Genomic DNA, 72,089 nt, shown 5'->3' with positions numbered 1-72,089 from the left:
AGTTGCTAGCTGTGTTTTGTCACAGTGATCACATGGTACAGACTGGGACAATCACAGCCCATCTGTGTCCTGTGATTAGTTGCGGCCAATCACAGCTATCACAACAAAACAAATTGAATGAATTGATTTAATTTAGTAAAATGTTTGCTAATATAAAATGGAAATTAGCCTGGACAGGAAGGGGGTAAAAGTGCTTGGTATTGAAGTGCCCTGGGTTTGGTTCAAATGCTGAACCTGAACCCCACTGAAAACAATGGGTGCCCATCTATCAACATCTATCAAATGAAAAATGTTAACTTTCTGAGCTAATAGGTAAGGAGGTGTCAAACATAGTATGGGGGGGGGGGGGCAGGAGCACTGCCCTGGGGAACATTACCAATGCAAAAAATAAAAAAATTAAATTCCATTCAGCCTGGAGTAGTGATTTTTTTAAACGCTTAAAGTGAAAAAGTAAAATTGCCCAATATCTTTAAATAACATTCCTTTTGGCTGCCCTAGTCCTGCCTGTGAAGGGTGCACCTCTGTGATGGACATAAATTGCTGCAGCAACACTGACAATTACAAAGAAAAAATGTGTTAAAAATTTATGTCAACTTACATTTCATTAACAAATTGGTATTTAGAAAAGCACCACACCCCTCAAGCTATACAGCAGCAACTTCAACTCCACACACAATGGAAAATCAAATTAAATCAAATATAAGAGTGCGCTAAATCAACATATATAATGTCCATATATCAAATTTCAAAAAAATTTTAAAAATTCAAAAAAAATTCCTCTACATACAAAAAAAGTCCGTACATCAAATATGTGAAAATCCAAAAAAATTGTGACAAATATAACGAACTTTGTGAGTAATCCACCACCAAATCAATCAACATGCACTCACCAGAGCAAAGTGCTGATCAGATTATAGACCCGCCTTAGCGCTTTTGCTCTGGGAGCGTGGACCCCAACAAACTCCAGACTTTTGATGTGATATTCTGCAGTATTAGAATCCAGCTGATAAATACCCTTCTATATAGGCAAGAAATGAGGAGGAATACTCTCCACTCTTCCATGAGTGGACAATCACCATGACTCCATGTATATCGGGACCATATTCAAAAATAAAGGAGAATATAATAGTGCAGTATGTTTAACCAGCGTCTATTTATTAAAATGTAAAATCCACTCACAAATGCGGTGTCTAGGCTGACATCGGCTTCAAACACATAGGCACAACAGGAAATCCCGCTCCGTCTACTCAGCTGCCACTCGACATTAGCAGGGAACGTACTGACATCCGCATCCGACAGGCCATGCCCTACGCGTTTCGTCACCATGGGTACCGCCCCGTGAGGACGTCGTGGTATTTATCAGCTGGATTCTAATACTGCAGAATATCACATCAAAAGTCTGGAGTTTGTTGGGGTCCACGCTCCCAGAGCAAAAGCGCTAAGGCTGGTCTATAATCTGATCAGCACTTAGCTCTGGTGAGTGCATTTTGATTGATTTGGTGGTGGATTACTCACAAAATTTGGTATATTTGTCACAATTTTTTGGGATTTTCACATATTTGATGTATGGACTTTTTTTGTATGTAGAGGATTTTTTTTTAATTTTTCACATTTTTTTTAAATTTGATATATGGACATTATATATGTTGATTTAGCGCACTCTTATATTTGATTTAACTTACATTTCATTGCCTGCTTCTTTATATAAAAAAAGAAAAGTATACAGACCCCTGTATTTTGGGGAACCTTTGGAGTGGCCTGTGTACTGTTTTTTTTTAAAGCTGGCAAAATAGTGTAATTTATTGACAATTTAAACTGTATAGCTTAAATATAGTTTATATACAAAATGCATATCAGACCTCTTGGAGTTTATTTACTAAAGCAGGAGAGTGCGTAATCAGGCTTACTTCTTTATAGTAACCAATAAGCTTCCAGGTTTTTTTGCCAAAGCCTAATTGAACATGTTGACGTTAGAAGCTGATTGGTTTCTGTGCAGAAGTGAGCCTGATTTTGCACTCACCAGTTTTAGTAAATAAACCTGTTTGAGTCTGAGGGACCCCCCTAGCAAAGCACCTTGTCCCCGTGTTGATGAGGACAAGGGCCTCTACCCCACAACCCTGGCCAGTGGTTGTGGTGGTCTGCGGATGGGGGCTTATCAGAATCTGGAAGTCCCATTTAAAAATAAGGCCCCCACCCTTGCATGAATGAATATTACCCCTCCTCATTCAAAAAAAAAAAAGATGTTACCTAGTCAGATGTCCAACACCCATGCTGCCACCTTGTGACCGTTTTTTTTATTACATGTTATTTTCTGTCTTTCTTTTCCCCTTCTTGTGAAAAAATTTCCTCTTCCTTGTGTGTGAGGTTTATCTTTCCTCCCCTACAAGACATACACTGGGGCTAGGAAAGGCCAATACAGGGCAGCACAATGGCTAAATGGTTAGCACTTCAGCCTAGTAGCACTAGGGTCATTGGTCCAAATTCCAACTACGGCACTACCTGTAAGATGTTTGCATGTTCTCCCTGTGCCTGGGTTTCCTTTGGGTACTCCAGTTTCAATGCAAATTCCAAAGACATGCTGGTAGGTGATTTGTTTCCTGTCAAAATTGGCCCTAGTGTATGAATGTGAGTTAGGGACTTTAGACTGTAAGCTCTCTGAGGGCAGGGACTTTTGTGAATGTACAACATGTATAAAGGGCTATGCAAAATTGACAGTGCTATATTATTATTATACAGGATTTATATAGCGCCAACAGTTTGCTCAGCGCTTTACAATATAACGGGAGACAAGACAGCAACAATACAGTTCAATACAAGAAGGTTAGGAGGGCCCTGCTCCTTGGAGCTTACACTCTAAGAGAAGTACCTGAAATAAATATTCCTTTTTGATCACCTTAAACACTTCCATCAAGTATACTGCATTTTATTGTATTGACACAACTTTCTGCATGCAATAAAGACATTCATGGGTTTCAAGTGTTTGGTGAGTTCAGCTCTCTGATAAAGTCTGTCCATGGCGAGTGTTTCTGCTATATACAGACCAAGCATAGGCTGAGCTCTCAGACAGGGATAGTTACTATTACAAAAATTGGAGTGAGAATATTTAGTGTCACTGCAAGTATTCAAGAATTTAAAAATAAAATACAAAAACTTACTACATGCTTGATAGGGACAGTTTACAGTACAACTGGTAAAACAATAAAGTTATGCCAGACTGACCTACTTCTTCAAACCATAAACTAGAATAAACTTCCAGATCCTCAGCTTACTAAAATTATAAGGAGGAGGTTAGGATTTCCTGACCCAGTTAGGTACTATTAAGGTGCCCATCTGGCTAGAGTAATAAATTAACTGGTGCACTTCACGCTCGCACAAAATCTCAGTATGGTTGAAACAAACTTTGCCCCCCTCTCCTGAAGGATCTACCATGGATAGATGGACAGTTCCCACCTGAACCTATGCAACACCCCTCGATTGCCTCCAATTGGACAATTACATGTAAACCTTTTCACAATTCGAATCTCTCCTCTATCCCCTCTCCACTAACTCCCATTTTGGTCTTCCTGATGACATTCTCCCCTGGACACCCCAATCCCTTTTTCCTAAACTTTCCCCAAAGTGGCTCATCCCAGATCTTATACTTTTCAAAAAATGTAGCTCTTTATTCCTAACCCTTGTTAAGACTCAATTTGGATCATTCTGTGATGAACCAACTATTTAGAGACACAATGAATTTCAAAAAACTTTGAATTAATAGAAGTTTTATTCAAATGCAAAGTATAAAATACTTCCAGAATACAAGCAACACTAACGCATTTCAGTCAAGCAAGGCCTTACTCATAGTTAGTCACTTCTAGTGCAGCACACCATTATATAGCGGTCTATAACTCCCTTAAGGGCCAATCATGAAAAATGGCTGTCAGCTGTTATATCTAATACAAAAAGGATGAGTGATCACCCAATGCATGTGCTCAGTAAAAACAACCTACATATCTAACACAATATAGGAAAATATACTAGAAGCAAAACAACATAAAATCACAACCATGATTATGAATGTATCACTTAATAAACACTAGAAATTTTCATTTAAAGATAATAGTGTGGCAAGAGAGAAGATGATACTCAGGACAATGAATATCAACCGAGATGCATATCCAAATCCCATCTGAAGTTTAACCCATGTGGTGATCTAGTTTGTAACCTGTGTATCCATTGTGCCTCTTTCTGTAATAATATACGATACTTGTTACCACCTCAAGGGAGGGCAGTAACTTTATCAATGCCACAAAATCTGAAAGAAGTATATCCAGCATAAAAATCTCTAAAGGGTCTAGATACACTAGAAATCTCTTTTGCTTGAAAATTACTTGAATCACAAAAGTGTTCTTCAATACGTATTCTACAGCCAACAGGGACGTATTGTACAGCCAACATATTGCAAACGAGAACTCATACAATAGATGAGATCAGGGGTGGACTGACCATTTGGAAACTCGGGCACTTCTCGAGGGACCAGGGTCAGTAGGGGGCCCCATGAGATGCCCCTGGTACCTTTTTCATAGGCTTTTTTGAGTTTGGGCAAGGACACAGGGGCCCCATGATCCCCTATTGCCCGGGGGCAGCATGAGTTGTCAGTCCGCCCCTGGATGAGATACACTAAATAAGTTGTATTACAATTTATGTAGTGTAAGATTTTAAAGCTCTCTCCTGTGTTTAAAGAGTCAAAGGTGTTTGTGCACAGGTTCAATTGACAGTATTTGCAAGTCTTATACCCATAAGCATAAGAGCCTGTGCATGACAACCAGGTAGATGTAGTATCTTTGGAAGAAAACAGACTAGAGGAATGTACCCAATGTGAGTTCTCACAGGCAAGTAAATCTGCAACCTTGTTTCAAAGCAAATCCGAATCTACATATAAGATTGGAAGATTCTTTTTGATATCTGTTACTTGTTTGTATTCTTGAGAAAAAGTTGTAACAAAAGTGATTTTGTTATATTCTATTCTTCCATCCCTACTCTTAAATATTTGATGTCTATTATTATGTAATAGGTTGTCACGATCTCTAGCCTCTGCGATCCGTCTGCCCCTTTCTATAGTCCAAAGTGGAAAACCTCTTTCTAGTAACCTGGTTTGTATGATATAACATTCCTTCTTGAACATCTGATGTGTAGAACAATTGCTGCGGGCTCTAATAAATTCTCCTACCGGTATTGCTTTGATAGCATGTAAAGGATGGCAACTTCTAGCATGTAAAATTGTATTCCCTGCACAAAATTTAAAAAAGGTAGTTGAACTTATCTCACCTGTATCCATATCGCTAGTTACGGTGATATCCAGAAAATCAATAGTTTTACATTACGATCATAGGTGAACTGAAGATTTAAGGTGTTATCATTTTAAAAACTTACAAAAATGGTCAAGAGAAGAACTATCTCCTTGCCAAATGATCAATAGGTCATCAATGTAGCGACCAAACCAGTAAAGCTGTGTTCATAATGGGTTAGATTGGGAGAAGATAAAATGCTCCTCCCACCATCCCATGTAAAGATTAGCCTAAGATGGTGAAAACTTAGCACCCATCAGTGCTCTACACGTTTGTAAATAATAAGTGCCAACAAACATACAAAAATTATGTGTTAATAGAAATTCTAAGCATTGAAGTAAACACTCTTGAAGTTCCTTTTGTGTAACAGCTGTATTTAGTCAAATGAAATTTGACTGATTGTAATGCTAAATCATGGGGAATGCTGGAATATAATTCTTTAACATCCAATGTTACCCAGGAAAGATCAGAGGTCCAATGAACCTTTTGAATCTGAGAGTACTGTACCTGTATCTTTTATATACCCAGGTAATTGTTGGACTAGTGGATGGAGATGTTGATCCAGCCATTTACCCAACTGTTCTAAAAGAGGTCCAATACCTGCCACTGTAGGACAGCCTTGCATGGGGTCACCTTTCTTATGTATTTTAGGCAAAAAATGAAAAATGGGCATAATCGGATTCTGCTTCAAAAGATATTTGGCTATTCTCGGGCCTATAAGTCCCAAATTAGAACCTCTATTAACTAGATTGTGCAAAATGGACTCAGAAGGTTTAGTTGGGTCTGGTAGAAGGGGGCGGTAAGTAGATCGATCACCTAGTTGTCTAAGTGCATCAGTGGAATACTGTTCCTTAGTTAAAATCACAACCGCTTGTCAGCACTACGAATAACTAAATTCTTGGACTCTTTCAGATGTTCCAATGCTTACTTTTCTTGTGATATAAAATTTGGATGACTTGATATTCTATTCTTATTCCACAGCTCTGTCAATTCTCTTTCTACACCAATTGGAATGTTTCTACGGCAGTGCTTCTGCTATAAATAGGATAAAAATATTTGTTTCCAGTTGCCAAAGCCCTGTCGTTGGTACCATGCAAACCTCCTGTAGATTCTAACTGTAGGTGTTCCAAATCTAATCGCCCACACAAATCAGGAAATAATAGTGACACTTCATCCAAAGCATTTAGGGGATAAATCACTCCAGGGAAACCTCTTCTCCCCCCCCCCCCCACCCCGCCCAACCAAAATGTTTCTTTAAGAATATATTCCTAATTAATTTATTTGTATCAGTGGAGAAAATAAATCAAAATGGTGAGTGGGAGAGAAAGCGAGAACCCTGGACAACAGTGGTAGTTCATGTATAGTAAGTTCAATCCCTGACAAATTAACAACATTATTATATGAAATTAAGTCTTTTTGCTTAGCTGATATTTTCTGGTGTGTTCTTCTTTGTCTCCTTCTTCGTCCTTTTTCTTGTTTTTCCGTAATTTCTCCGTCTTTCTTTTTCTTGTTGCTCTTTCTGGGAGTTCTGTAATAACTTAGAGGGGTGACGTTTTATGAAGATTTTGCTCCCTCCCGAGAAAAGACTGAGCTAACCAAAGCTCTGGAAACAGACAGAGCTCTGGAATCGGTGATGTTAGAAATTTCAGACTGGAAGTCCGATGCCTCTGGAGAACTGAAGTTAACTTTCTTAAATGGTTGATTACATTTACCTATTTTTTCAAGATGGAACAGGATGTATTTTGTGTTCTTGAAAATTTTCATCTCCACTCGTACACTGTATTCTCACTGTAATTCTGTACATCTCTCAAAAATGTACTTCTTTTACTCTCCATGAAACTGAACACCCATTTCCCTCCCGCTTATAAATGAGCATGGGAAAAAGAACTAAATTGTTCCCTAAAGCAGAATAGATAGTCAGTATTGTGTTACTGGCACATAAATTCTCAATTTCTAGTAGGGTTCAGAAATCAGGATATATATTACTCACATATTGGTTCAAAACCCCAGATTTTCAACACAGAATATACCCTCAAAGCTCCCCACTCTGTTGCACATGCCATTCCTAGACAGGTACCCTTTTCCATATCCCCTGGGAGTGCACCTTTCTTTTTTTTTCATTTTAGATAGAGCAAGGGAGGTTTATAACCCCTGACAGATTTTTTTTCCTCCATCTGTGTCCCATTGCAGAGATTTACCTTCACTTCTTGTCCCATAGCCAAACAGGAAGTGAGAAGAATTCTCTGCAAATTAAGGAAATTCCTTGGGGACTACCAGGTCACCAGAACTAGTGTCCCCATTGGAAGACTTCCCCTCTATTACTTTTTTCGGAACAACCCAAAATTTGGGATTTACTTTCACTTTCACTGATAATGGTAAACAGGACAAATAGGGAGGGTGAATCCCCTTAACAGGGACTCAGACAGCAATAAAACTGAGAAGTGTTCAAATCCCTCTCCTCTCTGTCCAAAACTAAAAAACAAGTTTTGCCTTTAGATATACTTTAAACCCTTCTGGAATTACAGGAAGAGACTATGCTTCAAGCTAACTGACGTCCCTCTCAAATCTGAGCCTCTCTCATTTTTTATATCAATCATCTCTTCCGCAAAAGATAGCAAAATTCTTTGTTAATTCTGCTACTACTAAATGCTGCTAGAGCCTGTATTCTGATTCTATGGAAACAAACTACACCCCTCAATATGTCACAACGGTTTGCCCGCATCCATGAAACAATGCAGATGGTCTCCATTCACCACCAAGAAGACAAATTTGGGAAAACCAGGTATTACTGGCTTGACATTCTCTTCACTCCAGAATATACAGCAGCTCTTATTTACAGACTTAAGAAGGCCATATATGGGTCGAATTCCAAAAGAATTTTCTTTCGAAAATCTTTTCTAAGAATTTTCATTTGAATTTCGTACCATTAGTGGGTCACAGAAACGGACGATTTTTGTGTGACCATCAAATTTGAGTGATCGGGCATGCTGGAAATTTTCTGAAAAACAAATGAATTTCGAATCAATGATGGGAGAATTGTGCGAGAAATATAAATGAAAAAGAAATGAGCATGAGGTTTGACCTGGAAAGAAAAGAAAATTCTTAGCCACGAAAATTCTTTTCTTTAGCAACATGAGGTGAAATTGAAGGCTTGGTTGGTTGAATTTCGAAATCAATGGTGGCACCATTGGATTACAAAACGCACAAATTTCCGATTTTCTAAAGAAAATTTGTTCAGAGTTTGACCCGTGTATGGCCTGCATTAATTTCTCCCCCTTACTCTAACCCCAGTGGGTCTCCACCAAGTGTCATCACTTATTGACTGTTGAATCATTCTCTGTGATTGCTGTGTCCTTTGGTCCTACTCTTTTACATCCCATCTCTCTGCCGCAGGCTTCCGCTAACCCCTAATTCCCACTTTCCCCTCCTAAACCCTCCCTTCTCAGCCCTCTTTCCTCCACTCAGTCCCATTTCAGTACCTCACTTCTGTTCTTTTACACTGGATCTCCAAAGTCCAGAGTGATCATTGACTACACTAACTAGTACCATTGAATAGGTTTAATATTTCTGCTTTGTTCACATGACCCTAAACTCACAGCTGACCTTAGCATTGTGCATAATGGTGCTCTGTAATATGGTCATTTCCAGTGTACTGTCAGTTATCTCACATGACTTTCATTTGGTCTTATAAGTTCTTTGAGGTACATGTACAACTTGTCTTTCACACTGTATCTCTGTCCCTGGGATTCTTTACTATACAAATTATAATTTGAAATAAAAATAAGATTAGGGTATAATCAAAGTAGAACTAAATGCAATGGTTTTTTAACTCCTTGGCACCGAGCACATGTAAATATGTGGCCTCTCGGCAGCTGGGCCTTGGCGCTGAGGAGCCGCGTATTTATGTAGCCAATGTGAATAACAGATGTGCTGAGAGCGCGTGCCCTGTACACTCTCGGCACATTTACTGGCGCCTCATGGAAAGGTCCCGATTGCTACTTGCAGTCGGGAGCTTTTCGATCATGTGACCGCCATGACAGCCAATCAAGATGGTCACATGACCCTAATCCCTGCCTCCTGGCGTCAAAAACCTCTTAAATGGAGGTTCCGGTGCCAAGGGGTTAATTTTGGATAGAGTGAAGGAGAGTTATAACCCCTGTCAGTTTTTTGCCATCTGTGTTTCATTATGGAGATTTTCCTTCACTTCCTGTCCCATAGCCACAAGAAGTGAGGGAAATCCCTGGTTGTCACCAGAACTAGTGTCCCCAACAGAAGATTCCCCCTGTATTCCAGTTCTTGGTGAAAACGGGGGCACAGGCAGCAATAAAAACTGACAGGAGTTCTAATCTCTCTCAACTCTATCCAAGACTATAATAAACTGTTTTGGCTTAAAGCAAATCTATGGTCAAAATATTAAATCATATAGACTTTCACACATCGTATTTCTATTATATCCAGCCTACTCATATTAATCTGAATGATCTTGGCGTTTGTAAATGTAACTTTTTAAACTTCAGCAAACATTTACTTCCTTGAATTCTGTGACAAACATTCACTATGCCCTGTGAGTAGGCACTGCTGTGTTACAGAATTCATAGAGGCTGCCTTCTGAGCTACAGAGGTGCTTGGAGGAGGAGCTTCAGGAGGTGAGGTCAGTAGAATAATCACTGCTTGCAGGCAGCAAGGTACCCGAGCCCCATTCAGTTGCAAGCAGAAGGAAGGGAAACTTGGACAGGAAGGATGGTGGGGCAGCATTTACCGGAACCGATCCCCATGTAGTTTCTCCCTGCAGCAGCTGAAAGCCTGCTTCTCCTCCTTTCTCTGCCTGCAGCTGTCTGCTGTGGATGATAGTGTCAAGATGGAAAATAAGTAATTCCATTCCTTTTCTGAATGAACACAGTGAGTGATCAGTACTATTCACTTTGTGAATGATCAGGAAGAATGTGCAGAGTTCTCCCTATTCATTTATTCTGTGCAGCTGAGGCTGCAGAGATGGAGATTGAGGACAGTGTCTCAAAAATGAGACATCAGGGGTCTGTTGAGACCGCTGACATTTCTCCAAAGCCCAAGCCTCCCCCCAACAGGGCTGTTAATAAATGTAAAAAATAATTGTACATAAAATTGTATAAAATAATAAAAAGCAAAATTGTAAATTGTAGTTTAAGGCTTATTTACATGGGTTCTGTGGTTCATACAGTGTGAACGAGCGGTTTGTGCTGTCAGAGTGCCCGTTACTCCAGCTGTATGAACACAGCCACAGGTCCTAATTATGACAGGTGTGTAGGTGAGTGGACCCAAATGCACGCTGTGTTGGGAGCCATAGACCTGTACCTACATGCCTGTCAAATTAGGATCTGTGGCTGTGTTCTTACAGCTGCAGAATCCTCATAGTGCAACATAGGCTGCCTGCACACCGCTCCAGCCACATTAAAAAAAAACACTGATTCACACTATGCAGGCCACAGCACCCATGTGAATGAGCCCCAAGACCTCGTTTGCACACAGGTTTTTTTTTTTACTCAATACAGATTAATCTTTAAAATTTAGCAGGAATTTTGTATGTTATGTTGTGTTGTGTTTGTGTCCACTAATAATGATTTTAGTGTATTTTTAGGAGGGGTTGGGTCCTGTCAAGAAGGCTGTAGGGGCCTTGTCATTTATAGCAGCAGCCCTTATGGGATATATAGTCCTTGGAAACTGAAGGTTAATAGCTGAGAAGAAGCTGCAAAGCATGCAGGGAATCCAGGAAGTTGTGGAAAGAAATGGCCAGCAGGCATGCAGTAATCACAACATATTTTTATCTCACGTTTGGATGATTTCCTCTCACTTCCTATTAGGCCTCTTGGAAAGGGAGTGAAAGAAAATCTCCCCAACTGGACAGACAGGGAAATACCTCACAATTAATTTAACCACGCTATAGCTGAATGACAGCTACAGCGCAGTCATACAGTTCTGGGAGGGCGTTATATGACATATGCCTCTCTGCGATCGCTGTGTCCAGATATGGGGTCAAGATGTATAAGACCTGTGAGAGGGCAACAGGCTAAATATATACGTGGAGCAGTGGCAAGATAGTTTGGGACTTGGTGTCATCCTTTTTCCACATGGGGTACCACTTATGCGTGGACAATTTATATTCAAGCGTGCCACTATTAAGACGCTTCTACAATCTTGAAATTGGCGCATGTGGCACCGCGCGACCTAATCGCTGGGGCTTCCCCCAATGGCTTGTAAATACCCATCTTAGAAAGGGGGAAAAAGCCTGCTTGAGAAATGAGGATATCATTCAGCTGCAGCACGGACTTGTGTATTCTGACAGCAACAGGGTCTTGCTCTCAGAATATACATAAGTCAGTGTGGGTAGCGCTGTTGGATGAGATTTTTCATCTGCAGTTAAAAAAAGAGCATATATGCTGAAGCATGGGGGCCTGGGGTAGCCAGTGGGTGGATGGCCCCTGTGCTTTGGCATATATATTTTATAATATTTTTTGGCACATTAGAAGTGGGTGGATGCAGGGTAATATATTCTAATGGTGGGCATACCACACACTTTTTCTGGCAGAGATTTCTTCTCTTTTTTTTCATTCAGACCACATAAAAAAAAAAGAACATAGCATATACACCCAACAAGGACCAGCGACGTACTGGTACATCACTGGACTTTGAGTAGTTATACCAAGATGATGCCTACAGCTGCAGGCATCATCCTGGTATCATTTTTTTCAGCCGGCGATCGGCTTTCATATAAAAGCAAAGCTAGTGGCTAATTAGCTGCAGGATTGCTTTTACAAGCAGCAGGAGAAGATGTCCGAGCCATCGGGGGATCCTGAGAATGCAGCCGATGTTTCTGCCAGCTGACCATAGAGCTGATTGGAGACTGGAATGGTGTTAATCATCTCTTTAGTCTATGAAATCAAAAGCTACGAGTATTTCATCACTTCTGTTTTGCAGGATATAAACAGCGCCATTTGTAAATTGGGAAAGCATCTGATCACACAGATCTTGGTGAGATTAGCTAATGTAAGGGCATGCACAGTTTTAAAGCATGTTTGGTATCTATTTACTCAGCATACCATCATATTTTATATCTCACCAAATAATTGGCCAATATATTGTGTTTTTGAGCATTAAAAGTAAATAAAGTTGATTTTTTAAAAAAAATGTGCGTTTAAAAAATTGCTGAGCGAATACTATGTGACATAAAAATATTGTAGCACCCACTATTTTATTCACTAGGGTGTCTGCTTTAAAAAAAAATATTTAATGTTTGGGGGTTTAAAGTAATTTCCTAGCAAAAAATACTGATTTTTTTCATGTGAACAAAAAGTGTCAGAAAAAGGCTTGGCCTTCAGGTGGTTAGAAGAGTGAGGGTTGTGTGGCATAAACATCTAATGCTGGGCATAAAATGCCCCCACCCCCCAAAAATGACCCCTTTTTGGAAAGTAGACACCTCAAACTATTTGCTGAGAGGACTGTTGAGTCAATAGAAGAATTTATTTTTTTACAAGTTTTTAGAAAATGACAAAAAAAAGTTTTTTTACACAAAATTGTCACTTAAATGATTTATTGCTCACACCTGCCATGGGTATATGTGGAATTACTCCTCAAAATACATTCTGCTACTTCTCCTGAGTTTGGGGATACCACATGTGAGAGACTTTTTGGAAGTGTAGCCAAGTACAGGACCCCAAAATCCAATAAGCACCTTCAGGCTTTTAAAGGGCTTTATTTCCTCATTACACTTCCTGATTACCTATCACAGTTTTGGAGGCCCTGAAATGCCAGGATAGCACCCCCCCCCGTGACCCTTTTTTGGAAAGTAGACACCCCAAAGAATTTGATAAGAAGCATGGTGAGTATTTTGCAGATCTCGTTTGTTGCCACACGTTTTTAGAATATGAAGAAAGAAAACAAAAACATATTTTTTCTTTTCTTTTTTTTATATTTCAAAACCTTGAGAGAGAAAATAGGATCTGCAAAATACTCACCATGCCTCTTTTTAAATTCCTTGGGGTGTCTACTTTCCAGAAAGGGGTCATTTGGAGGGGTTTGGTGCTATCCTGGCATTTCAAGGACCTCCGAAACTGTGATAGGTAGTGAGGAAGCGAAATGAGGAAGTTACGCACCTTCAGGCTTTCAAAGTGGTCATTGGATTTCAGGCTCCTGTATGTGGCTACACTCCCAAAAAGTCATGTGGTATCCCCATACTTGGTAGAAGTAGCAGAATGTATTTTGGGGTGTAATTCCACATACACCCATGGCTTGTGTAAGCAATATATCATTTAAGTGACAACTTTCTGTAAAAAAAAAATGTTTTTCTCATTTTCCAAAAACTTGGGGAAAAAAATAAATCTTCCATGGACTCAATGTTCCTCTCAGCAGATAGCTTAGGGTGTCTACTTTCTGAAAAGGGGTCATTTGGGGATGTTTTTACTATTCTGGTATTTTAGCACCTCAAGAAATGTGATGGGCAGTCAGAAAGTAAAAGCTGTGTAAATTGCAGTATCTATTCCATAGTTTGTAGATGCTATAACGTTCACACAAAGTAATTATTATACACTTATTTGGATTTTATTTACCAAAAACAAGTAACAGAATACATTTTGGCCTACATTTATGATGAAATTTGAGTTTGCTATAAATTTTTTATAACCGAAAGTAAAAAATATAGTTTTTTTTTCAAAATTTCCGGTCCTTTTTTTGTTTATAGCGCAAAAAATAAAAAGTGCACAGGTGATCAAATACCACAGAAAGCTTTGTGTGAAAAAAAGGATGTAAATTTTCTTTGGGTACAGCATTACATGATTGCACAATTACCAGTTAAAGTAGTGCAGCACCGAATAGGAAAAAGAGGCCTGGTCAGGAAGGGGGGTAAATCCTCAAGTGGTTAAATCAGCCTCAAAACCTGTGCAATTAATGTGTTCAGTTTTAAAGGGTTGAGGTGGCAACCCTTACCTTCCCCATCCCCCCTTCATCCTCCCCCAGGCTGCTGTAGCTTTTGCTGGTTTACATGACACTACAAAATGCAGGAGCCAGCATGGGGACATTAGTGGGTGGGGATAGCAAGCATTCCACCCAGCCAACATGCCTGCAGCTACTGATGATTTTACACAGGCTGCTGGGAAGGTAAATACTTTTTGCAAGTGGCCCTTTTTTTGGTACAGTGATCTAGTGGAAACATCAGACCATCCCCCTTACTATCCAAATCTAAAAACGACATTGTAAATGCTTGCTATTATACAGACAAGGTGATAAATGGAGAGGGTAAGACTCAAAATGCCCGCACTGAACAAGGATTCTCTTCAATTAACTGGCGCTACTCCGCACCTCGTGACCAGCAGCACCGCCTGCTGGACGGGCGCACATGCGCGTTGCTCCTTCTGAGCAGCGGGGGCGCGCGCGGGAACGGGCACGCAGGCAGGGGGTTCATGCATGCTTTGCTTTCACGTTACACCGGCGGCGGAAGTGAACGTGGTGAGAGGACCAAGATGGCCACTCCCTATGTGACCGATGAATCCGGTGAGTGGAGGGCTGTTAGATGGCAGCGGTGTTTGCTGTGCACATCTCTGACTGCTACCTCACCGGCAGGCTTCTATTTCAGTGTGTTTCTAGCGGTGTATGAGGGTGTAGTGTGTCCCCAGAGTATCCCCTGAGCGGAGTGTGCTGGATGGTGACAGCATCCTGCTCCATTCACTGACACCTGGACTCCCGCTCATTGGATCCCTGATATCGGGCTCATTTACCTCACAATCTCTGCGCGCCCTCTCCTCTACATGTGACCGTACATTCCTTTTGGAATATTTCTTTTATTCATTGTCTTTTCTTTACTAAGTTGTATTTGCAGGCGTTCATGTGTGTTTACATGACTTCCGGTGCACAAGCATGCAGCGTGATGTATTGTTAGATGCACATGAAGCACTGCAATGGGGTACACTGGGCCCACTGGGGTACTGTCAGTTTTCTTGCACATGGGGTTGTACTGCGTTTTTATTGCATTTAAAAATGTACATGTCTACATGTGGTGTAAAGGAGACCCTAATGACAGAGCCTTCATTCCCAGGGGGGCTAGTGTTGTCACTGATATGTCCAAGTCTATGTATTCAGTGCCTGTTATGAGTTTGGTGAAGAAAGTTGAAAATCCCGCTTGCAGATATCCCATGGAGATGTAAACCAAATGGAAAATACATCTAACAAGATGGGTGTGTGGAAGACACTCAGCCATCAACATCACGTGGTAGTGAATAGGCAGGACCAAGCAACAAGTGGCGTCATGCCTTGTTCGTTCCTCTGTCCCACGTGTTTCTCTCCCCCATCCACCCTGTGTGTGCCCCTGTCACACGTGTTTCTCTCCTCTCCCCCCGTACATGCCTGTCACACGTGCATATCTCCACCCCCCCCCCCCCCCCCGTGCAAGCTCCTGTCGCACTGCATATCCCCCCACCCCCGTGCACCCCCTCTCGCCTGTGCACGCCCCTGTCACACGTGCAAATTCCCCCCCCCCCGGTGCACACCCCTATTGCACATGCTTATCCCACCCCCGCGCGCACCCGTCGCACGTGTTTATCACTATCCTCCCTTCCCCGTGTACGCCCCTGTATCGCGTGCTTATCCAACCCCCGTGCGCACCCGTCGCACATTCTTACCCCACCCGCACCCCTGTCTCACTTTTTCCCACCCCCACCCGTGTCGCACGTGCTTATTCCACCCCCACCCATCGCACGTGTTTATTCCACTCCCACCTATTGGACGTGTTTACCCCCCCCCCCCATTAGTGCCTGCCACACGTGCTTATCACTTTCCCCCCTTCCCTGTGTACGCCCCTGTCGCATGTGCTTATCCCACCGCCGCGTGCCCCCGTCTCAGTGCTTATCCCCCCCCCGTGCACTCCCGTCGCACGTGTTTATCACTATCCCCCCTTCCCCGTGTACTCCTCTGTCGCACGTGCTTATCCCACCCCCGCACGCACCCGTGGCACGTGCTTATCCCACCCCCGCACGCACCCGTGGCACGTGCTTATCCCACCCCCGCACGCACCCGTGGCACGTGCTTATCCCACCCCCGCACGCACCCGTGGCACGTGCTTATCCCACCCCCGCACGCACCCGTGGCACGTGCTTATCCCACCCCCACACGCACGTGCTTATCCCACCCCCGCATGCACCCGTCGCACGTGCTTATCCCATCCCCGCACGTGCTTATGCCACCCCCGCACGCACCCGTGGCGCGTGCTTATGCCACCCCCGCACGCACCCGTGGCGCGTGCTTATGCCACCCCCGCACGCACCCGTGGCGCGTGCTTATGCCACCCCCGCACGCACCCGTGGCGCGTGCTTATGCCACCCCCGCACGCACCCGTGGCGCGTGCTTATGCCACCCCGCACGCACCCGTGGCGCGTGCTTATGCCACCCCCGCACGCACCCGTGGCGCGTGCTTATGCCACCCCCGCACGCACCTGTCGCACGTGCTTATCCCATCCCCGCACGTGCTTATGCCACCCCCGCACGCACCCGTGGCGCGTGCTTATGCCACCCCCGCACGCACCCGTGGCGCGTGCTTATGCCACCCCCGCACGCACCCGTGGCGCGTGCTTATGCCACCCCCGCACGCACCCGTGGCGCGTGCTTATGCCACCCCCGCACGCACCCGTGGCGCGTGCTTATGCCACCCCCGCACGCACCCGTGGCGCGTGCTTATCCGAGGCGCGCCCCTGCCGCGCGTGCTTATCCGAGGCGCGCCCCTGCCGCGCGTGCTTATCCGAGGCGCGCCCCTGCCGCGCGTGCTTATCCGAGGCGCGCCCCTGCCGCGCGTGCTTATCCGAGGCGCGCCCCTGCCGCGCGTGCTTATCCGAGGCGCGCCCCTGCCGCGCGTGCTTATCGCCAACCCCCGTGTACGCCCCTCGCGCGTGCTTATCCCACGCGCACATCACTATCCCCCCTTCACCGTGTACGCCCCTGTCACGCGTGCTTATCCCACCCGCACCCCTGTCGCACGTGCTTATCACTACCCCTTGTGCATGCCCTTGTCACATGTGCTTATCCCCACCGTGCGTTCTTATCCCACCCGGGGCGGGAAATGTGTGTTATGTTAATGGAAGGCTTTCTCGGGTGGGGGGCAGGGGTGTTCTTGGTCAATTTCAGGCTCTCTCCGTGGGGGGTTGTCCTTATTCCTGTGATGCCTAGGGCAGCACAAAACCTAAATGCACCACTGCTTAACCTACTCGCTGTTACTGAATTTTGGCTTCAAGAATCTGGCTCTGCCTGTCTAGCCACCTTCTCACATGGTGGCCTGCACTGGATGAAGGAAGGTTGGAGTCCTTCTATCCCCACAAAGCACCTTTCAGGCTCTCCCCTCCCTCTCTGTCTACATTTAGTAAATGGTGTACAATTGTGTACAGATCCTCACACTGGCTGAATCCATCATTATACCATTCTCCCTGCCACTTAAAGCAAATTTGTATTTACAAGTAATTAGGATTATAAAGGTATACAATTTCCAATCAAATTTATTATATTACCTTTGGTAAAATTCCTACACCATAACAGACATAACTACATTACAAGGCTGTTATTCGTCGCAACAAATGTTTTTCATATAACTAACCACATATTTTGTGCTTTGCCTATAGACAACAGAGTTCAACTGCATATATTACATAATTTTTATTACAGATTTAGTGTTTTCTATGCCTTTCGTGAACAATGTTCACTTCTTCAGGAGAGTATGTGTACATGGTAGATAGAGACAAACTGGCCTAAAGGGATATTTCTTAGTGCCATTTTCCTAATAATGGAAATAATCTTAGACTTTAAACTCTTTTCCTGTAGCTGTATTCACATACAGTCTGTATACCTTTACATGTGCCTTTATCTGGACACGTCCATAAATGGTGGGCTGAATAGACTTGGTAGTTTGATGTCACTGTCATGTTTTATCTCCTAGGTCAGTGATAGTGTTGTAGTCTTCTAACCCCTTGTGAAAGACTTTTCCAATACTAGGTTATAAAACTGATGGAATCCTTTCTACATTGAGAGTCTACAGCAATCTTTGGAAGTCTAATTCAATTTTATCATTGATTTAGGAGATAAAACATGACAGTGACATCAAACTACCAATTCTACTCACCACTACAACGCCACTATTTATAGACATGTCCAGATAAAGACAGATGTAATGAAATACAGCTAATGTATGAGAATCCAGATACAGGGAAATGTAGAAGTAACTGATAAGTAGGAGATGGGATACCCATGAGGGGAGAGAGAGTTAAAAGTCTAAGATTCTTAACAATATTAAGGGAGGGTACTGAGAAATATCCTTTGTGGCTTCTGGTTGGCTGTCCGTGTACCTACATTAATCGTTTTATTATTTAGGCTGGTTTGTCTATATATCTACCACATAGGCATACCCTGTTCATGAAACGCTACATCTGTAGTAAGATAATTTATTACACTGTATATGCAGACGGAACTATGTTGTCACAAGGGAAAGCACAAAATATGTGGTAAAGTATATTTCATTCGTGACAAATACTACCTGTGACGATCGCGGCATCAGACCCCAGCCCTTCTCACCAAACTCGTGACCGAAGGACTAGCCAATCTAAAACTGGTCTATCACGTGCGTAACAATTCCACGACTAGCTGCACCCTGCACAACGATTCTCCAGCTAATGGACCACAATCGATGTACCTGCAGCCTGAGCGCGATTGTTACTGGGTCAGATTACGCAATTAACCCTTCACACTGCCACCACCTCCTTTTTGTACAGAGAAAGAGGAAACTCAGCAATATCAACAATAACACTATGATGTTTGAATAATCGTCAGTATACCACTGTCACCACAGGCAGCGATATACCAAAGTTTAAAACACACATACAGTAGCGCTTTTCAGAGGCAGGGGTTCTGAGTTTGCATTAAAGAGCTTTAGAAACAGTTCAACACTTTCAGAAAGTAAGATTTATTACTAAAAGGTTAAAAGGGTGCAATAAAAATATTTACAGAAAAACATGTAGCCAATATATATATATAAATATACAGAAAGCAATAGCACAGCAAAGAGATAACAGAAAGGAATTTAGATAAAGTACTTGCCAAAAGCCTTGAGTTAAGCAGCTTCCAACTTTTCTGAGCAAATGGGCGTTTTTTCCCAAAATTGGTTCCTATGTTAAAAAGGGAGAATTCTTCAACTCAGCTTAGCTTTTCTAGGAACTCCACAGGGTGTCTCCCTGACTCAGAGAACCAATCGCCTCATTTGGGGAGGGGGTTGAGTAGGCGGGGAGCTCAGGCTTTGACCAAATCCTTCGCAAATTATGCTATGGCCAATAACTTTTCCTCGGTACATATAACATTCTATCCACAAGTAGATTAATACCCAGGATCATCTGCTGAACGGTTAGATATGAAATATCTGCTTGAATGGTTAAGGAGATATAATTTTCTGCTCTCCTGTTTATGTCAGATAGGGGGTGTAATATACCCGGCGACTTGTCTTACAGTGAGCCATCCGAATATGTGCTCCATGTTTGCGTAATTATTTTCTATTTGGAGATATAAAATTATATGGAAAACTGGGTTTTAAAATGTAAGTCTGTTTTTATGACCACCTGGAATGTTTTTTGAAGCTCAGTGAGGGCTGGTTTATGGCTTGATGACCCCTTCTCCAGCAAGGGTCTTGCAGACAGAGCGGCACCTAGCTAGTGTGGGAATTACAGCCCTGGAGCTCTCCCACTAGGGCCTGTTGCCTTTTGAACTCAGCAAACACACACACAGACCACATTCCTGAGGGAGGGGGGAAATTGGAGGAGGAAGCTTGATTTGGGGGAGAGAGATGATACAAAATGGAAGATTCTTAACAAGATGGATGACCGTGTCCATCTCGGTGTGCACGATTGCTACACTACCAGCCTTGTAATTATGTATTTTATACGGTAATAAATCGTATTTCAAATAATTGCAAATTGTGTACCTTTAGTCCTTCCTCTCTGTCCCTCTCTGTCCCTCTCCTCTATTGCAGCTCACTGTATTTGTCTATATTCTCTAGTTTCTCTGAGGATTGTTGAGCTCTATCGTCCTCTTGGACCGGTATGATGCTTCCTTGATGGATTTTTGGCCTGGCCTACTTTTTCTTCTCTGAAAATTTCAACAAATTTTCTTGATGACTTCAGCATCCCTGTTAATGCTAACACTCCAACTACTCTCCAACTACCTCTAAACTTCTCAGTCTAACCTTCCTTTGTGACCTAACACCCTTCTACTTACTGCAACAGACAGCCTCTGTGACAAAATCTTACCGATGTCCCGCCCCGACCTGGCCATTTCTGTCTTCTAGTTCACTCTTATCCTCTCATTACACTTCTTCCCTCTATACACATAGAATCAAGCCCGAACCCTACAACCTTGGTAAACAGACATCACAAAAAGTCTTAAAAGACATATTCACACTTTTGAGCATCTGTGGCGTAAAACTAAATCCCAGAAAGACATCCTGTAAAAATCTGTCTTACAAGAATACAGTGCCTATCTCTGCACTTCCAAACAGACCTATGTTATCCCTCATTCACACCTCAATCAGTTCACTTCAACACTCTTCTGCCTTTAACACTCTACTTTGTCCTCCATTGCCTTCGCCAACTAAGTCACTCACTGCCCAGGAGTTTGCCAATCACTTCCAAAATAAAACAAAGCAATTTGTAATGAATTGCTTCCCCACATAACATTCCATGTCCACCTCCGCGTTCAATATTCCTGTCTCTTATCTCTGTTGCCACAGAGGAAGTTGCTGTCTTTTTCTAATGCCTGCCTAAGCACCTTCCCCCTTTACCCTCAAAACTACTATGGTCCCCCTCTTGCTCTATCCTACAGACTCCTTCTCACATCGTCAAGTCAATACCTCCATCTCTAATGGCATCTACCTCAAACCTCTAAAATTTGTAACCTTGCTGGACCCCACCAAGGTTAACAACTTAAGCCCAATTTCCTTGATCCCATTGAACTCCAAACTCCACACCCAGTCTACAACAGCCAGAGCTACCGCTTCACTAATACAGTAGCAACATTCTTTGACACCTTCCGGTCTAATGCAGGCCATAGACAGGTCATTTATCGGCCAAATGTGAGTCCGCACGAAAAATCGGCCGATAATCACGCCGTTAGTGGGGCCAGCCCTTCGGCCGGTTTGGTGGATCTCTTCATTTATTTTTATTGGTCATGCTGGAAAATCCGCAAAAAATGGCCGTTTTTGTGGACATTGGTGGCAGCATCGGCAACAGGATAAACGGCCCGTCTATGGCCTGCTTTAAAGTGTTACTGGACCCACAACAGTAAAATCAGTTTGTATATGCAGTAGAGCATGCTTGTTATACTCACTGTGGAATCTAAGGGGTTAATCCTCTGCATTGTGTAAAAAGACCGTTTGATCCTGACTTCTCTGATCCTCATCTTTTTCAAATGTCCACGTCTCATCTCCTGATAAGACAGACTGAACTGTAGACATTGTGCACATGCTCAGTTTAGTGTGTATTGCTAGAGAGGTTTTTTCTTTTTTCTTGGGAGAGTGCATGTGACCAGCACAGGGCCAATCAGCACTCTCCAGACAGTGTTTTGCATCCTCCTAGAGCAGGCATGTCCAAAGTCCGGCCCGCGGGCCACTTACGGCCCGAGGGTCGGTTTAATACGGCCCTCCATGTCAGTGTGTCTTATGGAGCGAATATGGAGCGGCCGGTCCGGTATTTCCACCGCGGCCGTGTCAGAATACCGGGCCGGCCGCTCAGCTCTGCAGCGGGACCTTACCTGTTCCTCTATCCAGCGACGCGCTGTCTTCCCAGCTTCTGTAGTGTGGGCGCTGGGCATGACAGCCGGGTGCCAAGTGCGCATGCGCAAGAAGCAGTGCTTTTGTGAATGGTAAGGCGGTACCTGGGACACATGACAGATCCCAGAAGCCGCCGGACCAATCACAAAGCGCAAGTGCTTCTCGCTAATGCGCACTGGGCACCCGGCTGTCATGCCGAGCGCCATTACAGAAGCCGGGAAGACAGCGCGCGGCTGGATCGAGGAACAGGTAAGATCAAACAAAAACTCTGCGGAAGTAAGAGCGGGTACCTGTCAAATTCAGGTACCCGCTCCCCACTTCCCCAAAGGTCAGCAGTCATCTGTACTGTCCGCAGTCTCTGGTCATCCCTGTGCTGTCCGCAGTCTCTGGTCATCCCTGTGCTGTCCGCAGTCTCTGGTCATCCCTGTGCTGTCCGCAGTCTCTGGTCACCCCTGTGCTGTCCGCAGTCTCTGGTCACCCCTGTGCTGTCCGCAGTCTCTGGTCACCCCTGTGCTGTCCGCAGTCTCTGGTCACCCCTGTGCTGTCCGCAGTCTCTGGTCACCCCTGTGCTGTCCGCAGTCTCTGGTCACCCCTGTGCTGTCCGCAGTCTCTGGTCACCCCTGTGCTGTCCGCAGTCTCTGGTCACCCCTGTGCTGTCCGCAGTCTCTGGTCACCCCTGTGCTGTCCGCAGTCTCTGGTCACCCCTGTGCTGTCCGCAGTCTCTGGTCACCCCTGTGCTGTCCGCAGTCTCTGGTCACCCCTGTGCTGTCCGCAGTCTCTGGTCACCCCTGTGCTGTCCGCAGTCTCTGGTCACCCCTGTGCTGTCCGCAGTCTCTGGTCACCCCTGTGCTGTCCGCAGTCTCTGGTCACCCCTGTGCTGTCCGCAGTCTCTGGTCACCCCTGTGCTGTCCGCAGTCTCTGGTCACCCCTGTGCTGTCCGCAGTCTCTGGTCACCCCTGTGCTGTCCGCAGTCTCTGGTCACCCCTGTGCTGTCCGCAGTCTCTGATCACCCCTGTGCTGTCCGCAGTCTCTGGTCATCTCCTGTACTGTGTCTGCAGTCCATTAGTTCAGAATTTTTTTTTTCCTGTTTTCTGCCTCTAAAACCTAGGTGCGTCTTATGGTCAGGTGCGTCTTATACGGCGAAAAATACGGTAACTTGGCATAAAATAATTTATTTGGATTTAATTGTAATGGTTCAAAGAATGTTTGGAAAAATGTTCGGCCCTCCACCATGTTCACTTCATCCAATCTGGCCCTCTTTGAAAAAAGTTTGGACACCCCTGTCCTAGAGCTTTAACCAGTGCTTTTCTGAACACTAATAGAAGTCACAAGACTGCTCTAACTGCTGATGAGAAAAGGTATTTAGCAGTTTATATTTACTAAAATAATTACATTTCCATGTTCTGTGTACTGTGGGAGACCAGATATAGTGAATGCAGGGTCCTGGGTTTAGTAACACTTGAATTTTGCCTGCAGCACTCCACAGAAACTGCTGTCCTAAACTAACTGTTAAAGCCAATGGTCACTACTCTGTACTCGTAGACCTCTCTGCTGTCTTTTAGTTGACCGCCCGCTCCTCGTCGGAAAAAAAACTCCATTCCCTTGGCCTCAATGACATTGCTATTTGCTGGTTCTCTTACCTAACTCACAGCTCATCTGTTTCACTTCCAACTTTACCTCTTCCTCTCCTCTTTCCTAATGGATCCCCCAAGGTTCTGTGCTCGGACCTCTTCTATTACCTATGTACACCTCCTTCCTGGGTCAGCTAATAGCCTCCTTTGACTTCAAATATCATTTGACAGAACCCAAATCTATCTCTCTACCTTACCTTATCACTAATTTACTGAGATCTCAGTGTGGATGTCACACCGCCTCCTCAAACTCATTCTTTCCAAACTGAACTCAAAATATTTCTATATGCCTTGTGCACACCCCTATCATGCATGTTTTACCCTATGCACAACCCTATCATGCTTGTTTACATCCCCCCCAATAATGCATACTATACCCTGTGCACATCTATTTCAAGCATGTTTATGCCCTGTACAAACATAGCTGTCTTTATCTTACGGGAACCATAGGTTTCCTTATACTGTAAAAAACCTATAGACTTATAAAGATAAACTCATGTCTAAGGGTAACAGAAATGGTTATTTTATATGCTAGAAAATGTACATAGAGCTCCAATTTTCTTGTGGCAATTGAACTCCAGGCAATTATGAAAAAAAATACTATTTTGAATTTCTTGTTGTATTCATTAAGAAATCATGGAGGACCCATTGGTGCATTGCCACATGCAAGTTGCAAATATTTTACAGTCTTCTGTACTTACCCTTTCTACTCTCCAGCACTCTCTTCAGCTTCCTTCTCAGTCCAGTGTTGGAAGTCCTCTTTGAGCAGAACAGCAGTCCTATCATTCTTTCCATTTTTCTCTAAGCCTAGCTTGTCATGTACATGATCCCTTAGGGGTCACATCATCACACAGGCTGGGCTCACAGAAATCCTGGACTAAATGCAGATAACCATTGGTGTATTTTGATTGTTTTCTATTGTTCTATGTATGGTAATTTGTTTTTAGTAAGTTGTTAATAAAACTACATATTTTATCTATACATCTGTTATAAAATATGATTGATACCTGTAAAGTCCTAGTCCCTTGTTTTTCAGGTCAGTTAGCTACAGTACAGCGTTAAAGAATGGAGGAAGGGATAGAAAGGTGGGCCTAGTCGGCACTCTTGTTGACTACATATGACGGGTCCCTCAGCTCTGTTAACCCCCTGCTGCACTGGAAGATTACTACCGCTATTTATTTTTCATTGATCTGAGTACGTTTTATTATATTTTAAGGACTATAGATTGTGTATTTTGTGCAGAACACAACTGTTTTTATTGCAGGCTTTTGCAGGCAGAACTTTTTGCTGTAGGTCAATAGTAGTCCTCATAGAGCTGGATTGTTTTGGTGTGATATTTCCTTAAGGAAATTGTTTAATCTTGATGATCAGCATCATGTATTTATTGATATAAAAGAACACTGACGAACATGGTTAATAAATGATGTGACCATTGTAATTTGTAGCAGCAGCTTCAATGACATGAAATCTGATCTGTGAGCCACTAGAGTACTATCTTTAACTGGAACTTGATACATTAAAGAGATAAGAAGTGCTGCTTTGCTAAAGGTGTTTTTAATCATGTAGGGTGCAGTGACATGGGAAGTCCTTTAAAGGTAAAACTGAACTCCAAGCAAACATCTAAATAGTTGATGTACATATATAGAAACGATTTACCTCCAAAAGTATTGCTATTTCTATGCAAGCAGCTTTTTGATACATTCACCCAGCTAGACAACATAGGGAGATCTTTTATCAACACCAGAGCTGTACACACCTTGGTCAAGAACACACCTCCAGCATGTTGATTTGACATTGAAGACACAGGAGAACATTATAGAGGATCTTCACTCCCCACAAAAAAATCATGTGTCCTTTATATTTGCTGCTGTTTATATGCTGAATATATTTACTCACAAGCAAAACAAAGTGTGTTTATCAACATTTTCAGTATTTTTTCATTTATATAGCAAAAACAAACAGGTCATTAAATACCACCAAAAAAAAGCACCAGCTTTCTCAAACAAATAATAAACTTTTATATGGGTATAGTGTTGAATGAGTAATTGCCATTCAAAGGGTGAAAGTGCTAAAGGAAGGGGGTAAAATTGTCCGGTATTGAAGTGGTTAAAGAGTAACTCCAAGAAAGTGGGGGAAAAAAAATATAGCGTATGCAATTGCAACTCAAGTCATATTGTAATTGAATGTTATTAACAACGACATTTCTTTTTCCATCTGCAGTGCTGTAATTTTCTGTAAAATGCTATATAATATGGCTACCTGGAGGTGTTCTGTACACAAATGGTTTACAGAATGCCCCCTGACAATGTCATTTACTGCTTGAGTGATTGGCTCACTGATTTTCCCAGAAGTCTGCACTAAAGTCAGATTTGTGGCCGCATCCCCTGCAACAAAAATTTCATTTTTGGTGAGATACTCCCAAAGGGAAATCACATCAAAAGAAATGCAGACCTTTCCAATATTCTCATTAGAGCCCTGAAGTTGCAGCAGCTGATTATTAATAAACCACTCCCATACTGATTCACTCTGCGTATGGACACAGACAAACAAACAGTCATTTCTTCAGAATAATAAAAATAAGGAATCTGCAACAAAGTTTTTTAAAAATCCTTGCAATATACAGTCAGGTCCATAAATATTGGGAACAACACAATTCTAACATTTTTGGCTCTATACACCACCACAATGGATTTGAAATGAAACAAACAAGATGTGCTTTAACTGCAGACTGTCAGCTTTAATTTGAGGGTATTTACATCCAAATCAGGTGAACGGTGTAGGAATTACAACAGTTTGCATATGTGCCTCCCACTTGTTAAGGGACCAAAAGTAATGTGACAGAATAATAATCATAAATCAAACTTTCACTTTTTAATACTTTGTTGCAAATCCTTTGCAGTCAATTTCAGCCTGAAGTCTGGAACGCATAGACATCACCAGACGCTGGGTTTCATCCCTGGTGATGCTCTGCCAGGCCTCTACTGCAACTGTCTTCAGTTCCTGCTTGTTCTTGGGGCATTTTCCCTTCAGTTTTGTCTTCAGCAAGTGAAATGCATGCTCAATCGGATTCAGGTCAGGTGATTGACTTGGCCATTGCATAACATTCCACTTCTTTCCCTTAAAAAAACTCTTTGGTTGCTTTTGCAGTATGCTTTGGGTCATTGTCCATCTGCACTGTGAAGCGGCGTCCAATGAGTTCTGAAGCATTTGGCTGAATATGAGCAGATAATATTGCCCCAAACACTTCAGAATTCATCCTGCTGCTTTTGTCAGCAGTCACATCATCAATAAATACAAGAGAACCAGTTCCATTGGCAGCCATACATGCCCACGCCATGACACTACCACCACCATGCTTCACTGATGAGGTGGTATGCTTAGGATCATGAGCAGTTCCTTTCCTTCTCCATACTCTTCTCTTCCCATCACTCTGGTACAAGTTGATCTTGGTCTCATCTGTCCACAGGATGTTGTTCCAGAACTGTGAAGGCTTTTTTAGATGTCGTTTGGCAAACTCTAATCTGGCCTTCCTGTTTTTGAGGCTCACCAATGGTTTACATCTTGTGGTGAACCCTCTGTTTTCACTCTGGTGAAGTCTTCTCTTGATTGTTGACTTTGACACACATACACCTACCTCCTGGAGAGTGTTCTTGATCTGGCCAACTGTTGTGAAGGGTGTTTTCTTCACCAGGGAAAGAATTCTTCGGTCATCCACCACAGTTGTTTTCCGTGGTCTTCTGGGTCTTTTGGTGTTGCTGAGCCCACAGGTGCGTTCCTTCTTTTTAAGAATGTTCCAAACAGTTGTTTTGGCCACGCCTAATGTTTTTGCTATCTCTCTGATGGGTTTGTTTTGTTTTTTCAGCCTAATGATGGCTTGCTTCACTGATAGTGACAGCTCTTTGGATCTCATCTTGAGAGTTGACAGCAACAGATTCCAAATGCAAATAGCACACTTGAAATGAACTCTGGACCTTTTATCTGCTCATTGTAATTGGAATAATGAGGGAATAACACACACCTGGCCATGGAACAGCTGAGAAGCCAATTGTCCCATTACTTTTGGTGCCTTAACAAGTGGGAGGCACATATGCAAACTGTTGTAATTCCTACACCGTTCACCTGATTTGGATGTAAGGACCCTCAAATTAAAGCTGACAGTCTGCAGTTAAAACACATCTTGTTTGTTTCATTTCAAATCCATTGTGGTAGTGTATAGAGCCAAAAATGTTAGAATTGTGTCAATGTCACAATATTTATGGACCTGACTGTACATACAGTGGATATAGAAAAGAATCACCCCCTTTAAAATAATTACATTTTGTTACTTTGCAGCCTGAAATAAAGACATACACAGTTTTTGTTTCATCTAGCTTCATTTACTCAGTGCAAGTTATAATATCCAAGTGAAAGCTGTAACACCAACATGTCAAAAGAATAAAACATATTCAAAAACAGAATCACTGGAGTTGGAAAAAGGATCACCTCCCTTGTGTCAGTATTTTGTTGACCCACCTTTTGCTTTAATTACAGCCTTTAGTATGTTGGGATGTGTCTCTACTAACTTTGCACATCTTGACTTTGCAATATTTGCCCACTCTTCTTTGCAGAACTACTCAAGTTCAGTTAAATTTGATGGTGACCGTTTGTGGACTGCAGTCGTCAAGTCATTCCTCAGATTTTCAATGGGGTTTAAGTCTGGGCTCTGACTCGTCCATGCAAGGACATTCGCGATTTTCCCAAATCATTTGACGGTATTTTGTCCCATCCATTTTTCCTTCTATCCTGACAAGTACTCCAGTCCCTGTTGCAAAGAAACATCCCTATAACAGGATATTATCACCTCCATGTTTTACTGTAGGAATGGTGTTATTTGGATGGTGAGCTATATTGGATTTCCGCCAGACATATCGTTTGGTATTGAGGCCAAATAATTTAATTTTAGTCTCATCTGACTGTAATACATCACAGTTTTGTGTGCCATTGAGAAGGTGATTAGCTACACCTTATTGTTTACAAGTCATTTTCAGGAGGAGGGGTTGATCCCTTTTCTGTGCTTTTTTCTGTTTTGTTTTTTTAATATATTTTTTTTGTGACTTGGTGTTATATCTTGCACTTGGATGTTACAAGTTACACTGAGTAAATACAGCTGGATAAAACAGAAACGTTCTGTCTTCATTTCAGACTGCAAATAAATGAAATGTGACTATTTTAAAGGGGGTGATTCTTTTCTATACCCACTGTATATCACCCAAAGGGAAAAAAATTTTTCTCAACAAAAGTGGAATTACTTCCAGTGCATTTTTGATGTGTTCCGGTGCATTTTTTATATGTTTTGCTATGTTCCAGATGCGTTCCATACAGAAAAAATGCAGCATGTTCTACTTTTGTTGACTGCACTAGAGTGGACTAGGGCCACTGGAATCCATGTTAAACATTGTCCATGCGTTTTTGATGTCAATTGCGCACTGGACTGCATCTTGTGTAAACCAGCCCTGAGCCTGGGTTCACATATATGCGGTGCGGTATATCGCATGTGATTCGCACAGGATGCGCACCGCATTCCTGTGCAAATCACATGCTATTTGTGTGTGGTGCAATTGGAGCCATACATTTTGTATGGCTCTGATCGCACTGCAGCCCCGCCAAAAACACGCAGGACCCTTATTTTTGGTCCGCACTAGGGTATTCACACCTATGCGATCCGATTCTGCACATCGCACCGCGTTTTGTGGACCGCTTTAGGGGTGTTGTTAACTTAACATGCACACCCGCAGCGGTTCGCATGAACGGGGTGCGATTCTGATGCGGTGCGGAATTCGCACAGAAAATGCGAATTCCGCACCGCATCATTATGAACCTGGGATTAAATTCTTTTAGAATTTAGACTGTTTTAGTCATCACCTATGCATCCTCATTCCTTATAATTACATTCTTCAAGCTCTTTCCAGCTTTTTGAAAATGTCTTGACTGGAGTATCAAATGTATTTATATACTAATTCCTTGTTTTTCCTGGCTGGGTGGAATTAGAGTAGTCTTATGGTAATAAAAAGTGAACACAGTGGACACTCCCAGAAGAATAGAAATCTTGGGCAGCTGTCTTATGAAATGTATATGTTTAGTAAATATAGACATGACTTGTAAACATATAAAAGACCAGCTTTGTTCTGAACTGTCTGTGTGTGGATGTGGCCATCTTGATATGGAGGCAAAAGCAGATTATCCATCAAGTAGAACAAGGTGCAGCAGAGATGTGATACCTCCAATTTTTTCTCCCCAACTTCTGAGACTAGCAGTCAAAAGCTGCAATGCTATAGATCTTACAATTCAGATATATAATTGCAAGGCTTGTATGCACCACCAAGTACCAGAAAGTGCCCTACTATTTTTAAGGAGGCATTCCAGACAAAAGGTACGTTTACATGGTTACAGCGTAAACGGCCTTTGAAAGCCACCTCCACTGCTTAGTGCCCAATGCGTAGTCAATTATGCCCGCACCACTAATTATACACTCCTAATAGAATGCAGCTTCCTAGTGTCCTTCTTTTGCTAGGAAGGAGGTGCATATTGCCACCTAGTGTCCTTCATTGCTGGGATATAGGCTGGTTGTAGCTGCTTAGCGCTCATTATTGCTAGGACTTCTGCTGCCTGGAGTCCTTCATTGCTAGGGTACGTGTGGCTTTTGTACTGCAGTAATGCATTTGCACTGTGCACATGTAAACATTAGCAGAAATGTTTATATGCGTACAGCCTAAAATATGGTACATAAGCAGGACTATGGATAGAGAGTTTTCTATTTTAGTATTCTGAACACAGTGTAAGTTTACTGATCTTTACACGGCGAGCCAGGCACCTGCATTCAGATCCATAAAAAAGAGAAAAATGCTGTTTTTTTTTTTTGTTTTTTTTTTTGGCGGCTGTGTGCATGAGCCTCTAATCTCTACTGATCACACTAACCTGATTGAGATTGCAAGTGAAGCTCACAGCAGTCTGTGGTTTTAAACTAGAATCCCACTACTACTATGTATGTCCAAAGAGTGAACTGTTCATCACATGCTGCTGCAGCCATCTGCTTGTGCTCCTTTTGTTCTGCCTGCTCCTGGCTTCAAAATGAAAGTGATGTGGCGAGGATGATGATGAAGCCCCAGAGCACAACGCTGCCTTCAGCATGGAGAGCAACAAGACAGGAGGCATATCCTCCTCCCGTGCTCGCCTCCAGGACTTCTCCAGAGCCTCTCCCATCCTCTGGAACTCCCTGTCCCAGTATGTCTGGGTAGCTCCTACCCTGTTTGCCTTTAGTCGATCTTTGAAAACTCATTTATTCAGGGAAGCCTACCCCAACTCCTCTTAAGAACAGTACTTGAGTCACCTCCATCAGAAAATCCCCTGCAGCTTTTGCCTTCTGTACCACCTGCCACTCCCTTTACATTGTGAGCTCCACAAGCAGGGTCCTCCTATTCCTTCCGTATTGTAATTGTATTGTCCCCCTTTATATTGTAAAGCGTTGAGTAAACTGTTGGCACTTTATATAAATCCTGTATAATATATATGCCTCAATCTCACCTGTAAACAAAGAGACCAGAAGCGATAATGATTTAGTCACTTTCATTTTCAGAACCACCATTTCCTGGCCGATACAGGCAGGGGACACATCTAACCAAGCAGATCTGTTGTCTCTTAGGTGGTGTGAAAGACAGCATATACACTGGGGTCTATTAGACCCCTAATGTCTCCAAAAAGAGTACCTGTCACCTGCCCAATGCTTTCACATTGGGGTTTATTAACCCCTTGTGTTGGCCGTTAAGTACAAATAAAGTGTTTAAAATAAGAAAAAAAATTGTAAAATGTATTGTGGCTGCAGCATTGGGAAGGGTCAACTTATCCTTTAAGGCCCCTTTCACACGTGTGATCCCTATGTCCATTTTTCATCTGTCAGTTTACGAACGAAAAACGGATATTCATGTATTTCTATGGACTAGCGGATGTAAACATCCGTTATTGTCCGCAGCAGTTAACATCCCTTTTTTTTCGAACAGAAGAAAACCCTATTTTTTTTCCATTAAAAAAGACAGAATAGATGAAAAAAGGGATGCAAACGGACAAAACATGGATGAAGAGATGTAAACGGACGAAAAATTGGATGTAAATGGATGAAAAACTGACGTGAACTGGTGAAAAACTGATGTGAACTGATCTGTTTTTTCTTGGATAAAACGTGAGTGAACTGATGAAAAAGACAGAACGCCGTTTGCACATCTGGAGTCGAGATAATGAAATGAGTTTGGAGGTGTGGTTTATGATTGATAAAAGACACTTAAACATGTTAAGCTTGCTGTTCGTAAGAAGCATCAGCCAATGTGAACCATGCATCACAAAAAGGAGTTCTCTGAAGACACAAGGTCAAGACTAGCTGATCTGCATAAGGTTGGAAAGGGATTTAAAGCAATCTCAAGGTGTTTAGGCATCCGTCAGTCGACAAATTGTTTATAAATGGAGACAGTTTAGTACTGTGACTACTCTTTCTAGAAGCAGGCGTCCAGACAAGATGACTGGCAAGACACAATGCAGAATCCTCAATGAAGTAAAGAAGAACCTACGAGCTACGAGTAACAGCTAAAGGCTTGAAGACATCACTGGAACTGGCAAACATCCATGTTCATGAGTCTACCATATGTAAGTCTTTGAACAGGCAGGGTGTCCATGGCAGAATAGCATGGAAGAACCTGCTGTTCTCCAAAGAAAACATTTCTGCACGCCTGATGTTTCTAAAGAGCACTTTGGCAAACTGCAAAGCTACTAAGAAACGTTTTTGTGGACTGATGAAACAAAAGTTGAATTGTTTGGGAAGAATACTCAGTACTATGTATGGTGCAAAAAAAGGGCACAACAAAGTCTCATCCCAGCGGTGAAGTGTGGTGAAGGGAACATCATGATTTGGGCTTGCTTTGCTGCTTCAGGACCTGGAACACTTGCCATCATTGAGAGGAAAATGAATTTCCTAGTTTACCAAAATATCCAAAAGGACAATGTCATGGTGGCTTAAGAGAAGTTGAGGGATACAGCAGGACAATGATCATAAGAATCAAAGTAAATCCACTACAGACTGGCCTAAGAAAAAGGAAATGCACCTTTTTTTGTGGCCCAGTCAGAGCCCAGACCTTAACCCCATAGCCTCAAGAGGAGCATTTACACTAGACATCCTAAAATTGTGTCTGAGCTGAAGCAATTTTGTAAAGAGGAATGGTCAAAAATGAATAACTCCAAGGGTTCACTTATTTTTTCATCAAACACTGTGAATGTTTAATGGGTATGTTCAATAAAGACACAAGAAATTAGAATTGTTTGTGTGTCATCAGCTTAAGCACATTGCGGTTGATTTACTAAAACTGGAGAATGCGATATTTTGGTGCGGCTATGCCCATCAGCTTCTAACTTAAGCTTGTTCAATTAACCCCCCTGTTGGTATTCCCGAGTGTAGCGCGGGGTTAACTTTACCAGAAGCAGTAACCCCGAGCTACACTTGGGATTACACTGCAGCGTTGCTCTGCGATCCCTCGAGCACTTACATTGTCCTGCAGTCCCGCGATGTCCCCCCGGCAGCGTCCCCGGCCATTTCCTCAGACCAATGCCAGCATCCGTCTTCCAGGTTCTGTTCCCTGCGAGCGTCGGGACGTACGGAGGACGGAACCGGCGGGAATTTAAATAATGTAAAAATTTGACATTCATTCAATACACTAAAATCTGATAGTATTACATTACTGTATCAAACCATTTCACATACATTTTGTCCCGAGTGCTTTGTCCTGTCCCCTGCCTGCATTTTTACTGTTCTTTCTGCCTGGAAACTGAGAAATGTCCATGGCATCTAAAAAGCGTCCCTTTAGGTCAAAAGCAGTTTTAGACCAGCTAGAGAACAGCGATAGTAAATTAGAACCACTTGCAGAATTGAGTGATGATTTGTGGGGGAATTCGTCATCAGACACTGAAAACGATTCTACGACTTTGCTCAGTGATGTGCGAACGTGGCGCTATATTTCAAATTTCAGTGTTTTTGGTTTGATTATATTATTGAATTAAATTTATTATTATTTTTATGATTATTTTTTATATTCGAATTTATGATTTTGTGTTTCAAATTTTATCATACCCGGGATCTTTACTAGACTCTTGTTTGGACAGATTTCAGTGAGTTATTCCTAAGAATTACAGGCCTACAATAAAAAACATATTTCCATTGAAAGCAATGTACCACTTTGAGCACAAAAATACCGACATAATCAGACCGCTAGGGAGGTTAAGCTTTGACAAAAAACAACTAAGAGCTGATTGATTTCTGTGCAGAGCTGCACTAGATTTTGCACTCTCCAGTTTTAGTAAATCAACCCCATTGTGTTTGTTTTTTGTTTTTTTTGCTTAGATGAAAATCAGATGACATGGCAAATTTCTACAGAAAACCAGTTAATTACATACATACACATGCATAATTTTTCTTGCCTCAGAATATGATTATGGTGAAAAATAGTAAATTAGCTTTTGCCAATAGATTGTAATCGGTTTTCTTTTGAATGCTTCCTGTTCTACCTTTACTGTTTTTTTTTTTTTACATGTAACAGCCCATTTACATTTGTGGTTTGGAAGTGATGAAAAAAGTATTCAGTTTGCTACTATCTGTGGGTGTAAACGTTTTAAAGCCTGTGCATTTTAATGGTACATTTTAATTAAGATGGGTGTGACGAATTAATGTATTTTTGTTTACTGTGAGCTACATTCATTTGTCAGTGAGTTAATTAGAACATATAGTTGGCAGCAGTCTTTTGTGGTGACACATGGTAACTTTTGGTAACTCGCTGGGTGAAGAGAGATTCATGAATTTCTTGAAAAATGGCTTTTTCTAAAATTGCATAGTTTTGAATTGTATTGGTACCATTAAAAATACTAATACTATTCTGTTGCCATAGTACTAGCACCAGTGTCCTAATTGCTAGCCAGTACCAGAGTCCTGATTGCTAGCCAGTACCAGTGTCCTGGTTGCTAGCCAGTACCAGAGTCCTGATTGCTAGCCAGTACCAGTGTCCTGGTTGCTAGCCAGTGCCAGAGTCCTGGTTGCCAGCCAGTGCCAGAGTCCTGGTTGCCAGCCAGTGCCAGAGTCCTGGTTGCCAGCCAGTGCCAGAGTCCTGGTTGCCAGCCAGTGCCAGAGTCCTGGTTGCCAGCCAGTGCCAGAGTCCTGGTTGCCAGCCAGTGCCAGAGTCCTGGTTGCCAGCCAGTGCCAGAGTCCTGGTTGCCAGCCAGTGCCAGAGTCCTGGTTGCCAGCCAGTGCCAGAGTCCTGGTTGCCAGCCAGTGCCAGAGTCCTGGTTGCCAGCCAGTACCAGTGCCCTGGTTGCCAGCCAGCACCAGTACTAATGTAAGCCAGTACAACATTATTGTAAGTAACAGAAAAGTACTGGCACTGCCAGAAATGTTAAAAAAAAGAAAAGATGTACACTAGCGAGGATGCTTTTACAGTTCTTAGTTTGAGAGCATCGGAGAGACCTCATAGTCCGTTTCAGATTAATAGTATGAACCTATAGAAAGTCGGGGACTTGCAGCGGTAAGAAGGAATTGGCTGCGGAAAGACAGCTCTGGACTCTAGGGACTAGTAAGTAACTTATTTTAAAGGTCTGCAGGTATAGCATTTGTAGCTGCTGACTTTTAATTTGTTTTTCAAAAAGGGTAAAGTTCCTCTTTAATCTTAGTTTTCTGAGCTCTACACTACTAATAAGCAGGTGGGCTAGGTATTTTTAAATCCTTTTATTTTCACTGTTGTCTGTGTAATATCTTTTCTTGTACTCCTTTTATTTTTCATTCCATTAAATGGTCTTTAAAAATCTTTAAGCTGAAACTCTGAATGCTCCTACTAGCATTTTAAAGCACAAATTCAGACAAAACGTTTTTTGGACCATGCCGGGGAACTGTGCCCGCACTGCATGGGCCATCTGCTTGGTTTTGTCTAGGGGTCATAAGAGAGAAGGTCTATACTTACCAGTTTATATACTCTGCCTGTTCTCGGAGTGCAAGACCGGTCCCTGCCACTTCTTCCCCCTGCATGCTAGTTGTCTTGTGAATGGACTGTTCCTGACATCATCACGCCCATAGACCGGCTCTAAGTATGGGGATGGCAAAAACAGTCCACCGCTGGATGTGGAGGAGCACGGTTTCTGGAGGATCGGAGGTCAGGGTAAGTATTTCTTTTCCACTAAACAAGCATGGGAAAAAAAAATTACATGGAGTTCTGCTTTATGGAACTCTGCCTCTTTTTGAAGAAGCTACCACAGTGTAAACAGACTTTTCACCTCCAAACATGTTGTGTATTATGGCATCCAAAGAGTTCAATATTGGTCTCATCTGACCAGACTATATTCTCCCAGTATTTCACAGGCTTGTCGAAATGTTGTGCAACAAACTTTAAACAAGCTTTAACATGCTTTTTCTTCAGCAATGGAGTCTTGCATGGTGAGCATGCATACAGGCCATGCCAGTTGAGTGTATTACTTGTTTTCTTTGAAACAGTTTTACCTGCTAATTCCAGGTCTTTCTTAAGCTCTCTACAAGTGGTCCTTGGCTCTTGGACAACTCTTCTGATAATCATTTTCACTCCTTTGTCAGAAATCTTGCAAGGATCACCTAGGCATGGCCGGTTTCTGATGAAATTATGTTCTTTCCACTTGCGGATTATGGCCCCAACAATGCTCATTGGAACATTCAGAAGTTTAGAAATCCTTCTGTATCCAATGCCATCAGTATATTTTACAACAATAAGGTTGTGAAGGTCTTGAGAGGGCTCTTTGCTTTTACCCATCATGTGATGTTTAGTGTGACACTTTGTTAATGAGACACCTTTTTATAGGCCATCATTTGGGACTGAACCAGCTGATAGTAATTTGCACTGACAAGGGGCATGATTGCTTTATAATTAATGATAATTTCAGCTGGTGTCTTCCCATTTATTACGCACAACTTAATTTCTGAACTTATTTGTTTTGATTTCTTTGTATGTTTGGGTTGTTACCAACGTGATGAAAATTTCATGTCAATAGCACCTTTAGAAATATATTTACTGAGAATAATGGTGATGTGTTCAATATTTATTCTACTTGTATGTATCACCCCAACTCCGGAAAAGTGTGGATGCTGTGTGAAATCCAAATAAAAACAATGCAATGATTTGCAAATCTCATAAATCCATATTTTATTCACAATAGAAAATAGAAGACATATATGTTTAAACTGAGAAAATGTACCAGTTTAAAAATCAATTTTAAAATTAGCTTACTTTTAAAGTTAGGACAGGGCCATATTTACCACAGTGTAGCATCCTCTCTTCTTTTAAGAACATCCTGTAAACATCTGGGAATTGAGGAGACCAGTTGATAGATTCGTGGGAGAGGAATGTTGTCTCATTTTCGGCTGATATAGAAATCTAACTGCCAGCATTTTTTTTTTTAGGTTTAAATCCACTTTAAAATGCACATCTTAGGCCTGAAGATTACCTAAACCCCCAAAGACTAAATGGATATCAATTATGCAATGATGTAAAACTGAAAGCCCAAACAAAGCGCCATACAAATGATAGCTGTATAGCTGGCATATTGCTGCTAAAATATAGGCCGTTAATGGTTTAAAAAAAAAAAATAAGTAAAAAAAAAACACACAACTTCTGTTGCAGCTGTAAGTTTGTTTACATGTTGCTACTGCCATCATCATAGTAGTTACAGCAGTGGGTGTAAAACAGTTAAAAGATGTGATCATATAGGGAAGATTGATTTAAAAATGCCAAGCCATAAAATTGTGTGTGCCTGCAAAATGGGGAAAAACAGGATACTCAAAATTGTCTGTAGCTGATGTTTTAAGAGCCTTTACAGCTCATCACTTTAGTGTTAACTATATGACCTTAGAAATGTTCCTCTCACTCTGGTACACTAATGTGTTGCATAATCATTGTCTACACATGTATGTGTGCCCTATGTTTGTATTTGCATTCATAGGTAGAGGGAGTGCTGTTATTGTGTTTTTTAATTTAAATTAGTCCTTTTTAATTATTTTTTTTAAGCCTGTATTAATTGTTTTCCATGTATTGCTATCATAAGGGGGCTGACAAGCCCCCTATTTCATAATATATATGGAATGACAGGTTCTCTGCATGGAGGCCTCAGGGGTCTATTAAGGGACCCCTTTGCCTTCTCTGCACTAAGGTCAAGAAGATCAAACTCATACATTGTTTGATCTCCTTGTTTTCCTGGTCAGAGCCACCAGATTCTGACAGCTCTGAACCCAGAAGTGCTCAGGGCTGAATGGTGTCTGGTGGGGACGCACATACCAAGCCTGGTAAAAGTGAATAGTCAGCACCAGTACCAGTGTCAGCAGATCACTTTGCCAGAAAGCCTGCTGAGCAAAACAAAAATGAGCTTGCTTTACCTCCATGAAATATTCTAAATATCATTGGCAGTTAAGAGTTTAAATTGAAAGTTGGCAATTTCCTTAACGTCATTGTAAAGGCTGAAGGTTTTTTACCTTTATGCATTCTAGGCATAAGCGTAAAAAACCTGTGTGCTGCTCCCCCCACAGCCCCCCTAATACCTGAGCCCCATCTTGATCCAGTGCTGTGCATGGGAGCAGCGGCCCTCCTGGGTCTCTTTCCACATTCGCTGAGACACAACATCGGGAGCCAGGGTTTGGGAGCCAGCACACACTCAGCAGGGGGGAGGAGTCAGGAGTGCCAGCGGGGGACCCAAAAAGAGGAGGATCGGGGCTGCTGTGCACAAAACCATTGCACAGAGCAGGTAAGTATCACATGTCTGTTTGCTTTTTTTAAAACTGATCCTTTTGTGTTACTTTAAGATGTTTTTTACTTACCTAAACTGGAGCTGAATGGTGCTTTAAAGGGTATTTCCACTTTTGCAGTTTTGAAACCCCAATATATGTTTTCTCTGCGTTCCCAATCATGCAGCGTACCTAAAAATGAACAAGTGTGTGTTTCTTACCTTTTTAAATGTTTCTAATAAGGTGTCATAGCTGATTCAAAAGCTGTCTAAAGAAGTTGGTCGGGAATGTTGGAAAACCTTTTTAGAACAGTGGCTGCAGCACCTGATCAGTGTATTCTGACAGCAAAGAGTCCTTCTGTCAGTATGCAATGTTCTGGGGAAGGAAGGGCAGCAGGCAGGGGGCTAGATTCCTTCATGCACTTTGCTTATGTGGATGGAGAAATCTGTTCCTTTTTTTTCCATTCAACCCAGTGGCCTGAAAAAAAAACCTGACAGATTACTGTACTAACACTCATGATGCGGAGATCTCTCCTTCTGTGCCTTTGTGTGCTGAGAGGGGAAATGTTTTCCAGCATGTCCCTTTGACAAAAGCCAGTCATTAGACCGGTATCTGTCACAAAGACATCTGTACACTGATTGTTGATGGGTTTCTGTTAAACTGATATTCGGCCCATGTGTACCCAGCCCCAGTGTTGGACCCCACATAAAGTGAGCTATACCTAATTAAAATAAAATGCAGGGTGGTGGTTTCTAAATTGTTAAAATTTAGTAACTGAAATCCACATAAGGGTGAACCCTGGGTTAAAGTGATATTAAACGTTTGTGATTTAAAAAAAAAAAGTTCTAGTTACCTGCTCTGTGTAATGATTTTGCACAGAGCAGCCCCGATCCTCCTCTTCTGGGGTCCCTCACTGGCACTCTGGGCTCCTGCTGTATCTGAGCCAATGAGGAGCGAGAGAGATGGGAGATCATCGCCTCCTGCACACATTGCTGGATCGAGAATGGGCTTAGGTATGTATTTAGGACAGGCTGCGGGGGGAGCTTTTTGCAGAAGGTTTTCTTTTTTTTACCTCCTTGGATAGAATGCAGTGAGTTAAAAAACCTTCAACCTTTACAACCACTTTAAGGGTTTCAACAATGTTGGTCAAAGCGTGCCAAAAGCACTGCAAATGCTCTTATACCAGCTGATTATTGTGTAAAATGGACCTAAGGGCATGGAAAGGGGGAAATAGGCCCCGGTGGGAGTCCAAATCGCATGCCAAAGAGTGTGATGTTAGAATTTGGCAGTTTTGACTGTCTCATGCCTGTTTGAAGATTGTGTGCACAGCACCATTCATACCATACCAGCCCATTTAGTTTACTTTCCCTGGTGAAGGAAGTCAGTTGGTTAATCTAGCACTTGTCATGCCAATGGAAGGCTTGTAGAGATGACCAAACTGAAGATTGCATTTACCTTGCTTCTTTACTTGACTTTATTACCCTTATCTAGCATACTATGCATTGATGACTGTTAAATGTTTTTCTTTCTGTTTATTTGTATGGTAGGTAATGAGACATTAAACACTTTAACCAGTTACTTGTTCTGTATTTTAGTTTAATATATGCACGTTGGGCTTGGGTTGATTCTCTCTAGAGTTGTTATAGGCATGTAAATCTGTTAGAATTGTTTATGTATACAGAAGAAAGACTATTGATAAGAGTGCGCTCATGCCAAATAAAAATGTGTTTATGATAAATATAGTTACTATTTTGTTCTTGTGTTGCTTTTTGTTTGTAGGGAAATACATAGCAGCCACTCAGCGTCCAGATGGCACATGGCGGAAACAGCGGAAAGTAAAGGATGGCTATGTGCCTCAAGAAGAAGTTCCTGTGTAAGCATTATTTTAATTCAAAATGTAGCTTGTTGTAGCCTTTAACCCTTATACTGCCACCACTGGCTGGGGGGTTTTACACACACTTCCAGTGGCTGCATCCTCCGGGAGTGTGTATAAATCTGATAAGTCAGCTATCTGATGGTAGCGATCTGAAGGCTGTGCAATCACTGGATCGCTTCCAGAACCCCACCCCGGGAGTGCCAGTTCATTATTCAAGGCTAACTTTAAGCTGCCCATTGTTCACAGTTTACCTCTAAACTGATGACCAGTATGAGGTGTGACAATTTAATTCCCAGGAAGCCCATTGTGTAGCAATATGGTGGGGAGTCGCACAGTCAATCACACTCGAGCTTATTCTGACATGTTCTACCTTGCACTCGCCTGGGTTGCAGACCTGTAGACTCGGTCTTTATGGATGAAATAAAAAAGCATATGTGGAGGATAGGTATAGGGTTAACCTCCATGGTGGTCTAACTAATCAATATTTTTGAATGTCAAAGCGGTACATTTGTTTTGCATGGAAGTTTGTTGTTTTATATTGTAGGCCTGTAATTCTTAGGAATAACTCACTTAAATCTGTCCAAACAAGAGTCTAGTAAACATGATCGTTTGAAACATGAAATTTTAAATTATAATATAATAAATCATAAAAAATAATAATATAATAATAAATTTAATTCAATAAGGTAATCAAACCAAAATAAACTGAAATTTGAAATAGAACACCAAGTTTGCACATCACTGAGCTCAATCGCAGAATCGTTTTCATTGTCTGATGACGAATTTCCGCCAAATCACTATCGCTCAATTCTGCAAGTGATTCTAATTCACTATCACTGTGTTCTTGCTGGTCTAAAACTGCTTTTGACCTAAAGGGACGCTTTTTGGATGCCATGGACGTTCTCAAGTTTCCAGGCAGAAAGAACAGTAAAAGTGCAGGCAGGGCACTGGACAAAGCACTAGGGACAAAATTTAGGTGAAATGGTTTGATACAGTAATGTAATACTTACAGATTACAATGTATTGTGTGTGTGCCATATTTTTACTGTTTTGAATCTCCCGCCGATTCTGCCGTCCTATGTCCCGACTCTTGCAGGGAACGGAACCCGGAAGACGGATGCCAGCATTGGCCGTAGGACATGGCCGGAGGGCACAGCAGGAGGACATCGCGGGATCGCAGGACAAGGTAAGGATTGAGGGATCGCAGGAGAAGCACTATAGTGTAATCCTGAGTGTGGCTCGGGGTTACTGCTTTTGGTACTGTAAATTAACCCCCAGCCACACTCTGGATTACCGCTAGGAAGGTTAATATTCCCTCTGTAGGTACCATCCCTCAATATTTATCTGAGACAACAGCACGTAGAGTTGGGACTGTAAATGTGCCTCCCAAGGTATAAAACAAGAACAGATATCAGTATATATAAAAGCAATATTTTATTATTTACGTTTATTAGTATCACAAATACACATCATAAAAATCTAATAAAATGAATAATGTCGCTTGGAATATAACCATATAACTGTTCAAAAGATCCTAGTCTTAATTGGCCGAAGCGTTTTGCGGAAAATAACGCTTCCTCAGGGCCTTGAATCTCGTTTGTACAAAAACTTGTGTTTACATGTGTGACGATGTGTGTCCAACAACATGCGCCTGCAGGGCCCATGGGCAGGGGCTCAAAATCAGCAACACTTGTAGAGGACTACTCAAATAGCAACATCCTACAACCCAATGGATTTCAAAAATAGATATAGCATCACTAGCAACACATTTCCATTTAGTTATTGGATTTGGGACACCAGCCATATATTGTCTATAAAGATTGCTTGGTATCCAAAAAAAAAAAGGTGGATCTAGGATCCCAGTACAATTATTACACCACCAACACCCATAGAGCACATTTTCAAAATGGCGATAGAGATCCTTGACACTGTACTGCTAGGGTTATGGTATGTAAAAAAATAAATACATAAATAAAAATGTAAAAAAAATAAATGTTTTTACATTATAATCTTTTTTTTTTATATATACTGATTTGGGTTATTTATTTTTACCAAAAAAGTTAGCAGAATACATTTTGTCCTAGATTTACGAAGAAAGATTATTTTATAATAAAAACACATTTTTTTTCAATATTTTTGGTCTTTTTTTCATCTATATAGCAAAAAAGTAGAAAACCTAGTGGTGATTAAATACCACCAAAAGAAAGCTCCATTTGTCTCAGATGAAAAAATTTGGATACAATGTTGCATGCCTGAGTAATTGGCATTCAAAGTGTGAGAGAGCTGAAAGCTACAAACTGGCCTGGACTGGAAGGGGGGAAAGTGTCCAGACTTGAAGTGGTTAAAGCCCATACATCAGTTAAACCACCCTTGTGGAGTATATCTATAATCCAGTAATTTATAAGAAATAGCTACTTTTACACTATAATGTTCATGGATTATTCTGATGTATTTTTTTTTATTATCGATGACGTGATGCAATTGAAATTTTTAGTGCGTTGAAGCTATTGATTATATGATAAAGCCACTTTTATTATCTGTATCAAAACCTAAACATACAGTATTTGGAGTCTTTGAAACCTGAATTAGGAAAAAAATTATATATATATAGTATATATTTTAGGGAACATATTTAGTATGGTATTGGTTATTAAAATAAAATGCATCAAACTTAGGATGAATGTGAATTTTTTTTAACATTGTTTTTAGTTCTGATTTCCGTGTATTTTTAAGATCGTCATCCACCTAAAACCTCACGTCCTATAAAAGTTGTCTGAATATCTTTGTGGTCTAAGTGGTTAATCAATATTAAATTAACTGACACACAAAAACTGCAAAATTTGGTGTGGTCACAAAGGTTTTAGTTACCCGTTGACATGGAGTTAACTATGTCTACTCCCCAAATGCTCTGACATTTCATGGTTCTAAAGATTGTTTAGCTGTGGGCTTCATAGTGTCTTCATAAGGACAGCCCTGATCATATTTCTGCTTATGACATTTTTACAAAGAAAAACAGTTTGTGTTTCCATTTCTTATCTGGTTTCATAAGAGTTTCTTGGTTTGAAACCTCGTTGTGACGAGGGTGGGGGGTGGTTCTGGCTGTGGACCGTGACCCAGGGGTGGGGACATTGGGGTTTGTATCACACTGGAACAGTGGTCCCCCTACCCAGAATTGGAATCGTTAAGGAACCTGGAGATGGATTTTCACTTTCCTCCAGGTTTTAAAGCCGAACTAAACCTAACTGCGAGCAGGCATCTGTTTACTGTAGAAGAGACATGCTATGTCTCTTCTGCAAGAATACACACTTACCTGCCTGTTCGCAGTCTTTTATCGAATATACACGGAGCTGCACATGTGCAGCTCAGCATGCACTCCCGACTGTGCTGGAATGACTGACTCCTGTGCGCATATGCAGGATGACATCATCCCTCACCGGCCAGTCAAGAGCCCGAAAACCAGGCACCCGATGAGAAGATGACATCGGCCGGCGAGGGGTGTAACTGCAGCATTGCTCGAAGCTGGAGGTGAGTATATTTAATTTATATTTAGTTTAGTTCTGCTTTAAGTTTGAAAGCCTGTACATTTTGATCCACTTGAACTGCCCACAGAAGGACCTGTAGCGCTTGCATGTGATCTCATGGTAACCCTGACACCCAAATATGTTTATAGACCAGAAAAGCCTTGTAAAACGTGGAATGTCACATGTACTGGCATGATCACAATTGATGTTCTCCAGTGTCTAAAAGCTATAAAAGCTTTCAGACATTGCACAGCCAATATGGAAATACTAGCTTCTCCCTCTATTATCCACTGCTGCATAAAGTTTAAGTAACTTGCTTCTGATGCATCCAAAGTGGATCAAATTCCAACTCTTCTATAAATTTGTAAGAGATTGTGCAGTCGGTGTCAAATATGCTAGATACTCTACAATCTTTATTCTTTTATGCATTATTGTATTTGCAACTGACTGACCATGCATATGATCAAGAAAAACAAAAATAAGTGAGCGCTTGAATAGATATAATAATGAGCAGCAGCTGTACACCAAAAAGGCACCGTATCAAACCTTCAAGGACATGAATGTAAAAAAAAGGGGGGGTGCAGCGCTATATAACTTAGCAAATAATAATGGATCAAACACAGATGATAAACAATAAAAACAGTGACTGTGTGTTAATAAAGCCACTGGATGGTGGCTATGAAGTGAGGGAAGTGAAACAGTCCAATGGAGGAGTGCTCTTAAGATCCAGGATGATCCTCAGACGTCCAATATTAGGAACCGTCAGGTGATAGAAAATGTAAAGATTGCGCACTCACCAGATACGCAATCTTTCTGCGCATTTGTGTAAAATATCACTGGACCTCCTGTGTCATCATCCTGGTCTGGTCAAATCTGGTCAGCATATCCTTCTTTGCCTGGTACCCGGATAGATGCAGCTATTCCATGGATCTGGCTGGTTCCCACCAGAACTCAAATAAATAGAAAGGGCCACATAGTGTGATATCCTTAGGTATCTTTATTATAGGCACAGGATAGCAGGAAAACCAACATACAAAATAGTACTGACCAGATGCAAATCAAAGATGGCCGCCGGAACCCCTCGTGGCGCCGGCGGTGAGGCGTCCAACCTGCTGTAGCTTTGCTGACGCGTTTCGAGCGAAGGCTCGTACTCATAGGGGTGCAGCTTACAGTGGTGGACGCAAATGACAATGTTTAAATACGTATTTAAACATTGTCATTTGCGTCCACCACTGTAAGCTGCAGCCATATGAGTACGAGCCTTCGCTCGAAACGCGTCAGCAAAGCTACAGCAGATTGGACGCCTCACCGCCGGCGCCACGAGGGGTTCCGGCGGCCATCTTTGATTTGCATCTGGTCAGTACTATTTTGTATGTTGGTTTTCCTGCTATCCTGTGCCTATAATAAAGATACCTAAGGATATCACACTATGTGGCCCTTTCTATTTATTTGAGTTCTGGTGGGAACCAGCCAGATCCATGGAATAGCTGCATCTATCCGGGTACCAGGCAAAGAAGGATATGCTGACCAGATTTGACCAGACCAGGATGATGACACAGGAGGTCCAGTGATATTTTACACAAATGCGCAGAAAGATTGCGTATCTGGTGAGTGCGCAATCTTTACATTTTCTGTCACCTGACGGTTCCTAATATTGGACGTCTGAGGATCATCCTGGATCTTAAGAGCACTCCTCCATTGGACTGTTTCACTTCCCTCACTTCATAGCCACCATCCAGTGGCTTTATTAACACACAGTCACTGTTTTTATTGTTTATCATCTGTGTTTGATCCATTATTATTTGCGAAGTTATATAGCGCTGTACGACCATGCATATGGGCTGTGAGCTAGAGATGTAATCATTTAGCAGGCGTTCCCCAAGACATAAACATTGTTTTCAAGGGTTCCTCTTTATTAAAAAGGCTCAGAAAGGCTGGTCCTGAAGCTATGGAATATACGGTATGCTTCTGCAACAACAGAAAATCAGACCGCTTAGTCTCATGTCTCTAATAATTGGGCAGGTTTGAACTCTGATGGCAGAATCAGACTGTTGCCACACCCTGCCAATTCCTCTACTTTCAGCACTAACTGGTTGTAAACCAAGCTTACAAGTATATAGAGTACTCTGCAGCATTCAAGCTATTTTACTTGAGAGTGGTCCACCATACCTGCTTGATAAATCCCCTGTAAGGTAGCCTTAGGCAGGCCATAGACAATGTGATTGTTAGCCCGTGGTTGCAGGAAAGAAAATTGCTTGATTCCCCCATTAACACAGTCAGTATCTCCCTCCCACGGAGCTATTGTGTTCTCCTTGTGGGAATTGGGAGGGGGGGGGGAGGGTTTAGTCGTCCCTGCCAGGAGAACACAATAATCATTGCTAGCAGCTATAGCTGCTGGCAATAGTCTCATGAAAAAGTGCAACAATCGAAATGGGTACAATCAGCCTACCCATAGGCGGTTCGAATCTCGGGCAATCCCTGCTGAACCGGCCGAGATTAGAACTGTCTATGGCGAGCTTTAGTCTCTTAGGGAGTGCATGTCAGAGCAGTTTAAGATGCATCTGGATTCCTTCAGCGGTGCTTTTGACTTCCTTCTTAGCTACATTTAAACCCACAGCAGTTCTGTGTGAACACAAGATTTTAAAGAGACACTGTCACTTTGCTCATTCAGTTCGTTTTAACTAATTCCCGCCCAGCCTATAGACAAATGACAGCCAAGCGGGAGCTCTCTCGTTCTGGGTGGACATCCTAGGACGTCCTCCCCAGAACACGCCTCATGCTCGCCCACAGTCTGCGCTGTGGTGCAAGCTGTCACCTGCTGTGTCCACCAGACACAGCCGATGACAGATCACTGTATCGGCCCGCTGCTGGTACCATGTGATTGCTGTTGCCAATACCAGCAAATCGCATGACAGCTGTACACAATTGATGGTTTTCATTCATGCTATACATTGTGTGCTATTGTGTTGCTCATTGTGAATGGTCCCAGTGATCACATGGTACAGGCAGGGCCAATCACAGTCCATCCATACCTTGTGCTTAGGTGTGGCCAATCACAGCTAAGCACAACAAATCACACTCCATGAATTGATTTCACTCGGTAAAAATGATTGTTTACAACAGTGAAATTCACTGTTACAAGCAATCATAATGTGTATTGCTCTGGTCACAGCATGTAAAAAAAAAAAAAAAAAGAAAGAAAAAAGTTGTAAAATATATATATATATTTTTTACATACTCTCACCAGTCAGTGTCCCTGGTCACTGCCCCTGGTCACTGCCACACCAGTTATATGACAACGCTGTTCTGAACTAGTGACAGTATGTAAAAAACAAATTTAAAAAAAAAAAGTTTTTTAAATTAATTTTCCAAAATATTTTGACAAAAAGATTACAACTTCAAAAATCTTGCCATGTGATTACATTCCACTATTTTCTGTTTCCCAAAAAGGGGTAATTTGGGGAATATTTGTACTGTCCGGTTGTTTTCAGGCCTTAAGAAATGAGATTGGCTTGCAGTACTAGGGTCGTTGGTTCAAATCCCAGCTACAGCATCACCTCCTGGAGTTTGCATATTCTCCCTGTGCCTGCGTGGGTTTCCTCCGGGTTCTCCGGTTTCCTCCCACACTCCAAAGACATGCTGGTAGGTTAATTGGCTCCTATCTAAATTAACCCTAGTATATGTATGTATATATGAATGTAAGTTAGGGACCTTAGATTGTACTCCCCTTGAGGGTTAGGGACTGATGTGAATGAAAAGCGCTGCGTAAATTGATGGCGCTATATAAGTACCTGAAGTAAATAAATAAATTGGCCATCAGTACATCAGGGTTGATCGATTTTCAGATATATATACCACAGTTTGTGAACTCTTTAACCTTCACACATACCAAATAATATATACTGATTTTGTTGCACTTTTTCATGAGACTATTTTTAGCAGCTATAGCTGCTAGCAATGAGTTATTTTTACCACAAAAAGGTAGCAGAATATATTTTGACCTAAATTTATGGAGAAAGATTAGTTATTTAGAAAATTTTATAATGGAAACGAAGAAAAATGCAGGTTTTTTTTTTTTCTTTAAATTTTTGGTCTTTGTTTTTTTTTAGCAAGAACTAAAAAACCAAGTGGTGATTAAATACTACCAAAAGAAAGCTCTATTTGTGTGAACAAAATGGTAAGAATGTAGTTTGGGTTCAGTGTTGTCATGCGAAGTGTGACAGCGCTGAGAGCTGAAAATTAGCCTGGGCAGGAAGGGGGTGAAAGTGCCCAGTATTGGTGTGGCTAAGCTGATGAAAGTATATTAAAAAATCTCCACAGAAAAATTTGTATACAGGTCTTTTTTGTAAAGTTTTTGTTTGTACTGCATTTAATCAAAATATTTTAATGTCTTCTTTTACAGTTATGAAAACAAGTATGTCAAGTTTTTCAAAAGCAAGCCTTCACTTCCACCAGGCCTGAGCCATACAGAGCCCCCTGCTAATAAGCTGCAGCAGTCCACAAAACCAGAAACAGAAACCACCCTTTCTAAGGCAGCCAAACGGAATCTGAAGCGCAAGGAGAAAAGAAAACAAGAAAAAGGCGAGCGGGAGGCAGTGGATGAGGCCAGGCAGGAACTAGAGAAGGTTAACATTTCAGAAACCACAGAAGCAAAGGACAAAACGGCTAACGAGAACCCAGCAGCTGAGAAGGCAAAGAAACTCAAGAATCTCCGTAAGAAGCTTCGACAGGTGGAGGACCTACAGCAAAAAATAGACTGCGGAGAGATTAAACAGCCATCCAAAGAGCAGTTAGACAAGCTGGCCAGGAGGAAAGCATTAGAGGAAGAAATTGAAGACCTAGAACTGGACTTGTAGAAAGCTTCAAATAAGTAGTAGCAGAAGGCATTCATTGTGGGCTAGATTTCCTGGGGACATGTTTTGGCATTTTCTGTTTACTTTATTTCTTGTTCACTTGTTGCATTGTAGTTTTTCTAGGATAATATGTGAGAATTGTCCAGGAGATAACTTTTTCAGACTGCCCGCAGGACATCTGATCATTGGAATCTTATTTGCCATCAGTTTTTAGACCTCTGCCACTTAAATAACAGCTGCAGGTATAAAACTCAGCCAAGTAAATGGGTTGCAGCTATAAAATAGACAGACCCACTTGGATAAACTGGACAGTGGTACATTATGAAGAGCATTTCATTATGTACATTTACAGTATAAAGCAATAATACGAAGGGTTAACATTGCCATGTGCAAAATGACAGTATATTACTGTCTGTATAACATCATGGTAGGAGAAGATTTGGAGTCCTGAAAGAACAAATCTTTTCATTTAAAATAAACTGACAACTTAGAGGAAGATGTATGTTTCTGGTGGACTCAGGACTACAATGAAATGTTAAGTCATCTAGACTGCCAGGGTCTTCTTGAAGTGAATCCATTTAGGAGTGCATTATGCAGAGCTGTAAGAATTAAGACCACTAGTGTATTTTGCTTTATTAAAGGAGACATATCCCACCACCTGCTGAACATCTTGGTCTAGTAAACTAATAATTGCATGGAATGTATATAGATAAGTTGCAAACCTAAATTTAAAGGGAAACTATAGTCTTTTTTTTTTTTTTTTTTTTTACAGTGTTTTTAGATATGTATGTCATTCTGATTAGCCTGAGGATGTGTTAAAAAACCTTGTTTCTATGTGTACCTTTTTTTTCTTCTTTTTTTTATTTTTTTACACAGGCAGCTATATTTTCTCATTACACATACAGGCTCTCCTTCCTACTTAGTACTGCACAGTGACTGTGCTTCATTATTCCACTCTCTGCACAAGTGGGTAGGTTAGGTCTGCTTGAAAACAGAAGATGCTCAATGAATTTAACTGAGTTTTTATTAGTAACATATGAATTGCTTAAAACCCCTGTCAGTCTTTTACAGTTATGGTGTCTCTTTGGGGAGATTTAAATTTAATTTTTTTTTTAAGAAATAACAGGGGGAGTAAAATTTCTCCAAAAGTAGTGAAATCCTCTCTTAGAAGTCTCTGGTGACAGCTGTAAGAATTGGCTCATTCATTGGGTGGTCAGCCCAGTAGAATGTTAGGGGCTGTATGTTTATATTTTTGTACTTGAGACAAGTTGCGTGCAGGCAAGCCTATATTTGTGTATGGCAGTGCATTGGCTGTAGGGACTCACCTGTACAGCCGCTGAGTTTGCCAGACACACAGGGATGGGTGCATGGACCTGACTGTACAGGTTCTGCATCAGGAGGAACTGTGCGCTTGCGTACCTGTTAAACTCAGCTGTGCAAGTGAATATGTACGGTCAATGCACTTTTATTCACTAGTGTAGGCTGCCATGCAGCTTGCTGCAAGTACAGTGCGAATGAACCCTTTTAATTTTCTATTGCTTTCTGTCCATGTAACATTTGCCACCAGGATAAATGAAGGTGATGAATCTTTCCAACGGGGACACAGACGATAGTTAAAAAAAAAAAAATGGGGATTTTAACAGTTTTCCACTCTATCAAAACAGTACATACGGGTGACCACTAGAGGGAGCATGTTCTTGTGTTTGTATGAAATACCATACCTAAAATATGCAAGTAAGTAAAAATGTGAAACTTGCATAATTATGTTTATGTAAAAATAACAATGACATAAAATGTGCTCTTACTGAAAATACACTGTAGTTTCCCTTTAATAGCAGTCAGGTACCGTGAAATCAAGCACAATGCTCTATTCAAATAGAGGCTAAGGTGGGGTGCAACAAGAGACTGCTGGGGATCAGTAGTGTCATGGGATAGTAGAAGAAATTGTGGAATGTTTTAAACACCATTATTCTGTCTCTATGATAATCCAGGACACCATCATTATGTTTTGCCTATAAGATGACACCATAGCATAAATTACATCTGTGATTTGCCAAGAGCAGAGCAGTCCAAGTTGTTTTGAGCCACAATGAAATAGATGGTCATGGATCACATTCAGTGTGAAAATGATGTCAAACAGAAACTGTTGTCTCATAATGTTAAAGTACATTAGATAATGTCTGGTTGTTTTCAGAGGATAGTATAATGTACCAGTTGTTCACATAGGTATATACTGGTCACCTGCAGAGAAGCAGCTGTGAGCAACATCAGGGGTATGTGAGAGCCACTTGTAGATCACCAAACATATGAAAAGCAGTTATGTCCATTGAAACCGGTAAGGTAATGTGTATACATAGCTGTACATATACTGTATCAGTGACTTCGGAAGCCTCTGCAGCCTCTATATTCCTGTTTTCCAGTCTCATCTCTGTATACATTTTCCTTGTGAAAAGACTACACCATTTCATTTATTTAAACTCCTATATTGTACTGTTTGTTACTACTTTTTGTAATAAAATAGAAGGTGTAATAAACATAGTTTGCACCATAATGCTGTTACTTGTCTTCAAGTTGCACATTGTAGGAAACAACACTAGAGACTCCAATTATTTGTTATGGTTCAGAACACAGAGCTATCTGCTTTGGTACAACCATTATGTTTAAGAAGAATATATACAGTGAGGAACAGAAGTATTTGGACTTTTTAAAGGCACAGTAACAGGTCTATGAGAGCCAGAATTCTTGCTGTTTCTTAGCTGTTCAAATACTTATGTTCAGCAGTGCAAGACAAATAAATTCTTTAAAAACCATACAATGTGATTTCCTGAATTTTTTTTTTAATTCTGTCTCTTAGAGTGGGAATGCACCTACAATGTGAATTTCAGACCCCTCCATGATTTCTAAGTGGGAGAACTTGCAAAATCGCAGGGTTTTCAAATACTTCTGTTCCTCACTGTAACTTGGATTACAAAATCTGGGTCTTACTACAGGTAGAAACAACAAATAAGCCAGATAATTTATTTCAGGTTGTTCCTTGGTGGTAGATTATGGCAGTAGCAAGAAATATGCAGCTAAAGTTTAGTTTTTTCCTTTTTTTTACTATGTCGGGCCAGCATTCCTTTGATAATGAAAAAAATCCATTACCATTTACCAAGAAAAGAAAGTGGGAATGAACAATTTGAAGACAGATTTCCTCAGTAGTCACTGCCTGAAAAACGGGAAATGGCCGGTCCCTTCATCCCGACCTCTTCAATCTTCTATATCGGAAATGGGGACTCCAGATGTGGACATCCTGGTCTCCAGGTTCAACAACAAGTTTACCTTTGTGGCAAGGACCAAGGATTCTCTAGCACCGGCATCATATGCTATGATACAGTCAGGTCCATAAATATTGGGACATCGACACAATTCTAACATTTTTGGCTCTATACACCACCACAATGGATTTGAAATGAAATGAACAAGGTGTGCTTTAACTGCAGACTATTAGCTTTAATTTGAGGGTATTTGCATCCAAATCAGGTGAACGGTGTAGGAATTACAACAGTTTGCATATGTGCCTCCCATTTGTTAAGGGACCAAAAGTAATGGGACAATTGGCTTCTCAGCTGTTCCATGGCCAGGTGTGTGTTATTCCCTCATTATCACAATTACAATGAGCAGATAAAAGGTCCAGAGTTCATTTCAAGTGTGCTATTTGCATTTGGAATCTGTTGCTGTCAACTCTGAAGATGAGATCCAAAGAGCTGTCACTATCAGTGAAGCAAGCCATCATTAGGTTGAAAAAACAAAACAAACCCATCAGAGAGAGAGCAAAAACATTAGGCGTGGCCAAAACAACTGTTTGGAACATTCTTAAAAAGAAGGAACGCATCGGTGAGCTCAGCAACACAAAAAGACCCGGAAGACCACGGAAAACAACTGTGGTGGATGACCGAAGAATTCTTTCCCTGGTGAAGAAAACACCCTTCACAACAGTTGGCCAGATCAAGAACACTCTCCAGGAGGTAGGTGTATGTGTGTCAAAGTCAACAATCGAGAGAAGACTTCACCAGAGTGAATACAGAGGGTTCACCACAAGATGTAAACCATTGGTGAGCCTCAAAAACAGGAAGGCCAGATTAGAGTTTGCCAAACGACATCTAAAAAAGCCTTCACAGTTCTGGAACAACATCCTATGGACAGATGAGACCAGGATCAACTTGTACCAGAGTGATGGGAAGAGAAGAGTGTGGAGAAGGAAAGGAACTGCTCATGATCCTAAGCATACCACCTCATCAGTGAAGCATGGTGGTGGTAGTGTCATGGCGTGGGCATGTATGGCTGCCAATGGAACTGGTTCTCTTGTATTTATTGATGATGTGACTGCTGACAAAAGCAGCAGGATGGATTCTGAAGTGTTTGGGGCAATATTATCTGCTCATATTCAGCCAAATGCTTCAAAACTCATTGGACGCCGCTTCACAGTGCAGATGGACAATGACCCAAAACATACTGCAAAAGCAACCAAAGAGTTTTTTAAGGGAAAGAAGTGGAATGTTATGCAATGGTCAAGTCAATCACCTGACCTGAATCCGATTGAGCATGCATTTCACTTGCTGAAGACAAAACTGAAGGGAAAATGCCCCAAGAACAAGCAGGAACTGAAGACAGTTGCAGTAGAGGCCTGGCAGAGCATCACCAGGGATGAAACCCAGCGTCTGATGATGTTTATGCGTTCCAGACATCAGGCTGTAATTGACTGCAAAGAATTTGCAACCAAGTATTAAAAAGTGAAAGTTTGATTTGATTATTATTCTGTCCCATTACTTTTGGTCCCTTAACAAGTGGGAGGCACATATGCAAACTGTTGTAATTCCTACACCGTTCACCTGATTTGGATGTAAATACCCTCAAATTAAAGCTGACAGTCTGCAGTTAAAGTACATATTGTTTGTTTTATTTCAAATCCATTGTGGTGGTGTATAGAGCCAAAAATGTTAGAATTGTGTCGATGTCCCAATATTTATGGACCTGACTGTAATTACATGGACTCTGTTCAGGTTAATATATGCCCTCTCTCCAGTGTGGATTCCTCTTCAACTGCTCCAAACAGGCCAGACCTGCTATCTCAAGGGCCCCCTGCTGCACTTTGCTTCTCAGTTACTGTCTTTAATGGAATTGCTATTGAAAGTCAAGTCTTGAAGTACAAGGGTATGGCTGACTGTTATTCCCACATTACTCAAAGGCAGAAAAGCTACTTCGATCAAAATCTACTAATGTACATTGATCTTTTTCACCTTATATGAACACAGGCATTTCAACCTCAGAGACAACTTGATACCTCAACTTCTGGCTTTCCTGCAGTGGGAACTTGGCTCTAGGTACTCCTAAAGGACAGGTTTCAGCCTTGTCCATCCTATTCCAAAAATCTTTTTGCTTCACTTTCACTTGTTAAAACCTTCTTTTAAGGTGTCTTTTGGATCAGACCCCCATTGCAGCAGCCTGTGCTGTCTTGGTATCTCAAAATGGTTTTCTGTGGCCTGCAGAAAAGTGCAAAGTGGCCTTCTTAGTGACTATCACATCTGCCATACTTGGTTCAGAGTTTGTGTCTCTCTTGTAATGAACCCTTCCTAATATTTTCCAAGTATATAGTGGTCTTATGTCCAAGACCCTCCTTTCTACCCAAGGTAGCTTTAGCCTTAAACATTATTAAAGACATTTCCCATCATTCTTTGTGCTCTGCTCCTAAGAATCCCTAGGAACTTGCCCTCCATTGTTTGGACATAGTCAGTGCTATCAGTATCTATCTGAGAACCACAGCTTCAATCCAGAAAGCAAAAAACTCTGCCGTGCCAACAGGGTTTTGAAAAGGACACCCTGTTACCAAGTCCACTATTGCTAGACGAATAAGACAACTGATTGTAAGAGCTTATACTCTAAAGAATAAGTATAATATAATATGTCTGCTCTCACCACCTGACCGGTGGAACATTCTGACTTCAAGCAGCTGTTGCTCAGCTTTGTAAGACCTCCACCTGGTCTTTTGATCATACGCTTTTTAAGTTCTAACAGGTGAGCGTTCAGGTCTATGCAGATGCAGCTTTCTTTCATTTGCACTCTGAGTTGGAGTCTTGACCCTTGTCAGTTTTGTTGGTCCTGTTGTCACAGTTCTGTTTGCCTTGTTGTTGCCCACCCTCTTATTCATTACTTGGGAGCATCACAGGGTCTATGAAACTCTAACGTGTGTACCAGGGGCGGACTGACCATTTGGAAACTTGGGCACTGCCCGAGGGCCTGGGGTCAGTAGGGGTCCCCATGAGATGCCCCTGGTACCTTTTTCATAGGCTTTTTTGAGTTTGGGCAAGGACACAGGGGCCCCATGATCCCCTATTGCCCGGGGGCCCCATGAGTTGTCAGTCTGCCCCTGCTGTGTACTGTACGATTTAAGATAGAATTTTGAATTGCCGGTAAATTCTATATCTTGGAGTTCAGAACAGGGCACAGGCCCCCCTCCCCTATGTTTTTGTGTTACTCTGCATTGCTTGCTAAAAACATCTTGCAGAGTGGTATAGGGTTATAGGGGTATGGCGAAGGGGGTGTCCAATCACCTGAAGGTAACCACCTATATAACCCAGGATCTATGAATATCCAGTCTGTGTCCTGTATTGTACTCCAAGATTTGGAATTTACAGGTAAGTCAACATTCCTTTTTTCCATTACAATTTTAGGTCTAGGGTTAGATTTATGGATGCAGAATAACTTTGCTGAATGGCATATTGTCTGGCATCAGCCCAGCAGGAGATCAATTCTACATTCTTGTAGCCTTTCTGCTAAGTATACTACTATGTTTTTTGGTACAATAGACATGCACATTTTATTTTAAAAACTTTAATTAGTTTTGGATCAAGTGGGATAAATGTAGAACCTCTGTTATGTTTTTCTTGCTGTCTAATGTTTTTTTATGGGAAATTTACCTCCACTTCCCACTGGGAATGCAGAGCGCAATAAAAAACTGCTGGGGTTTTCCTGCTGTACTGTGTCTCTTTTTGCACTCTATCAAAAACTTTTACAAAAGGTTGTGACTGGAGATGCACATAAAAAATCAGTTTATAGCTTTTATTTGTAAAGCCTAGTTCAGGTCATATCTCAATATGTACCGTATGTACAGTGCCATGCAACTCCTCTATATTTGTCAGAGAACCACATTTAAAAAGTGCACAGCTGTCTGCATTCTGTGTATCCCTGCTCAATGATGTGCAATTCATATCGCCCGGGACATGTAGCACCAGGCAGGTAGTTTTTCTTTTGCTTTAGCCCTGCTGTGGGCAAGCAGCAGGGCATGTCTTGCAAGTGGAAGCATTCGGGTGGCAGGACTGCCACCCGATTGTTTCCACACAGTGCCAGCCGCCACCCCCTTGCCCGCTATATGTCCCGGGCTCCGCTTGCCCATCTGCAGGCTCAGGACCAGTTAGTGGGTGCCTGCGGTATGTTGGGATGTGGGTATAGACAAGGGAGGAGAGCGGATTCATCCGCTCCCCTCCCCTTCTTGTCCTGACCCAGAAGGTATGTGATGTCACGTCCGGGTCCCCACTGACAGATTCCTGGCCATCAAGGCTGGGAATTAATGTAATGAAGTGCGTTGTGCACTGCATTACATTCAGTGGAGCACAGGGGAGACATGCAGGATCTAAAAGACCCTGGATGTCTCACAAAAGAGAAACTGTCACCACACAATCATCACATAGGGTACTTTGTCCCCTATGTGATTTGAAAAAAAAAAAGGTAAAAACATTTTTTTTTATTTTTAAAAAATGTAAGTTACACCCAAGCATATAACACTCCCACCCCCACATATGTACACACACACAAATGTAAAAGTGCCTACTCATGAAAACAATGATTGCGATACACATGTTACATACCCCCATGCACGCCAGAATGAGAGAATTCTAGCATACCATACCTCTTCCGTAACACTAAACTGATAACCTACAAGGAGCTTTAAAAGCGTCACCTATAGAAAATATAGGGTACTAAAGTTTGTTGCCGTTTCATGAGCGCATGAAAATTTAAGGTTTGACATGTTGGATATCTATTTACTCGATGCAACCTCGTCTTTTATAGTTTACAAAAAAATTGGATAATTTATTGCTTTTGGGCCCTAAAATTAACTTAAGTGTATTGTTTACTGAAATTTTCCTGAAATTATTGTTTACTGAAATTTATTGTTTACTCAAATTACCTTTGTGATATCGTTTGATATGCAAAATTGGTACTACTGCTATTTTATTCTCTAGGGTCTCTGCTTTCAGAAAATATATCCTGTTTTGGAGTTTTGTGTAATCTTCAGGCCTTAAATGATTTTTTTAAACGTGCGCAAAAAACGCAAAAATGTCTCTGGCAGCGAAAGGGATAAAGGCTACGCCCAACACTCCCCTTTCCTGACAAGCACCCAAACAGAGTTCGTTACACTGCAAGGCCTCTCCCCTCCCTGCTATTCCCCGGGTTCAGTACTGGAGACAGGCAGGGAAGGGAGGAGGAGATAGATACAGTGTAATGTATAAAATATTAAACGTTTAAGTCGCCATAAAGCCCCTTTTGTTTTTAAAAGCCCCGGACAGACATTCTATAAAGCACCTCAGATTTAAATACAGTTTTCGTTAAAAAAAAATTTTTTTTTATCAGGACAAATAGATTGTCATGAGAGACAAATAGATTGGGGCACCAATTTATTCCCTGGACAAGTCATTTTTTCAAAAATTTCAACACCCCTGCCTGCTGCTTCGCAGGAACGTAAAAGTAGAGCTGTTGTTGATTGCACAGCATTTTGTACTGTGACTGCATTTGCATACACTGATCATTTGTAGACTTGTGTTTATAGCCGCAGTCATTCCATGGCATAAAATCTGAGAAAAAAAAGATTATTTGTTTGATATTTAGAGAAGTACAGCAGCCAAAATGCAACAGTGCAATCCCAGTGACCTAAGTGACTTAGCAGCATAGGCCACTATTATGCAACACTACACGGGCTGTAAATTGGCTTTTGTGTCTGCAGCCTTCTGAATCAATCACTTGCACAGCTTTTGTGACATTCAGCTTTCTGGTGTTGGCTTGTTTATTCAAGTGTGATGACATATTGTGGTTTCATCACCATGCTGCCATAGAGATGTGGTTAGCCTTAGGGGAAGGCAACTAATCTCTCATGTGTATTACAATTGCAATTTGTCAAACTATTGAATCTTTTAAATATTTGCTTATTTAACAATTCTTAATATCCAAAATGCTGTGTGATTTAAGGGCATAAATTCCAAATGTTGGATGTATAGCAGGTTTCTCAAGGTAAGTCTCTGAAAAGCACATGGCAAATGAGAGGGTCAACCTGCTACTCATGTTCCTTTAAGACTAAGATAACACTCAGTGTTGCTCAACTCTGTTATCTAGTTGGAGGCAAGGAACATCCTGAAACACCTTCCTAATACACCACTTAATGACAGTCACCATCAGACACATCATCTTAATGCCCAGCCTTAGCAGATGTTTTTGTCATTATGAAGAATGGAGAAACCGAGCCACTTCTTGGAATGGGAATTTGAGTTACTGGGTGAGTCATATTCTGCAAAGATTTATTAAGCATTGGTATATTAATATATTTGGCACCCAGAGCTGGTGTCATGAATATCAAGGCCCAGTATTTTCTCAAACTGAGTTGTGCACCTCCCCTGGACGCTTTTGGGTGTACCAAGGCAGTGTGTTCACAGATTGCTGAAGGACTGGCTACATCACTAGAAGATCCCTTCTGCATATACACCACTTGCAGTGCTACTCCATATTACATAAATGTGACAGCAAATCATAATTTCAGCACATGCAAACCAAAACAGCAACTGATTCTAACACTTCTTCCCCCAACACAAGAGACCAATCCACTATGAACCTGTTTGATCCTATGGCAAACACCAATGTAAGTGCTGTCTCTTCAGCCAACACCAGTGGGGTAAGATCCTACCTCTACAGTATCCCACTCCCATCTCTACAGTACAAATATTCACTAGAAGTACTGAGGAAAGTTTATAGTTTAGGATAAGATGTTAATGTTCCAAGTATGAGAAAAGAGTTGCGATTGTAAAGGCAAAGCTATTTCTCAAAAACATAACAAACATGTCTATTGTTACTTGCTCTGTGCAATGGAAATATGCAGAACGGCCGCAAACCTCCTTTACTCAGGTTCCCTGTTGGCGCTCCTGGCCCCTCCGCTTTGTCCAGTGCGTGCTCATTCATGAGCCCCACTGCTGTGTCCCATAACACAAACTGTGGGACTGGGCCCCACCACCTGCTCCCTCATCGCTGGCTTTGACAGCGCTGGGAGCCAATGACTCCTGGGGGTTTATTTACTAAAGCTGGAGAGTCCAAAATCAGACTCCCTTCTGCATAGAAACCAATCAGCTTCCAGGTTTCATTGCCAAAGCTTCATTGAACAAGCTGAGGTTAGAAGCTGATCGGTTTCTATGCAGAAGGGAGTCTGAATTTGGACTCTCCAGCTTTAGTAAATAAACCCCCTGGTGTCCCAGCAAAGCCAGTGAGACACGGAAGTAAGGGGAGAGAAGAGCTGCAGCTATGCACGGCGCTGGGTCAAATGAAGGCTCAGGTATGTAAAAGGGGGGGGGGGGCAAGGGGGATGCTGATGCCTAAAAATGTTTTACCTTAATGCAGGGAATGCATTAAGGTAAAAAATGTTAAGGCTGTAAAGCCACTTTAAATGTGCCTCAATTTTGGACATTATTCTATGATAAAAATCTTTTCAATATGGACATTATTCTATGGTAAAATAACATACCTGAGTAAGGCCTCTTGCACACTGCTACCTAAAAACACAGCGGTTTTAGACATACAGGCATTTTGTTTTCTACTGAAATAAATGCAGACTATTGGTTTCAATTTACATGTACACACATGTGCTGCATATAGATCAGTAAAACAAAAAATTACAGAAATCTGTGTTGCTGGTCAATATCTTCTATGTGTATACACACACAAATATGTGCATGTGCCACACTCCTTGATTGAAATAAATCTAGAAGAATTTTTACCCATTTGTACACATACTCACAAAGTGTGCGCAAATATGCGTGTTATTTCTGCCAGGAATGTCTGATGTTTATACATCAGTACAGTGCGCAAATATCTTAAAAGTTCTCATATCTTTGTAATGTTTAGTACACATGTGGGAGGTGTTCAGCAACCAGGTAGGTTTTCTGGATATGTAATGTGTTGCTGTACCTGTAAGGTTATAATGCTGGCCATACACTAGTAGAATTTTGTTTGAAATGCTTTGTTTTGAGTATGTTTGATTTTCTAATCATTATTGAGGTCAAATCGACATTTCTTTTTGATTATAGTGACAAGAAGATTCAAAGGAGCAGGATGGAACTTTTTTTTCTCAATCGAACAAATTTCTAACCGGGTATATGGTTTTCATTCAGGAAATTATAATCATTCCAAAATTAAATGTTAAATGCAAATTAAATTATGAAGTATTTTTAAATAACATTCATCAAATCATCAAATGTACTCAGAATTTTCATTTGACTCTTCCCACGAAAATCACTAGTGGGTGGCCAGCTAGGGAGTGAGTGAAGTGATGACAAGACTAACAAAAGTGATCATAGATATCTCTCCTTTATTTATTGATCCTTACTGAGGTGTGACCGTCTTTATAACTGTGTCCTAAGGCTTGGTAAGTATTACAGTTCAAGCGTTCTGTGGGCCCCCCGAAAAGGTGGCACAACGAAAAGCACAGACATTGAGAAGTATCAGGGGTAATTTCCTATTAGCATCAGTATCTCTTCAGGTGCCTTACCCCGTCCAAGCCTCTGTTCATGTGTACCTGCCTCTGTTTCATCACTCGAGCTTCAATCTCCTCTAATGTGTCATGGGTCCCACCAGGAAACATGTCCTGGTTCTGCAGCAACACTAGCAGCTTGATAGAACTGGGTTTTGACAGTTCGGCATTACCCTCATGTACTGTATGGGATAAGTGGGGAGCTGAGAAGAGGTTGGGGCTTTAGGGAAGCAGGAGGTGAAAACATGGGAGGTATGATCAAAGCTGTGACCTAGAGCAGAAGATGAATTGGGCAAATCCAACATGACAGTGTTTGATACGGGGCTAGGGAAATCTGGAGAACTTTAACTGTGGCGACTGAAGCATGTCTATAAGAAGAGTCATAACCGTTCCCATAGTTATATAGCCCCCCACGAAGCGTGCTTTTAACTATAGGATAGTTAGCACATGGCCTATACATGAAGTGGGGGGTTAAAAAATGCTTGACTCTGTTGATGCTATGAGTCACAAGGAGCCACAGACCAGAAGTGCTGTGTCATGCCCAATGGGCCTTATAGCAGACAGAATCCTTGTGACTCTTCAAGTTCAAAGCAACATACATTTGGTTATTCTTTGTAGTTTAACAGTGGGGTAATTGGGGTAATTTTATATTTGAATATGTGAGTATAATTTTTCATTCAGTCAGCATCTCCACTGTGCTGCCAATTACTACAGAAACGTAACTATTTAAAGAATCTGCATTCTGCTTGCTTCAGTATAAACTAAGGCTGGCCATAGCTTTGACCATATTTCCAACATTACCGTTTGAGGGAAGCTGATTGTTCTAGTGGCCATATGTTTATCCAACAGCAGCCTCAGGAATCCCACCTAGAGAATCCGCTACTGAAGGGGCATAACACTCACATACTGTATGTCGGACAGCAAAGGGTAGGATCATTTGCTATACATTGCACAGTACCATCCTAAATATTACCACTTATTCTCTAGCATTACTCTTTTGAGGTTATGGTCAGCCATCCACGGATATTGATATATAGAGATATTACTATATGACAAGCAATTGGGGCATTTGTTTATTGGTGATTAGGGGAAAATCATACACAACTATTGATGTGTAATAGTAATTTGGTGTAACACCACTGAGCAATCTGTTGGCGATGAATTGTGTTCATGTAATGGCCCCTCCCTGTTTTGGGAGTGTCTGTTCAGTATTGGTTGTGTGGAAGAATTTCTAGTATGTTTGTTTTTTTTAATTCTGTTTATTGCGATTACAATAAGGCATAAGTGGTGCCAACACAGGGGTCTGCCATAGCAATTGACATGTCAAAAAAACAGAAAACAAAACTATTCTACTTTTACCCATGTGTGTGTGTCCCATATAGTTATCATGAAAAGCCGTATGAGTGAAATATTGCCCCTCAGGTAGAGGCCTAAAGAACCCTCTCTCCATGTCATGAACAACATGGATTGTGGAACAGCATTACACAAAAAAAAAAACATCTTATAGTCCAGCTGTGGAATAGTCGTCCTGAAGCCTCTTGGACCACACCTTGGTAAACTTTTTAGAGCAACCTCTATGACAATAGATATCTTTGTACAATGGTAGGACTCGCTGTTGCCAAATCATTACTGTTGGAGGAGTGGGTTTTTCCAGGTGAAGGTAATGGCCCTTCTAGCATAAAACAGGAGAAGCCCTAGTAGAGTCTGCTCAGCTATTGTGGGGGCTAGATCTTCAACTAGGCCCAATAGGCAAATACATGGAGGAGGGAATGCAATTCCAAACACCGAGTAATTTCTAGTATATTTCAATGGCCATGAGATTAACAGAATGATGGTTCGTCCCTTGAAACGCATCAGATTGTGCATCTGATTGATGCTTAGGTTAAAACACTTCAACCTCTTGACCTTATTGTCTTTTATTCAATGCCTTTAGCCAGGGGTGGGCAACTGTGGCCCTCAGCTGTTGGTGAACTAAAAGTCCCATCATGCCTCTGCCTTTGGGAGTCATGCTTGTGGCTGTCAGTTTTGCAATGCCTCGTGGGACTTGTAGTTCTACAACAGCTGGAGGGCCACTGTTGCCCACCTCTGCCTTTAGCCATTTGGTTCTATGTTTTTGGCATCTGTTGTCTTTTAATAAACTTTAATTTGATAATGTACTAGACCAGGGCATAAAATTGCAAGTCCTGAGCTACTAGCCAGACCTTAAGAGTTACTCGCCACCAACAAACACACACAAACAGAGACACCTGTACACACACACACAGCCATGTACATACATACACACACAGAAACATATACACACACGCACATAAAGACACATGTATACACACACAGGCATGTACAGACACGCATACACACAGATACATGTACATACACATGCACAGACACATGTACACACACAGACACATGTACGTACATACACACAAACACAGACACATGTACATACACACACATGTACATACACACACACATGCGCACACACAGCCCTGTAAAAAGTTGCAGTACTTCGTTGTTCACTCACAGAGCCGGGTACTGCAATCTAGGGGGAGACAGAGAGAACAGCACACACTCCTTCCTTTGCTTTCACTGCGCTCATCTATTGAGCAGTCTGTCGGCTCCCAATGCCAATGACAGATCCGGCCTGAGCTCCGAGCCTGCTCAGCAAGATGGCCCTGGGGGACATACTCGCCCCCACCATAAATTCCACTCGCCATTGGTGAGCAGGCGAGTGGAAATTTCAAGGCCTGCACTAGACCTTTGCACCCTCTTGTTATCTTGGAAGCTGACCATTAGATCCACTTCTCTCAAGCGGGAACTGATATCAATGGATTGAAATTCAGCCGGTCCTTTTGGGGAAAGTCAAGGGTGGATTTTTTTTTATTCCTTAAGTCGGGCTTTAGGAAAAATATATAGAAATCTGTCATGAAATAAATTTAAGGGGTGCCATTGCAGTTCTAGTTGCCTGGTTGTCATGAAGGTCCTCCAGTTTAGTCTGTAAATCATAAATAGAATGTAGATAAGGACTTTTGACTTCAGCATACTTGTTCTAGGGCAGTGAATCAAAGTATTAAAGCCAGATAATCTGTTTATCTAGAACTTTCAGGTAGGTCAACAATGGAAAATCCTTTTTTTTTTCTTTTTTTCAGATTGTTTAAAGTGGTTGTAAACCTCAGACATGAAATATAAGCAGAGCATATCCTTCTAAAGTGTGTACTTGCCTCAATCCAGGGCACTAAGTGTTATTTCTGTCTGCTACCTCATTCCTCTGCTATCTGAATGAGTCACTTCTGACAAGTTTTTCTGACCAATGGGTAAAAAGGCCACAAAGGAGAAAGCACCAACACAGCCTGCGATTGACAGCCTCAGCTCTGTTCCTGTATGCTGTTTGAAAGCGTGTGTGTTCCTTCCCTCCAATCAGCTCTCACTGAGTTCTGCAGGCTGTAGCTTCATCTCCCTGCCCTCTGCTTTCTGAAAGCTTAGACAAGCTGTATAAATTCTGGAGTTTGAATGTCTGTGGAGAAAAAAAGACTGCAGATAAACATGTACAACTTATGTAGGAGGATTTGCGTCATCTCTCTGTATCACCTGATCTTAGTCACTTCGTATATGAAAGGGTTTACAACCACATTAAACTGGTAAATGTAAACTGTGCTTAAAGTGGTTGTAAAAGTTAAATTAAAAAAAAAAAAAAGTGCGTGTAGCAGGGCCCCCAGCCCTTTCCCCAAAACTTATGTGAGCCCTATCTCAATCCAGCAATTTGCACGAGGGCCTCGACTCTCCGTTATTGGCAGCAGTGGTAGTCATTGGCTCCCACTACTGTCAATCACAGCCAGTGAGCCAATGAGAAGAGAGTGAATGGACACACAGAGCAGTGGCTCGGGAGTGAGCCTGTTTAGGTACCACCATAGCAAGCTGCTTGCTATGGGCGAGGGTGGACTTGAAAAGAGGAGGATCAGGGCTGCTATGTGCAAAAAATGCAGGTAAGTATAAAATGTTTATTTAAAAAAAAAAAACCTAACCTTTAATATCACTTTAAAGCTTCATAGTGTTTTGCTTTATTAAGAAAACAATGAGCAGTAGCTCAGTAGTCCCTCTAAAAGCATACTGATTTCATGTAGTTATGACAGACATATGTCTACGTGCTAAGTTCTTATTGCCTCTCTATGATAACAGATGGCTATTTAAAAGGCCTATCTAATCATCAGAAATACAGCTGAACAGACTGAAAAGACACTGAAAAGGAAGAAGTGGTCAGTATACAGTAGGATGGTTAATCATACATCTGCTTCATTTTTTAATTCCATATTTAGCTAAGTTCTATCACATTATAGGACACCTAAAATTATACATTTTACATGACTATAGCTCATAATAAGGAGTTCAAATATAAGTGTCTAATTGCTGAAATCTGGAGGGTCATGACAGAAAAAGGGCATTTGGCTAGTCACAATTTTTCCATTTAAAGGGAAAGTGGTTCTACTACAAAGTTACTTCTGGATCATATTTCAGTGACTGAGCACCAAGCTCAGAGAGAAAATTAGGTTTGTAGTTCTAAGAAAAGTTCACATAGCTATTTGTCCAGCAAAACTACTGGTACACTCGTTCTGTGTGAATGGAGCAACATTTAATAGACTCCTATTTACTCTACAGGTCAGATGTTACTTCATAAAAAAACAACGGTTCTGGAAAATACAACATTTTGGCCACTAGATGGAGCCGAGGATCATTATTTCCTTTGATCCTCAGCACCAGCTAGTGGCCATAATGCAGTATTTTCCTAAAACACTCTATTTATTAGAGAATGAATAACATTGGAGGGAATAGAAGAACATTCAATTTAGCCTCATTCACACAGAACGAATGCACTAGCAGTTTCACAGGACTAATAGCTATGCAAATATGTTTAGAAATGCACCCCTTAATTAATGTATAATGTTCATTTCTACCTCTAATTGTCAAATTTGTGCTCTCTAGATCCTTCCTTTTATTTCATACCTGTGACTGGAGATAGAACCATTGACTTACTCATGTAGTGCAGACCCCTAACAGAGGTCCCAGATTCTCTTTGCAATTGAGTGCAAAGCAGCCAGGTACACAGAAGCGCCCACACTCTCACCAAACAATGACCAGGCAGTGACTGTCTATGTAAGGTTTAATGCTTGTTCAACTTGGATGGGATGTGACAGTTACACAAGGGGTTAAACAGCAGACAGTCACTGATCCCACTTGCAGGCCTCTTCTCACTGTGTCTCCAGATATTTGGATACCTCCTGTCCAATATTGGCTAGACACTGTACCATGAATATCCAGGCTGGATCCTCAGTGCACCCCCTTTACTTGGTTCTAAACTGCTTCTAGGAAAAATAGACCCCTCAGCTCCTGCTGAGCTGGGATCTCGGTGAATTCTCTGCAATAGTCCCCCCGCCCAGCTTTGAAAGAGCTGGGACCTGGGTGAATACCCTGTTGCAGGCTTCAAGTAACCTGCCCTAAGGGCAGCAGCTCTTAAGGCTGGGATCTTATCCTTTTAACAAGAACCCCACTCCAGGCCTCAGACGATTTATGAGCTCTCTCCACCTCTTGAGCACACCTCTTCGGGGATTGGCTAGAGGCCATAAATATTTCAGCTCAAAGTCTTCCTCTTCTAGCCCACTACATTCTAGAACCTACTAGAACGCAGGGAGAAGTAGCTGAGCCTGCAACCTGTGAGACCTAGAACAGCAAAAATGAATCACTCACCGTTCCTCTCTTTATAGAGGAACCAAAGGACATTTTCCTGAACCTCTTTAACAACCTATTCTTATAAACCTCAATACTCACACTTCCCATTCAAAAATGAGAGCAGTGCCTGATAAACAACTTCTACTTTTTGTGACGCACCACGCTTGCTAATCTTACCTTCCCTGCTACATCAATCCGCGACATGATTCCATCTACACTTACAGTATAAAGGTTGTAGATGCAAGAGACACCCATGGCTACTGGCTACAATCTGCATCCTTATGACACAATATGCAAGCTGAAGTATAATGGTATCAAAGATAATCATTATTTACAGAAAAAGTTGTTAAAAGCTCTCATGGAGGAAAAAAGAAAACTGCTGCAGGTCTAAAGGGGTATGCTATGGCTTTTTAGAAAGAAAAAAACAAATAATATTACTTTAAAAGTTAGCTAGATCATATGTAGACACGTTCTACAAGTTACTAGTACAGCGTTGGATTTTTGCCCTAAGATATGTGCTATCTGTATATAGAAGGATCAGCTGGGCAGAGATCCAGATGTTGCATGAAGAGCAACTCACTTCCTGGAAGTTTCTTCACATTGTGTGCAGTGAGTAACCATAGAGCAACTAATGACAAACACTGAGAAGGTCAAGCAATGAGACAGATACTGATGCATATTCCTGTCAGGACATCTTTCCCATATAAACTCATTCTGCTATGTGTTGCATAATGACGTACATCTTTAGGGTGGACTAAAAGTATAAAAAAAACCTCTACTTTTCCCAATTATTAAAATGTTGGACAAAATATAAAAACCAAAACATATGCAATATTTCTCTGCATCAATCAAATTACGCTGTTTTGTCTCTTCAAAAATGTTGCAAATAAAAAAAAATTGATCTACCAGATTCAGCAAGCTCCTAACTTTCTGTGTACTTTGCTTCTGCTGTACAAAATTGTCAAGTCTTATCAGCCTTTCTTAGTTTCCTTCTGTTGGGCTACAAAACACCTCCCCTCATCATCTCCATTACATAACTGGGAGATGATCTGTAGTCCACAGAGGAGAACTGAACAGGGATAATATAGCAATCCTTGGGATTTCGGTGCAGCAGAGGCAAATGCACAGGAACCTATGCCAGCCTTACACAGCTCAAATTCCATCTGACTCCTGTTGATTTGGCTGAAATCCATACCCTGTTGGTAGTACCCAGAACAAACTCTGATTGAAAAATCGATGGATCTGGTTGGAAAATTGTTGACTGAACAATGACTGCATCTAATTCCATTCCCCTCATCATCTCCTTAACACAGTGTTTCTCAACTCCAGTCCTCATGGACCCCCAACAGGTCATGTTTTCAGGATTTCCCTCAGATGAAACAGCTGTGGTAATTATAAAGGCAGTGAAACTGATCAAATCACCTGTGCAAAATAATGGAAATCCTGAAAACATGACCTGTTGGGGGTCCATGAGGACTGGAGTTGAGAAACACTGCCTTAACATAACTGGGAGTTGATCTGTAGTCCACAAAGGAGAATTGAATAGGGATGATATAGCCATCCTTGGGATTTCAGTGCTGCAGAGGCAAGTGCACAGGAACCTATGCTAGCCTTACACAGCTCAAATTCCATCTGATTCCTGTTGATTTGGCTGAAATTCATGACAGGGGTGGCCCTGTTGGCAGCACCCGGAACAAACTTTGATTGAAAAAATTGATGGATCTGGTTGGAAAATTGTTGACTGAACAATGACTACATGCAGTCGAGTGCAGTTATTGTTCAAGTGTTCTGGCAATCAAGGCTGTCAGAATACAATAATAAAAAATGTAAACCGAGCAAATTGTGTAAAAAGAAAATTAACTAAACTTAAAAAAGCAGCAAACGCCAAAGAGGATATCCTCTCCAGAGAACAATTCAAATAATATGTGTTGTGCTATTAGATATGTGCGAAATGGCAATTAAATTAAGAATATAAATATAATACATGACCCAAAAATCTCAGTAATTAATTAACAATAAAGTGCAAAAATAAAACAAATTGACATTAAAGTGCACTAGATATGAAAACAACAGTCTGGTGAAAAGTGACAAATCCAAAAAAGTGAATTATATGACAGTCCCCTTCAAAGGTGTACAATCCAAACTCATTGATCTTCTGAACTTCACCAGTGACAACTAACACCACTATATAAGCAAGATGCGGGATCCCAGAAGTATTTACCCCCTTATACAGAGTGGTCAGAAAGCGTTTTGATTAATAAGCCAGAAACTGAAACCCCCACATCAGTCCAGCCACTAGTAGTCCAGACCACTGCTCCTTAGATGAACGCCAAATACAGTTGCATAAAAACAGAAAATACACCTCCCATAGAATAAAACACCATTTAATAGTTAAGAGTCGCACTAATAAGTATACATATCTTAAAAGCATTCAATATACAGTTGTCACCAAATGGCATAAAAGTTCACAGCTTCCAGTAAGGGAGTATGCGATGACGTCACAGGGAAGGCTCCACCCGCCGCGTTTCGTCATAACAGGCACCTTCCGGGTCAGAATACAGTAGCCAGCAGGGAGATTCCTGTTTACCGTGAATGGAGAAATCTATTAATTTCTCCCATTCCCACTCATTAGCCAGACACAATAAGTTGTAGATTTTGGTAATACATAGTAAATAGTAACTTCTCTACTAGAAAAAAAAATGCCACTAATTTCAATAGGTGCAAAGGTCAGGAAGACCTGACTCACTAAGGTATCAGCTCATTGTTTAGGCTTTTAGCACAAAAGACTGTTTGTTTATTTTTTAAAGGAAAACTTCCTGTGCTCCCTGCTTGTGTGGACAGTTATCCATCACATTTTTCCATATATTTGTCAAGGTTACCAAACCACACCTCTCTATGTTATAGGGAGAGGAGAGGGGCAGGATTCCGTAGTCCTACCTGGTTTCTGTTGTCCTAATACAGGAGGGCAAATGAGCATCGTCACCCCAGGGCAGGAAATGTGTTATTGTCAAAATCACTAAGTGGAAAAAAAGCTTGAAAAAAACAAATTCAACCTCAACATCCAAGGGTTGGTAAGCTGCAATATATAACATTTTTATTTTTGGCTATAGATAAGCTTTAATGTGACATTTACATGTTTGTTATGTTGTATAAACACCCAACTCCAAACAAAACTTTATTTTTAGCTTTTAGTAGAGTAGGAAAAGGGTGAAACCTTTGTCAGATATTATTGCTGTTGGTGACCCCAGTGAGACTTTTCCCTGTTGCCTCTTCCAATGACAAAAAGGCAAGAAGTTAGGGGCATGTGTGTCTTAGGGACAGTTAGACACAAACAGCAATAAAATCCTGATAAAGGATCTAACACTTCCCCACTCTACTAAAAAAAAGTGTTGCTGTATCTGTCCCTATTGGATAGATTTTTCATTAGTTCCTGCCTCTGGTCCTGTAATGGGAAATGAGGGTAAATCTCCCTTATGGTTGAGCAGAGCAACAATAACCTGCCAAGTGTTCTATTTCTTCCCCACTCTGTCCAAGGCCAGAATTCTACAAATCCACACACATCTTGCTGCTAATTGAGCAGTCTGTCTGGGCTCTCATTGTTACTGACTTTGCATTTTTTTATTTTGGTAGAATAGTGTACTGCTTGCATGCTTACTCCAGATCACTATCACTGCTACACTTAGAACCAAACACAACAGTTTTCTTTCTCTGGCAATTAACAGTGTTAGTCATAACGGTGTTGGCAAACTGCCTTTCTCAGACTCCTCACTTCCAGTCTAAACTTGCCTTGTGTGGTTATGATATTTCAAGTAGTCCAGCCAACTGGGTTAGGAAAGGGGCCAGCAGAAGACAATTGGCCTAGTTGGGTAGGACTCCTAAATAAGGCCCCAAATCTATCCAAAACCAGCATAAATGTGTCTGGAGTTGAGCTCTAAATATAGAGATCTAGGGATTAGCCACAATAGCAAGGTCTCACAAAAGGGGGAGTAGAAATGAATATCATGCCACCTTAATTTTATCCAGAAGTCTGTAACAATAACTGTTCGATTTAAATCACTTGTCTGTGCAAGGCAACCATGTAAGGTGACTCATATGACATACCACATGCCAGCCTAAGACACATTTTACATAAATCAGGACAGCTAAGAAAGAACACAGAGATTTCATTAACCTCCTCTATGGACTTCCAATGAGGACCTGTCGTAAATGGTGCTGTTGTAAACAAGTAACACACTGTGTAAAAAGGATGTTTGATCCTCTCTTCTCTGATCCTCTTCTTCCATTGTCCCCTAAATATCTCCTGATAGAACAGAGGTTTGGAGTCATATTCTACAAATGCTCCGTTTGGTGTGTATTGCTAGAGAGGTTTTTTTTTCTTGGGAGAGTGCATATGAACAACACAGGGCCAATCAGCACTGTACAGACAGAGGTTAGGGGTTCTGCATCCTCCTAGAGCAGAAAGAAAACTCCTCCTACAAGCTTTAACCAATGCTCGGCTGGACACTGATAGAAGTCAGAAGACTGCTCTAACTGCTGATGAGAAAAGGTATTTAGCAGTTTATATTTACTAAAATAATTGCACTTCCATGTTGTGTGTACTGTGGGAGATCAGATATATTGAATGCAGGGTCCGGAGTTTAGTAACACTTTAACCTCATTCATCATCAATGCTTAACAACTGTTAACAGAAGACAGCAGTTGGATAGGAAATGCATTGTTTTCATTGAGTTTGTTGATGCATGCATTGTAAAAAGCAGCAGTAAAAGTATACCCATCTGTGATTCTGGTTTTTGATCAAAAACTAAACTTTCATATATCTCATGTTCTGAATTTTAATTCACATTCCGTCACTCCTGTAATGGAGTTACCCTTATAGAAACACTAAGTGATAAGAAAATAGACAACTAACATGCCTAATTGAAAAGGTCCAGAAAGCTAAACAAACACATTAGACTAAGAGAAATATACATAAGCTCTATATGATTTTGGTTTCTACCAAATCATAATTTCATTCTGTCTAATAACTTGCTGGTTGTCAAATTGTGACATCTCATCATACAGAAATTTAAATGTGGCCAGGAGAGTTGGCATTAAGGGTCTGTACACTGAACATAAAAAAATACTTTAACACATCCTTCAGACACCAATTCTAAGTCAACAAAAAGCTTCTGAATTTAACAGCTGGAGCACATATGCAACCTGTTGTAATTCCTACACCGTTCACCTGATTTGGATGTAAATACCCTCAAATTAAAGCTGACAGTCTGCAGTTAAAGTACATCTTGTTCGTTTCATTTCAAATCCATTGTAGTGGTGTATAGAGCCAAAAATGTTAGAATTGTGTCGATGTCCCAATATTTATGGACCTGACTATATCTTCATTAAAACGTGCTGGTAGCAACCTTGTTTGTGCATAAAGGGTTAACTGCTTAGTTACGTGTCCGAGTGATGATCACTATTAGTCTGCCAGATCATTGTCCTGAAAATTGGAAAATCTCTGCACAGGGTGAGACTGCGAGACACTGATGAGAATTTTTTTAATTGGCTTAAAGTGTTACTAAACCCACAACAGTAAAATCGGTCTGTATATGCAGTAAAGCATGCTTGTTATACTTACTGTGGAACCTAAGGGGTTAATCCTCTGCATTGTGTACAAATGCTGTTTTATCCTGTCATCTATGATCCTCCCCTTCTTCCAGTGTCCCCCTCCTTTCTCCTGATAAGACATATGGTGTGGA

The 72,089-nt window shown here is 41.5% G+C and overlaps 1 protein-coding gene across 1 annotated transcript; it reads left to right on the top strand.

Annotated features, from left to right (window-relative positions):
- The first annotated feature begins 14,721 nt into the window (after window positions 1-14,721).
- Window positions 14,722-51,363, top strand: PYM1 (PYM1 exon junction complex associated factor). Its single transcript, XM_089680300.1, has 3 exons — window positions 14,722-14,846; window positions 40,342-40,435; window positions 48,362-51,363. The coding sequence occupies exons 1-3, from the start codon at window positions 14,756-14,758 to the stop codon at window positions 48,813-48,815; spliced, it is 639 nt and encodes a 212-aa protein (XP_089536426.1). The 5' UTR covers window positions 14,722-14,755; the 3' UTR covers window positions 48,816-51,363.
- Window positions 51,364-72,089: the final 20,726 nt, after the last annotated feature.

This window comes from Staurois parvus, unplaced genomic scaffold, assembly GCF_062004578.1.
Source record: "Staurois parvus isolate SC_StPar_1 unplaced genomic scaffold, SC_StPar_1.0 ptg000017l, whole genome shotgun sequence".
Taxonomy (NCBI): Eukaryota; Metazoa; Chordata; class Amphibia; order Anura; family Ranidae; genus Staurois; species Staurois parvus.
This window is presented reverse-complemented; position numbering and strand designations above follow the sequence as displayed.

What these genes read in the sequence shown, in the direction of transcription:
- PYM1 (XM_089680300.1), top strand. Translation starts at nt 14,756, where the DNA reads ATGCATGCTTTGCTTTCACGTTACACCGGCGGCGGAAGTGAACGTGGT. An exon ending in CTATGTGACCGATGAATCCG is followed by an intron (nt 14,847 to 40,341) that starts GTGAGTGGAGGG and finishes TTTTGTTTGTAG; the next exon opens with GGAAATACATAGCAGCCACT. An exon ending in CCTCAAGAAGAAGTTCCTGT is followed by an intron (nt 40,436 to 48,361) that starts GTAAGCATTATT and finishes CTTCTTTTACAG; the next exon opens with TTATGAAAACAAGTATGTCA.